The sequence below is a fragment of the Gorilla gorilla genome, chromosome X (genome assembly GCF_029281585.2).
Source record: "Gorilla gorilla gorilla isolate KB3781 chromosome X, NHGRI_mGorGor1-v2.1_pri, whole genome shotgun sequence".
NCBI classification, from domain to species: Eukaryota; Metazoa; Chordata; class Mammalia; order Primates; family Hominidae; genus Gorilla; species Gorilla gorilla.
The window spans coordinates 23,819,837-23,891,925 of NC_073247.2; the positions used below are offsets into that span (position 1 = coordinate 23,819,837).

A 72,089-nucleotide genomic window follows, 5' to 3' on the forward strand; every position below is an offset into this window, starting at 1 on the left:
TTAAACAAAGTCCAGCATTTTACAGGACTTCTCAGAGACTTGAACATATTATTATCACTGCAAAGTTTCAAGAATTTGGGATATAGCACTTTCCCAAATCAAGACTACATAACCCATTTTTAGGGATGTTTGACGTAACTAGTATTCTTGAGGACATGCTTTGAGAAACTTTCCTAGGTCAACTGTGGGTTACATCCAGTCGTGAGTGATACCACAGCCCCTTGACCTGGTCATTCTTGAGGCTGAGTGGTATTGCATCTAGGGACACAGAATTAGAACAGAAGCTCATTTGAAATATGGAAAATATTTCGTGTTCATAAATAGTCACTAGTGTTCTCTTTCTTGGTTTTGTTGTTGTTGTTGTTGGTTTTTGTTGTTTTTTGAGACAGTGTCTTGCTCTGTCTCCCAGGCTGGAGTGCAGTGCCACGATCATAGCTCACTGCAGCCTTGAACTCCTGGGCTCAAACAATCTTCCCTAGTAGCTGGGACTACAGGTGTGTGCCACCATGCCTAGCTAATATTTTTTCTTTTTTTGTAGAGATGGAGGTCTCACTGTGTTGCCCAGGCTGGTCTCGAGTTCCTAGGCTCAAGCAATCCTTCCTCCTTGGCCTTCTAAGGTGCTGGGATTACAGGTGTAAGCCCCTGTGTCCAGCTTGTCACTAATACTCTCTAGGGGAGGGTCATTCTTCCCCACTCTGTTGATGTTTGACTTGGCCACATGACTTGCTTTGGTCAAAATATGAGAGTGGACTTGTCACTAATACTCTCTAGGGGAGGGTCATTCTTCCCCACTCTATTGATGTTTGACTTGGCTATATGACTTGCTTTGGTCAAAATATGAGAGTGGACTTGTCACTAATACTCTCTAGGGGAGGGTCTTTCTTCCCCACTCTATTGATGTTTGACTTGGCTACATGACTTGCTTTGGTCAAAATATGAGAGTGGACACGACGTGTGGGACTTCTGGGCAGAAGATTTTGAGCCAGCACGTGGTTTGCCATGTGCATTTCCCTCTGCCATCATGACCAACCATGGTTCAAATAGAAATAGCTTCATCAGCCTGGGGCCTGGAGTGAGGAAAATATGGAGGAGAGCTGTTGCCAACCCATGATTGGAAATAGCCCCTGCTGTTGTAAAAGCACTAAGATTTGGGGGCATTTTTTACCAGAGGATAACCTGTGCCAGCCTGACCTTTACAATTTCCAGAACATTTATCATCTCATAATTAAGTATTGATAAGGTATTTCTACAGAAAACATCTATTCATAATACAGAGTATTTGAAAAGTAATCAGAACTGAGCAGAAAATTCCGTGGTCCTAAATTTAGGAGACCTGTTTCTAACCTGCTTGCCTTTGATAATGTCTCTGAACTCCCAGTTTTTTAAAAAACGCCAAAACAGCTCACCTCACGTGATTGATGAGACAATTAAATGGGAAATATATATACACACACACACACACACACCCTTACATATGTATGTATATTTTAAACTGGAAGGTGTTAAACAAACGTAAGATATATATTCAGTGTGCTGTCCTGGCTGGGCTGGATTTCAGAGCTCCTGCCTTGTCAACATGAATAGCGTTACCTCCAAGTGAGGAAACAGGAAGTCAGATGCTCTTGATTCATGTCTGTGGTTCCTTTTCATCATATTCCATAAACTTTATAGAAGGAGACTTCCAAATTAACAAATATTGAAGTTTCTCCATCTATCAAGATACTTTGGTCTCTAAGTAGAAGAAATCCTGGCTCAGCTGGGCACAGTGGCTCATACCCGTAATCCCAACACTGGGAGGCTGAGGAGGGTGGATCACCTGAGGTCAGGAGTTCAAGACCAGCCTGGCCAACATGGCAAAACCCCATCTTTGCTAAAAATGCAAAAATTAGACAGGCATGATCACAGGCATCTGTAATCCCAGCTACTTAGGAGGCTGACAGGAGAATCGCTTGAACCCAGGAGGCAGAGGTTGCAGTGAGCCAAGATCACAGCACTGCACTCCAGCCTGGGCGACAGAGCAAGACTCCATCACAAAAAAAAAAAAAAGAAAAGAAACCCTTGCTCACACAGACTTGAGCAATAAGGATGTATTTCATCTACTAAAACACCATGTCCAGTAGTCAGGTAGTCTGTAGACCATCAACAGCTCGTTAATGGCAAAAACTCTGACTTTCTCAGACCCTTCTTTCTACCTTCCTCAGCATCAGCTTGCCCCTAAAACAGTTTTCCTCACGGTCACTAAATGGCTGCTGGAAGAAATCACATCTAGAAGCTACACACGAGAGAGAGGAGATACAAACATTCCACCCACACACAAGTTGTAAGTCCTTCCTCAGTTTGCAAAAAACATGGGCCAAGGGCTTGATGGACTAATGGTGGAGAAGTCACCTCAGGAGCTCCGATGAGGATATCAGAGCAAAATCAAAATTTGTTAGTAATGAGGAAAAGAGAAACAGGCAAGAAAGTAATACTCTGAAAAGCAGCTCAACAGAAGAAAATCTAGCACTGCATGCATTTCCACAGACCCATGAACTGTTTCAGGTTCAGATTTGCAAACCTGATAACTGGGCATAAGTAATATCTCCTAACACTTAGCTTTACCATCTGTTGCTGACATAACAATTTTACACAATACCAAAAATGCCAGATGGAAGCTACACATTAGCCATGTCCAAGATGTTTCGTGCTCACAACATATATGGAATAGCTTTGTTCCATACACAGTTGAGTTTGTAGTTCTCCACTTATAATTCTGGCCATTGATGGAGAAGGACAACTCCAAATCTTCCCAATTACATGCCTCCTTGATGTTTGGAAAGCTGTGCACACTGCTGGCCTCAGAATTTCTATCCAGGATAGACTTAGAAGCTACAATGTATTTGGAGCTAGGGGGTGGGGAAGGGATGGCACACATATTTGAAACTGTTTGCACAGCGAATACACAGTTTTTAGTTTAGAATTTATATTATGGTAAATAAGAATAGCAAAGTTTTCTAAAGATTTTTTAAAATTTTTACTGTAAGTAAGATTGAGAAAATGCCAGTCGCCCTTATCGTAGACTAAGAAGTCAGGGAATAGCTATTGCTATGGAGCAAAGGTAGTGGAAGAGGTACTAAGGGAAATAAGATTCCTACATAAACCTCCCACCAGCTTAAAGAAGAATATAGAGACTGGGCATGGTGGCTTATGCCTGTAATCCCGGCACTTTGGGAGGCCAAGGTGGGTGGATCGCTTGAGCTCAAGAGTTCAAGACCAGCCTGGGTAACATGATGAAACTTCATCTCTATAAAAAATAGAAAAAATTACCCAGGTGTGGTGACACGCTACTGTGGTCCCAGCTACTCGGGAGGCAGTGGCGGGAGGATCACCTGGGCCCAGGGAGGTCTAAGCTGCAGTGAGCCGTGCTCATGCCACTGCACTCCAACCCAGGTGACAGAGCAAAACTCCTGTCCCTAAAAAAAATAAAATGTATAAAGTATAATCAACAATTTCCCCATTTTTATTGTAAGATGTTTTAAACATATATTAATATACAGAGTGATATAACAGATACCCATGTGCTCAACACTCAGATGTATCAGATATTAACATTTTGACATTCCCCAGGCCCTCTTCCTGGTTCCTACCCTTCCTCTTGCTGTGGAGGCGACCCGCATCTGGATCAATCTTCTCCATATTTTACACTATTACCATAAATGCATGTATCCACAGTAAGACTCTAGTTTTGAAAATGGCATCCTATTAGGCATTATGAGGAGCTTGCCTTTTCATTGGTTGTTTTGATGAATCTTACCTATGTTGTTCTAGTTCCCTCGTTTGATTTGCTCTGTAATATTCCATCGCTGAATATAGTACAATCTACATATCTGTTGTTCGGTTGGTGAACATTTAAGTTACTTCCATTTTTCACCATTACAAACATGCTGCAAAAACCAATCTGGTGTGTGATTCACTGTGCACATGTCAGATAACCTCTCTAGGTTAAAGATTCACAAAGGTAGAGTGAGAACTTTCATTCCAGCATGATTTATCAACTTATACCACCAATGTATGAAAGTTTCTTTTCCTTCATTTTGCAAATCTGTTGGCTGTGAAATGGCATATTCTTGTTTAGTTTGCATTTCCTAAAAAACTAGAGAAATAGAGCAACATTCCATTCATTTGGTATTCAAGTTTCCTCTTCTGTGAATTTGCTTTTTCATATATTTTGCCCATTTGGAGTATTTGTCTTTTTCTTGCTGAATTGTAAACATTTTTTTACATATTTTAAATACCAACATTTGTTGATTATATGCATTGCAAATATCTTCTTCCTGTCTATAATTTCTTTTAATTTTAAGGTGCTTTTTTCTTGTATTTTAGTTTGTAATTTTAGTGTAGTTATATTTGTCTATTTTTTCCTTAATTAAGGGTTTTGTTTTCTTGTGCTTGTCTGTGGAAGATTTAAGATTATAAAGATTTTCTCCTTTATTTTCTTCCAGAAGTTTACATGGTTTCTTTTGACATTTAAATCTTTGTCTGGAATTTATCTTTGTGTGGTATAAGCTAGTGACTTAATTTTCTTTTCAGAAGGATAACTAATTTCCCAGACTCGTTTGTTGAATAGTTTATACTTTCCCCACTGATTTGTAAGATCTTCTCTGTCACGCATCAAATCTCTGTATATGCCTGGATCTGTTTTGTCCAACTCTGCACAAGTAGCATGCTATCTAAATTACTATATTTTAAAAAATAAGTCTTGATATTTGGTAGGGCAAGTTTCATGTGTCTTAACTATTATGGTCTCTTTCTCATCTATATGAATGTTAAGGTCAGCTCATCAGTTTCCACAGAAAATCCTTTCTAGATTTTGATTTGAATTACATTGCATTTATAGATTAGTTTGAGAAGCATCATCTTCCCGATCTTGTCTTTCCTTTCATGAACCTGCTATATTTCTGCATATATTTAGGCCATCTTACACATCTTTCAGTACTGTTTTGTATTTTTCTCCATAAAAGGTTTTGCATACCTTGTGTAAATTTATTCTTAGGCATCTTTTAGGTCATATAACTGTGGTAAATGAGAACTTTATTCTAAAACATTTTCTATGCCTATCAACATTTTCTCCACTATTTTTTGCTTTTATGTTTTATAGCTAATTTTTTTCTTTTTTTTTTTGAGACGTAGCTTCACTCTTGTTGCCCAGGCTGGAGTGCAATGGCGTGATCTTGGCTCACCATACCCTCCACCTCCCGGGTTCAAGCGATTCTCCTGTCTCAGTCTCCAGAATAGCTGGGATTACAGGCATGCGCCACCACACCGGGCTAATTTTGTATTTTTAGTAGAGACGGGGTTTCTCCATGTTGGTCAGGCTGGTCTCGAACTCCCGACCTCAGGTGATCCGCCTGCCTCAGCCTCCCGAAGTGCTGGGATTACAGGCGTGAGCCACTGCACCCAGCCTGCTTTTATGTTTTATACCTAATTCTTAAAAGTATTTGCATTTTATTCTTTGCATGATGTGAGATGTGAATATAACACTTTCCCCCTGAGTCAATTATTTTCAACTCTGACGAATAATCTCTTAACCCATTGGTTTGTGAGTCTTCCTTTGTTATCTGTTATCTTCTCATATATCAGGACTCTTTTTCTACAATCACTTTGTTTTCATTGATGATATATATCCATTTCCATGCCAGTATATGATCTCATTTCTGTAGTTTTTAATGTGTCTGTGTGTGTTTGTGTGTGTATACATACACACAAAAAAGTAGAACAATGAAATAATGTGTCTCTTTCTAGAAGAAGTATTAAGAGGCAGGAAGATTGCTTGAGCCCAGGAGTTTGAGACTGCAGTGTGCTACTATGATTGGACCTGTGAATAGCCACTATACTCCAAACTGAGCAACACAGTCAGGTCCCATCTCTTTTTTTCTTTTTTCTTTTTCTTTTTTTTTGAGCCTGAGTCTCGTTCTGTTGCCCAGGCTGGAGTGCAGTGGCGTGATCTCTGCTCACTGCAACTTCCACCTCCCAGGTTCAAGCGATTCTCCTGTCTCAGCCTCCTGAGTAGCTGGGATTACAGGTGTGCCACCATGCCTGGCTAATTTTTATATTTTTAGTAGAGACGGGATTTCACCATGTTGGCCAGGCTGGTCTCGGACTCCTGACCTCAAATGATCCGCTTGCCTCGGCCTCCCAAAGTGCTGGGATTACAGGCATGAGCCACCCACCGCACCCGTCCTGAGGTCCCATCTCTAAAAAAATAAAAAGTATTGAACCAAGGTCCTCTCACATAATTTTTCACAATTTATATTATGCTTTAATATCTAGCAGAGCAGCTCAATTAATTACTCTTGGAGTGTGTTAAACCAATATGCTAATTTGGGAAAAATTTACCTCCATAATATTCAGTCTTCTTATTCTGTATTCATTCAATCATCTTATTCTATATTCATATATTCATGTTTTCTTGTAACTTTCTCAGTTGCAGTTTGTAATTTTCCTCACATAGATTCAGTTTTAAAATTAACATTATGTCTAGACATTTTAGGGTGGAGTGTTGTTTCCCCAACACCTCATATATCTTGGTTAGTTACTTCAGGGAGAGCAGGAGAGCTGGTTACTTTTGTTCACTTATCTTTAACCAGTCATTTTACTAAACTCCCATAAAGATAGCCACTTTTTAATTATCTTGGGGTTTCTCAGTAGGCAATTATATCATCTCTAATAATACTTTTTGTTTTCTCATTTCCAATAGCAACGTCCCTATATCTGTTTTAGAATTATATTAACTAATACAATGGCAGTAAGGATCTTTGTTTTCTTTCTGATTTTATGGGATCCTGTTTCTATTTTGGTTCTTTGTCCTGTAGTGTGGGTGCTCATTAAAGGACTTCCTTTGTGTTTTGTCTGGATTATTCTCCAGGCAGCTGGTAAGCTCCTTGTGAAGACAGCCCATCCTGTTCTAACATGTCTGATACTCTGTGTCTGGTCTCTGCAGCTCCTGGCACACAGCAGGGAATTTGATTAGGGCCTGAAAGAATGTGTCTTATGCTGGATTCTTGGGAGGCCCTAAAAGATCTGCACTGCTTCTTTCTGGATGTGGCCATGTGTTTAGAAACATCTGCTCTCCTAGAAGTCTGGGGTTCCTGTTCCAGCTTCGAGCAGACACTTGGGTTTCCCTTACAGGCTACTGTCTGTTGTTGACCACATACTCAGGAATAAATGGAAATTGCAGAAATTTTGTCAGTAGGGTTTTGACAAACTGAGAGATTCTAAACAGAAAATAAAGAGATTCTAAACAGAAATACTTACTTGTTATAAAATAGCACATGCAAATTTCCCACCAATCCCATCACCAAAGGTAAACACCACTAACAATTTAGGGTTTGTGTTTATGCACACTTGTACACATAAATACATGCATTTCTAGATGTGTGTTCTATGCTTTTCAAACATATGCATGTTTGAATAATGTGAGCCCATTTTTGTAACTTCTTTCCAATTTTATGTAAATATTGTTTATTCGTTTTAGCAGCTATATATGCCACCATATGGCTAGACTATAATCATCTTTTCTCCTATTAATATATATTTCTAGTTTGTTTCCTTGTGTCTTAAACCAACATATATTTAGGATAGATTTCTAGAAGTAGGTTGTCGAAGTATAAGGTAAACTTTTTTTTTAATTTAGCTTAATTTCAACATACTTTCAATTCATTCTTTGACCATAAAAGTTTAGTCTGGTCCATGAACCATGACTTATTGGTCTATGATAAGTACAGACATTAAGAGTAAGTGTTTAGAAGTATTTATCATAATTTGATATTTCTATGATATCCAAACATGAATTTTATATTTTACAAAAGCATCGGACTGAAAAAGAAAACCTGATTATTTTAAAATAACAATAGTAATGCTGAAACAAATTGTGGAAAGGGCCCATTTGGACAATATGGGTTAAGTGAGGCCAAAAGCTCTTCACTGTGAAAAATGTTGAAAAAAATATATGCTGTATTTGGAACTGGATATGGGGTATGACCAGTTATATAATAATTTCTTATCAGAAAAAAAGAATAAAAGGACCTGATTCTGCACCATGAATAACTGGGAAGCACTGCTTCCATGAGCAGTCAAAGGGAGTTTCCATTTTCTTTTCTGAATCCTCACCTCTAGCTCACATTGTCAAAAATCAAAATGTTTGTTTTATAATCTGTTGGTTATAAACACTCTCACTGTTGTTTTGATGTGAATTTCTGTGATTACTAATGATGTCCATATCTTTACTCGTTATTTGGGTTTCTTCTTGTTATTTATACCCTTTGTGCTATTTTTTATTGGCTTGGAGATTTTTCTTTTTTTTTCTGGTATCTGTGGATTTCACATACTTATATTTGAGCTCCTCTATTATTTCAGAAGCAATTTTGTTATACTTTACCCAGTAAATTCTATGTGTTGAGAGCGTGAAGAATTGGCCTCTCCTCTAGGCTCCATTATATTTTCTTATTGGGCACTGCTGGTTTAATGATATAGCTATAGATTTTTGTATAGTTTTCTTTCTTTTGCACTCTCTTACTGCTAATAGTAGTTTTTTAGGGAATACAATTTTCTCTTTCTCCATACCTCTTTCTTTTCTATTCTTTCCTTACAGCAGTACCATATTTACTGGACATGCCTTTACAAACAATTTCAATTCTGTCAGTAATGCACATCATGGTCCATAGTCGGTTGACCTGTCATCAGAGTCTGTATGACGGTCAAAAAAACAAAATGAAACAAAGCAAAACACAGTTTAAAACTGAAAAATTCCTGTTCATTAAGTCGAGGTTATTTAGAAAAAGAAATTGTTAGGGATTCCCGTAGGGTCAGTCTCTGATATCAGGACTGTCGATTCTCTCAAACAATAATGCTGTCCAGTCTCTTCAGAGGCTTTCTGATTTGGCCCTGTTCCTATCCTTTGTCCAGGACTTTTCTCCACACCCTTTCTCTTAAGCCAAATGGCAGGTCAAATGAAGCCCTGAAATACAGCCATCTGTGGGTGTTGAAGTGGGGATGATTGTGGTCAGCCCTGGGAAGCTGGGCATGCATGTCACAGATCTAAAAAGTACTGCTGGCTGGCAAGCTGATGGAGGGCAAAATGTGCACATGGAAGCAAATGTACAGCTTCAAGTGATCAAGTGTCAGTGCAGACAGCAGGTGATGAGGGTGGCTCACACCACCTGCTGGAGCACAGCTGTCAGAAAGGGGTACGTGTGGGGCCACAGGCAGTGCCAACCCAACAGGTGAAAGCCCGGGACAGAGAAGAGCCCAGAAGCTCTGAGGCAGACATTTGGGTCACAGCCTGGGATGCACAGTCATGCCTTGTGCCCAAAATGAAATGCCAGCAAGTGTTTCTCTCTCTCTGTTCTCAAAAGATCTGTTCCTCATGTATCTTAATTAGTTAAGATTTGGGGTCTTGGGGCAGCCTCTTGAATGCCATCAGACATAATAAGTTCTACAGCCAGGGTCATTGGCCTGACTTCCAGGATTATGAAGGGTCAAAAAGTCCCACATGTCCTAACTACAAGGCAGGAGCCAGTGAAGACAAGCTGTTAGGTAAGACGTAATATTTTTGGAGAGACATAAAGGACCGAGGTCAGTTGTGAGGGCAGGCATGGACCCAGCATCGAACCAGTAAGGCACAGGTTAAGTGAGACACTGAGCAGGGCCCAGTTCTGTTCAGCAGCAGAACAGAAATCACCTGACAAATCCAGAAGTCACATCAGAAGGGGTTAACTGGGAAAGACAGCTCAGGAACTAGGGTGTTACACAGTCTGTCCATAGGCTACTTTTTACAGGCCCAAAGTCCCATCACCATGGACAAATTTTGATGGTTGCTTTAAATATGCTCATTTGTGAATCCAGTGTCTGATGAATAAGGTGTGGTCTCTTGATATGTGGGGCCTGTAATTAAGTGGAATATAAAATAGTAAATCATTTTGACCATTAGCAAAGTTTCTCTTTGTTCATTTAATGAAAATGCTCAGTATTGGCAAAAGAGCAGAGAAACAGGTGTCCTCATATACAACCTATGAGAGGTAAACTGAGGCCTTTCCAAGGAATAATGTGGTGACTAGAATCAAAACCCTTTCAATGCACATAGCTTTTAATCTAGCAACTCCACTTCTATGAACATATCATAACATAGATATAATAGTTTAAGTGCAGGCTGGATGCAGTGGCTCACGGCTGTAATCCCAACACTTTCGGAGGCTGAGGAGGAGGATTGCTTAAGCTCAGGAGATCGAGACCAGCCTGGGAAACAAAGTGAGACTGCCTCTCTACAAAACAAATGGAAAAAAAGAAATTAGCCAGGCATGGTAGCGTACACCTATAGTCCCAGCTACTCAGCAGGCTGAGGCAGAAGGAGTGCTTGAGCCTGGAAGGTCAAGGCTGCAGTGAGCTGTGATTGCACTACTACATTTCAGCCTGGGAGACACAGAGTGAGACCTTGTCTAAAATAAAAAAAAATTAAAAAAATAAATAAAAAGTCTAAGTGCAAAGATGTTTGATGCTCTGTTGTATATAACAGCAAAATATGACACCACTGAAGCAAGATAGATTCTTCACACCACTACCCTCAGCCCCTTGCTTTTAGTACACCTGTGGTGGACAGTTTCATGCATGGTCCCAGCCTTTCACTGTGGGCTTACCTTGCTGGCTCAAGGCTTTTCTGCTTCAGAGTTTTCTTGGATCCCACAGAAGGCCATTCTGCCTGTGTTGGATGTGGCAGAGAAAAGCGGGGTAGTTAATATTCCCAGGGGACCACAGTGCACCAGTGAGAGAAAGAAATGGAGGATGAATGCTCCAACCTCTCCATCCAGAGACCATTTTGAGGACTATTCTACGTGATTCCTCCAAGGGACCCCATGGGATTGAGCTTCAGTTGCCCACAGCGATCAGCAACTCACTAACACACCTTTGTGGCTTTGCTCTTTCCTTGACTTACTCTCCCCACCCCTCTCTCCTGCTTCTCTCACATAAATTCTTGCAAATCCTTGTCTCGGATCTCAGACTTTACTTTCAAGGGAACTCAAATCATGAGTCAATCTAAACATCAGAAATAGGGGTTAGATTAACAAGGGTACGTTCGTACAATGGAATATAATGCAGCCACTAAAATTACCTAAGATCCAAGGAAAAAGAAAGCATATGGCCTCACAAATGTGTACATAAATGTTAAAAGAAGATGTATTTCAAATAGCCCAAAACTGGAAACAATACAAATGTCCACATTTGCATGTGAGTGGATAAATAAATTGTGGTATATCCATACAACAGAATATTCTTCAGTGATAAAAGGGATTGAACTATTGATATAGGTAACAATATGAACCTCAAAATAAGTATGCTGAGTCAAATAATGCAGACACAAAGAGTGCATAGTATAATATTCCATTTATATAAAATTCTTTTTTTTTTTTGAGATGGAGTCTTGCTGTGTCGCCCAGACTGGAGTACAGTGGCATAATCTCGGCTCACTGCAACGCCCACTTCCTGGGTTCAAGCAATTCTCCTGCCTCAGCTTCCCAAGTAGCTGGGATTACAGGCACCTGCCACCACACTCAGCTAATTTTTGTATTTATAGTAGAGACAGGGTTTCGCCATGTTGGCCAGGCTGGCTCAAACTGCTGACTGCAGGTGATCCACCTGCCTCGGCCTCCCATAGTGCTGGGATTACAGATGTGAGCCATCGTGCCTGGCCCATTTATATAAAATTCTAATGCAAACTAATCTATACTGACAGAAAGCATTTCGGTGGTTACCTGGGGTAGGGGTTGGGGTGGGTGCGGACAGAAAGAAGAAAGTGGGATTACAAAGAGGCACAAGAAAACTTTTAGGGGAGATGGACATGTTCCTTATCTTGATTGCAGTGTTGGTTTCATGGGTATAAGCATAGGTTAAAACTTATCAGAATATACCCTTTAACTATGTGTGGCTTACTTTTTGCCAGTTATACCTCAGTAAGTTTGTTAAAGATGAAAAATGACCTTGGATAAAAATAATTAATGACACAAATTATTCATGTTAAAGTATTAGTTTGAAATAAAAGGCTAGCTTCAAATCAATATTTATGAGCATAGATACCCATACAAATTCGTAGATTAATGATCAAAATGGAAAAGTCCAAAACGTTACTAGTGTTCATCTCAGAGTCTGGGATGACATGCATTTTCATTTTTTTTCTTTTCGTATACCTGTATCTTCCTAATATTGATAAATATATATTACTTCTGTAAAATAGAAAATCAGTAGATAAAGCACAACACAAGGTATCTTATGCTACATGCTAGGAAAATGGTAGAGGCCAAAGATTTTTCAAATTTGTTGTTTTAGAGCCCTGGGAGTTTCAAGAAAGTGCCTCAGGGATTATCCCAGGAGGAAAATTAGAATACATAGGCCAGTGTCTTCATGATACCTCTAAATAGAGCAGCTGTTTTCATTTAAGGAACAAATGTGAAGGTCTGAAGAAGGCTAATTACTGGGGCCTGGGGCAGTTGTGGAATGCTTTGAGGTTAAGACAGAATTGAGTAGGAAAGATGGCCCTTGACTAAGCAAAGAACAGAAAGTGAGTCTTCTAGAAAAGTCTGAGCAAAATTACTAATGGCACCTGTTACCCTCTGTAGCATATTTTTTTCTGCTTCCATTACTATTCAACTCTTCACTCAAATGAGAACTTACCACTGCAAAACATCTGGGCAAATTCTAGGCCTACTCAAAATCACCTGGGTTAGGAATCCAAGGGACTCAATAGCACTGCCACGGGTGCTGGTGGGAACACTAAAAAGGAGTGGACTTTATCTCCCTTCCCAATCTCCATCAGATCCCCTTCCCCATCAGTGGTTTTTGATGTGTACCATCAGTGGTTTTTGATGTGTACCACTAATATTTTCTCAAGGTAATATGAATTTCTTTGCTAACGTAACTAAAAGGCCCTGCCAGCCTTTCAAATAGGTCTCTGTTCTCCTAGAGCTGCCATGGAAAGAACTGAAAATCTGGAAAGGACCACATTGAGTCATTGTCCTCATGTGAAGTTCTCCAAAGAGCCTTTTAAGATGCCAGAAAGACCTTCTACTGGTGTTCTTTTCTCCCTTTAGCAGCCCTTGAGCCTGCTGCAATAAACTCATAACTTTTTTGGACTCAACCAAATGGGGCATAGGGAGGGCATGTGGCATGAACTACTGCCAAGGCATGCATGAGGCAATGAGCTGGCTATGCAAAGACTCATCCCAAAGTCCATGAGGCAGCATGTGCTCCTTGCACCAAGAGGAGGGAGAAAGGGGTGTGCACTGGGGCTTACTGTCTCCTCCATCCTCATAATCCTAGCTCAATACTAGACAAAGTGTCTTCGCTAGCACTGAAATCTGAGTGTCTTGTTAGGTCGATGTTTCGAAGACAATCAAAAGTATGTGACAGGCCAAGGCTTGCCAAGGAATAGAAAAGCAGTGGATTTGTTTCCTGGCTGATGGCCAGCTGCAAGGCTTTCTTAAATGACAGCCAAGAAGCAGTAAATCAGGTACAATGGAGTCCTATCCATGGAGAGATTGTCTCTACAAAGTGTTATACTTCAAGTTAAATGGTCACAGACAATTCAGCTTCAGAATAACTTAAAACAGCATTTCCATCTGCTTGAACCCGGGTTCCAATTAAAACAGAGAAGTATTAGTCTAACCCAGTCCTCCACTGTTACCAACTAAGACATGCTCTGGAAGATTTAAAAAGCAGCACAGCCATGAACTGAGGAACAGGTTTCAGATTTACTTACAGAAAATACAGTTTATTTTCATCTCCCTAGAGAGAGACAATCCTGTTAAAATCACAGTTTTATATGTAGCCTGTAGGACCAAGAAAAAGTAGCAGTTGAATATATTAATATTTCTCAGTTTAGATGAGAGCGAATAGTTAAATTTAGCTTTATCGAAGAAACAACTATTCCATGTATCACTATCCAAGGAATTTCAATAACTTTTTTTATTTATTGATTGATTTATTTATTGAGACAGGGTCTTTCTCTGTCACCCAGGCTGGAGTGCAGTGGCACAATCATGGCTCACTGTGCAGACTCGAACTCTTGAGCTCAGGCGATCCTCTCCCCTCAGGCTCTCAAGTAGCTGGGACTACAGGCACGTGCCACCACGCCTGCCTAACTGGTGGCATTTGCCTGTAGTATGCTGAAGTGCCAGTAACTTTAGCATAATGTTTGCATTTGTGGCTACGTATTTCCTAAGTGGATGCTTCTCAGCCTTTCATGTACATGTGGAAGATGACCACATTTTTAGGACACACTAGGGTAAAGGAATAGTAGGGCTGCTTACAGGAGGCCCCACCTGGCCACTCCAGGGATTGAGAAATCAGTATCTCTCCAGGCTGGGATCCCCATCAGTTTCCAGGTGGCTGGTTCCTGAGTTTTAGAACAGGCATTGTCAACCTTGGCCGCACATTGGACTCACCTGAGGAACTTCAAAATATGCATGACCTGGTCCCACCCCAGAGTTCCTAATTTAATTGGTCTGGGGTATGGCCTAGGCCTCAGGATTTGAAAAAGCTCTCCAGGTAATACTGATGGCCAGCCAAGAATGAGAAGCACTGTTTTAGAGCAGGGGTCACCAGCCTGTTTTTGCAAATAAAGTTGTATTGAAACACAGCCACCATTTGGTTACATACTGCCTATGGTGGCTCTCATGCTACCACGGAAGAGTTCAGTAGTTACAATGGAGATCTTATAACCTGAAAAACAAAAAATATTTGCTATCTGCTTCTTTACAGAAAATGTTTGCTGAGCCTGTTTTAAAGGGAAGCTTCAGGAGGACTTTCAGTGTTATATGAAAAATAGTTTACAAGGATTTTTGCTCAAGGTAGTGGCAGAATTCTCATAAGGGACTCTCACAGGGACAAAATATTCAAAGTACACAAACATTCAGGTACCACGAAGGTAAATGAGCATTCATAGCCTTTCTTGTTTTCCCCTCGCCTTACAAGGCACATGCTGTTTTCAAGTTTTTGTTGAACGAGACGAGGGGTAGCAATAGGGAAGTCAGGAGAAAGGAAAGACTAGGCTGGTTTATGTTAGGAAAAGCAGGGAACTGCTCTTAGGAAGAAACAATCCTGAAAAGAAAAAGCTACAAGTCAGAGGAGAGGCAGGGAGGAGTGAGCTTCAGGGAAGAGTTTGGGGAAGTTTCTAGAGATGGGGGACTAGAGAGCTGTCACCCTGTGTTGAGTGGCACTGCAGAGGTTAATGGTTCTAGTGATTTTTAGAAATGTGGCTGTGTGATATGACTCATAATCCCCTTAGTCTAAGAGATTTCTGTAAAGTTATATACATTTTCCATACTTTTTTGGATGTCAGATTAGTCTTTTTGCAGTGAAACTCTGTACTATGATTGGCCACAGTGGAAGCTGGAAATATTGGGCTACAGGATGAATACGCCTTAAAACTACCAATTATTGACAGCATCATAATAGTTGGAATAGCACATCTAAGAGTTAGCAGCAGGAAAATAAAAAAGGAATGAGATGGTAGTCTGAAAGCTTACAAATGGCAGCGTGATATTGCTGGGTCAGTTTCCCCAACTCTAAGCTCTAAGTATTTCTGATAGGAACCTGTGGAGAGGAGCATCTGCTCTCCTCTTGGCCACTGGAGCCCAAGATCACAATGTTCACACTTCCATTTATTGTGAGGAATAGAACACCAGCACTTAAGTGATTGTCCAAACCAACATCACCAAAGCAACAGCTTTGCATAACACCCTTGCCAATACTCAGAATCAAGGGCCTTAAAAAATGAAGGAAAGTAACTGGAATGAATGCAAATACTTGCACCTAGAGAAGCCTTTCCGGAATTATTAGCAAACACTCCACTCATTCCCTGACTTGGCAATTCTCCCAAAAAGAGAGGAGGGATTTAGGTACCTGCATTCCTCAAGACCCTGTATGGCCTGGTGAACTTGGAGGTGATCTAGGACCAAGGTAAATCATGTGGCTGGGCAGCCTGAGAACAAAGATCAAATCAGAAGTCAGAGAGGCAGCAAGCAAATCTGGGCTGTTTTACGGTATCCCAGCATCCTGGACTGACAACATGAGCTGGTATTTATCTCTCCAATTCAGATATCAGTAGCCAGACATTGCCATTGATTCATCATCACATTCTTCTTCCCATAGGTTGGACTCTGAGAACATCTAACTCAAAAGAGCACTGCCGTAAAATACTGTAGGAAATGTACATGCATTGAGTGCATTTCAAAAGAACAATCCTTCAGTTTCGACTATTTTTCTATTTGTTTGTAATTGCTTATCTATGTACATGCTTATCATATTGTGTCATAAATATGGAAAGCCTTCATTGCCCAAGCGTAATTTGTTTCTGAAAGAGTCCATTTAAAATTAAACCACCTGTAACGTTCCCAGCGGGTCGGCAAAGAAAAACAGTACCACATCACATAGGACCCAGCAACTAGGAAGAGAAATATCAGTTAGGACAGAATACTCAAGAGCAAAGGAGGCATATGACAACATGAATGCAACAACCATAAGCACACTTAAGGAGACTCAAGAGTACAAAGAAAAAAGTTTCTGGAGTTAGAAAGAAAAATTAAAGTGAAGAAGAGGCTAACATTTTTGATACTTGAATTAGAGGTATGGGTGAGCAATATAAAAAAAATTAATCCACCCAAAATAGAAACCAAATGTCACAGTAAGTACTGGAAAAAAAGATTAGACTAGGATTTTATTCTAAAAAGAAAACCAATTTATTTTAAAAAGTAGGAAAATACATTTATATTTTCTTATTTGTGAAAAATTCAGGATATAATTGCCATATCCTAACTCTTAAAATGAACAACAATGACATAAGTGTTGATTTTTCTTTTGACACAGTTGTTCTGGCAAAACTGTATGATAGTTTTGTGCACCCTGTCTTCACAGTTGACTTTCACGCACAGTCATAAGTAAGGTCATCATCTTTACAAAAACGTTTGAGGTTTCACCAGTTTCCCCAGAGACCTCTCCAAAGCCTTTGATATTCAAATTGTTTTTTGACTCCCATCTTCTGACATCATCTTTGTTAAGTTTCTTTTTTTCCCAAATTAACCTTACCAGATTCTTATTTTGGCTTTGCCAATGATTTGAGCCATTCTCCAGCATCATCAACTTTGTGAACTCCTTCATGTTAGCAACATTTGTGATTTCAGTTTAACAACTGTTTTCATTGCATCATTAGATTTTACAACAGCCACATTCAATGGCACAGTTACTTACGAAGCTCCTTTGTTAGACTATGAACTATTTAATGGAGAAGCTGTGACTTATTTATCTTCTACCACCAATGATTGCCATAAAGTAGATACCGATTAGTATTAGCTGAATTTAATGGCTTTTCATTTAAGGTCTTCATGTTTAAATATTGACTAGCATAGATGCTCACACAATATTGATTGAGGACAAACTTTATTAAGTGGTTAATTCCTTAGCATATTTTTAAAATGTTATGTTGACTTTTGCTTCCCTGTCTCTTCTGTGAGTATCTAGATAAGTATTTGGACCACTAGCATGCACCAATATTGTTTATTTAACAGCCTCTTTTAATGGAGGAGCTGTGACTTATTCATCTTCTACCTCCAATGACTGCCGTCAAGTAGGTATCAATTAACAATATTGCACTGAATGTCTTTTCGTTTACAATCTTCATCTTTCAATATTTCCAGGCCAACCAGAAACACATCATAAGCAGCACATAGCTCAATTAAATCATTGGCAAGATTAGAAAGACAGTCTAGAAGTAACTTTGGGCACACACAGAGTATTTCATAAATGTTATTTGAATTGAAAAATGGATCTTCAAACAAGACAGAAAAGGTTTTATTTTACCTATAATTTTGCATGGAAGTCTTGGGTGACCAGAGTAATTCTCGGTTTCTTTCCTTCCTTCCCTCTCTCCCTCCCTCCCTCCCTCCCTCCCTTCTTTCCTTCCTTCCTTCCTTCCTTCCTTCTCCCTTTCCCCCCTTCCCCCTTATTTTCTTCTTTATTTCTTTCACTCTTTCAGCATAAAGAGGTTAGGTCAGCATTAGCATCCTGAAGGACCAAGATAATTGATTGCAAGGGCCAATGTCCACGATAATAGAGAGTCAAGATGACCCCCAAAGAAAGGAAATTTGCTAATCTGGGTATTAGTTGCTCTCCATCCAATAGAGAGTCTTTAATATGCTCATTCATCCCTCCAGTCTTCAGGAGCATTTCCAGCCATCTGGCTCGCTTGCTGACCCTTGCCCTTTCAGGTAGCAGCCATAAATGCAAAGCTCTCAAATAGGAAAGTCTGTTGGTCTCATTTAGAAGGCCTACACTAGGCAAGGTTAGGAAGATGGGAGATAATGATCCTTTGCCATCTCCCTAGAATTTAAATACACAAATTAAAAAGCACATTAACTCTATGTTTAAAAAGAAAAACAAAATGTCATCAAAGGCAGGCTTGATTCAAATGCAGTTTAGGCTAATGAAGGAGCTGTGTCCTTTCACTATTTGTTCTGGGATCTTTTCAATCAGTTAGCATTGGCAAAGCTTCTGAACAAAGACAGTAATTACCAGATAAAAATTGCCTTCAGTGCATTGTCTAACTGTGTTCAGTTTGGCATGAATGGATTTATGATCCTTTCATTCCAATAGGAACTACCAGTCCGCCTTTCACTTCAAATAGCCTATTCATCTCAGCATAAAAACAGCTAAAATATACTAGCAGAATATGCTGCCTCTGCAACCCAAGCTGCACACAGCAGGAGTCAGCTTCTTCCAACAGGCACAAATATAGCTGGCTTTGAAAAACTATAAAACAAAGGCTCTAGAAAACTCTTGCATAATTTTTTTAAAAACAGCAATTATTTGGTTCCAATCCCTTTTACTACTCTGTATCTTTTATCCAATATTAAATTAATTCCATTGTGTATAAAATGGTCAAAACCACAAATTACAGCAGGGAATTTATGCTTAAATAATGATCTGTGGTTGCTATTCAGATACATAGATTAATACTTTCTATTCCTTAGGGGGAAATGGCACAGAGAGGTGTTTTTGTTTTGTTTTGCTTTGTTTTTAATAGATAAGGCATAAAGAATCACTTTATCAGAAATAACTTAATTGGTGGCAATTTACTTGACTCCCAACATCCATCTGCAGTGCATTATCTCTTCTACCCTCTATCCCGTGTGTGAGGTAAATGTCTATGTACACACAAACCATGTATTAGAAGCATAGAGTAGTACTCATAAAGGAAGTTTCTATAGAAAATTAAGACCTTCATGCAGAACTTTGTGCTGCAGTAATATAATACAGAGCATGCTAAAATGTTGACCTGAGACTGTCTTCAAGTATAGTGGTTTCGAGATCAGTTCCAATCACAACTTTCTCATTGGTCAGCATCACATGATGTCTTCATGGTGGTATGAGTTTTGCAATTGATCCTGTTGGCTTTGGTTATCAACAATGTTTCATTGGATGTATAAGAACTGCTCATGTTCTTATGCATCCTAGAAGTGATAACTATTTAACTAACACATGTATATAACTGTAACAGAGTGGAGTCCTGAAAAAGTACTCTCCAAAATTTGACAGACTTGTTTCTATGCCTTGACGTGTTACTAAGTCTACATATGAGTAACTCTCTATCTCTGTGAACTTCAGAATGCTATTCTTAAAAACTAGAGGAGGGAGTTGGTCCAGAATATTCCTTTTGTCTCAAAGTATTTCATGATAAGATACAGCACTGCATATGCTTGTTACTATGCCCTGCTGGAAGAATAAAGCCTCTGAGAATCCCTGCAGTAAATAAATTTGCTTAACTTTTTAGCTCAGCATTATAAGAATTTATATGACTAATGAAGTCCTTTTATTCTTTAGTGGAACAGTCCTAACATTCCCACCCTGATTGTTTCTCAAACACACTTGGGGAAGCACTAAACTAGAGTGTCTGCAAGCTCCCTTCCAGACCTAATCTAATTCTAGGCTCAGTCCCCACTTTGTGGACTAATGGCAATGAACCCCATCATGGCCAGTTGCTAGAGAGTCTGAGAATTTTTTAAATGCAGTGCAATTTTTTCCAGCCTCCAACATTCATAGGGACACAAAAGACCTCCCTCTCCCTATTCTTCATCCTCCAAGTACACAGAAAGTATCTATAATCACCAGAGAGAGTCCAGGGCCCTTAGTCATGTAAATCTACATTCTTTAAGTGTGTTCTTGTTTGTGGTCCCTTGGTAGATGTAGATTAAAGCTCAGCCCTGAGTAATTTGAATATATATGGAGTAATGATACTTTGCCTTGTCTATCTCTTGCCTTTTGACATCAATACAAATTATACCTTTAAAAAATCTACCCAAACACCATAATCTCCACCTTTAACTTCCCAACAACTCTCTCACAGATTTTGTCAAGGCTTTACTGGCAAATCTGTTTTAAATCCCAATTGCTCCCATTTTTGCTCACTCCCACTTTTTTTATTCTCTCGTATACCCAGAGAACAACTGTCAGCTACCACCCATATAACAGTGGTTTCCATATTCAAAGTCTAATTCTCCCTTAGCATTCTGTTCTTCATTTCATTTACCATTTCTTCTAGAATTCCACCATCCTAACTTCTAATGGCTTTGATTGCTTTTCTCTGGATTTTCTCCAAGTTCTACATCTCTCCCTTGAACTAAAGTTCCCAATTTGAACACAGCGCTTCCATGGAGATATGACTAATAATGCATTGGCTCTTAAATCTGGCTGAACATCAGAATCATATTTTTTGAAACTATGGATTACTGAGCCCACACAGCCATATACAAAACATTAAATTGTTATTTTTGATTCCTATACTTGTTAAACAACAGGATCCAATTAAGCTAAAGAAGAGCTTCAACCTATTTTCTCACCACTTCTGTGATCATGAACAACCAGCCACACTGGGTCTCCCTCCAGTATTAACTTCCTTGGGTTGATAAAGCTTTCAGGAAAGAGAGTTATCATATCACAAATACCACAATGATTTTTATCTGAATGGCTTCCTTCCAAAATTCCAGATCCATCTAAACTTTTACTTCATTGGAAGGTCCTTCCTGACCCATGCAACTCAACAAAAAACTCTCACAGTTTTTATATGCTTTGTTGGGGATTAACCCATCTTGCATTGCATTGCTAGCTTAGTATGTCTAGCATGGGCATGCCTGCTGAAGTTTGGAACTTCCCATCAAGGAAACAGGAAAATGCCATTGGCAATGAACTGAAGACTGATTTACTCTACCAGGTATGACTTTAATGACTAACTGCTTGTACACCCTTTAGAAGCTTTTAGATTGTAGAGCCCCTTACTCTTGTATTTGTCTTCTGACCCCAGTCCTGGGGATAAATCTGTTTCAGTTAAAATTAACATTTCATACAAGTCCTCACTATATTCCTCTGCATACATTTCCCACCAAATAGCAGCTAGAATGAAGGTCCCCTCAACTTTGAGGACAGAACATTTATAACCTCCCTATCACCACCACAAGATGTAGCATATACTAGCTATTTTTAAAAAAAAAATTTCCCAACAAGATTGCATGCATTCTGAGAGGAAGTGTTATGTCTTAAAATTTTTGCATTTCTTATAGGGGACTGTACCTAGTAAATAGTCTTCAGTAAATACACCATCAGAATGCAAAAATCAAAGTAACTTAGGGAATAAGCATTCTAACCTCTCATTTTATAGATGAAGAAACAGGTTCAGAGAATTGAAAAGATTTGCCCAGATAAAAGTACGTAGTCAAAATTAGATCTCAGACTACTCTGTTCCCCGGGCTGTTTTTGTTTACTCCATGTATCCTCTGTTAATTGACCAGATTGGTTGATTGACTTCCTAGCTCTATCACCAGGAAGTCAAAGTAAAACTCCACCACTGAACTCTTGAAAGGCGTGTCTTCTGAAGGGTGGGATTTCCCATCAAAGAAACAGGAAAATGCCATTGGCAATGAGCTGAAGACTGACTTTGATTTACCCTACCAAGCATGATTTTAATGACTACTTGTACAAACATGTAGGTACATCAATATTGGGTAGATTCATAGTGTTAGGATAAATTAGGTAATTGAGTAGAAAATACAGGCACAAGCTAGACTAGGTCCAAACACCTGGCCTCATATCAGTTGAAACCATCATATCAAGAATAAACAGTAGAAAGACATGATCACTTTCATTGACTTCAGCTGGAAACATTTACAATCCAATTTCAATTTAGCAAGATTTCATCAGAAGGTATCTCCCACAAATTGAGGTCCATCTTACTGTTATTATTTGAAATCTTTGTGTATATGTGTAGTTTGGAACATCTGTTATTGCTGCTACTGTGGTTTCTATCACTGTTTGATGCTGGGACTCTTAAGCTCCAACCACGTTTTCACCCAGCTGAGTCGCCTTCTTATCACCCCTTTCTGGTGAGTAAGATCATCTAGATAGATTCTCCAGAAGAAATACCCAGTGAGGGAGGGGCAACCAGCAGAGCCACAAACCAGTCCTCATGAACCCAGGACCTGAGCATAAAAGGCTATTTGATACACATGTAAAGGAATTTGGAGGTGGGGTAGACAGCAACTGAATCTTTAACTTGTAGAATATATTCTTTAAAAATGGCTCCCTGAACCATGCTAAACCCCGTAAGTTGCCCAGACACTGAAAACCCAAAATAAAAGCTTCCCCTGTTAGTTAAGGTCAGGGAAGCAGAGGCGTTTCTCAGAAAAAATGTAGCTTCTTTGGCATTATGAGCCTGAAAAAAACTCTTCAAGCCCAACTGCGAATGAGTCAGCAGAGTTTTCTAGAACAGCCAAGGAGAGAATGCTTTCCTTAGGAGACTATTTATTTGGTTGCTACATAATACTGTAGATTAATTAGGAGTAAGAATGAGTGAAACTATTTGGAAAAAGTGATAGCAGCTTGAAAGCTTCACCCACCCCTGACCTAATGGAGGAGGAAACATTACAGTTCTGGGTAGTTCATTATTTTGAGGGGGTGGAAGAAAGTGATATCAACCAAAGTATTCTTATAAAATCTTTGAGTATTGACCCAGATATCACCCTTGTAAAGTCAAGATTATAGAACAAATGAATTGGTTCAACATTTAAATAAACCCTTGATATTTAAAGGTATCAAATATGCCCAATGTGACTCCCAATATGTTAAAAAAAAAAAAAAAGATCGAGAGCAAAATCTAGTCAAAATAGAAATTAATATGGCTTAGAAACGTCTTTCCTCATTTTCTAAATGTTTCCGTATCTGGCAAAATGACCAGAGTGGAGGGTGAATGCTTTCAGCATGCTCAAAATTCAAACTCCAAGTTCAAGTGATTACTTAAGAGGCTTTAGTCTCTGAAATCCACCTGTCCTCACATGACATCATTAAATGTTTGCTTCTTAGGCTATTTCTTCTCTCTTCTTGGTCATCAATTGCTCCAGCTAAACTGGATCATTCCCATCAGCATACATACACCAGCATGTATTTATCACCAGGTTAAAACAAATATCAACTCATGGTTAACTTCATTTCATTCATACCCTTCCCTCTGAACTATTTTGGTTTTTTGCTTGTTTGTTTGTTTTTGTTTTGTTTTGTTTTGAGACAGGATCTTGCTTTGTTGCCCAGGCTGGAATGCAGTGGCATGAACCTGGCTAACTGCAGCCTCAGCCTCCCAGGTTCAAGCGATCCTCCTGCCTCAGCCACCCAAGTAGCTGGGACCACAGGCATGCACCACCATACCTGGCTAATTTTTGTATTTTTTGTAGAGACAGGGTTTCACCGTGTTGCCCAGGCTGATCTCCAACTCCTGGGCTCAAGCGATCCCCCTGCCTCAGCCTCCCAAAGTGCTGGGATTACAGGCATGAGCCACTGTGCCCAGCCCCTCTGAGTTATTCTGAATTACTTTCCAGACATTGGATTGTTTTATTCATAAATAGTTTAGCATTTATCTCTAAAAATAAAGAAGATTTTTGAAAACGTAACCATAACACAATTATCCCACTTAAAAATATTAGCAGCTTTAGTTTAACAATGTTCGTAAAGAAATTCTATTACTTACGGAGAACTAGAAAAAGTACTAGAAGCTGACCAGAGACAAAACAAAGAGCACTGGTTCTTTTCTTTGGGCATCTGCTGAAAGAACATCACATGCCCACCTAAATAGGGTCCGCCTCTCTGTATTCTATCATTAGGAGCAGCAGGACATCTGGGGATGAGAAGATGGAGAGATCATCCTTATATAATGTTGCAGTCTGGAAACATCACTCTCAAAAAGGTAAGTTTTTAGGTTATTTTTAGTTTGGTTTACAATTTAAAAAAATCCTTCATTGAACTCTGACTCTGCAGATTCTAGAAAATAGAATATTGCGGGCAAGACTGGCTTCAGAAGTTTTATGGCTTAATAGAAAAAGAAGGTGGGCAGACCTGGTGAAAATCTTTGCAGGGTCATGCATGCCTCCCACGCCAAGTATTTGCCACTCTTATTTTTTTTTTTTTCTTTCCCAGACAGGGTCCCGCTCTGTTGCCCAGGCTGGAGTGCAGTGGTGCGATCTCCGCTCACTGTAACCTCCACCTCCCAGGCCCAAGTGATCCTCCTAACTCAGCTTCCTGAGTAGCTGTGACCACAGGCATGTGCCATCATGCCCGGCTAATTTTTTGTATTTTTGGTAAAGATGGGGTTTTGCCACATTCCCTAGGCTGGTCTCAAACTCCTGAGCTCAGGCAATCCACCCGCCTCAGCCTCCCGAAGTGCTGGGATTACAGGCATGAGCCACCATGCTTGGCCACTCTCATTTTTTTTTAAACCAAAGAAATCAATCTTAAATCAATTTTGCACTTGATTTATGCACATCAATTTTGTTTGCTTCTTAAAGAGTATATGATTAGCTGTACAAGAGACTATAGGTTAAGAAAATCCTTAGTCTTGAGAAAAGCACTGAAGAGGAAGAAGACACCAGGCCCCAAGACATCCACCAAAAATAGATCCAACTTACATTGTCTGGCAGGGCAAGCAATCCCATCACAATCACATGCCAGCCCCTATATTCTGGCTGGTCCCCAGAATTTAGTCAAGATCAAAGTAAATTTTTTTGGTTTCTGGGGTGAGCCTTCATCCAGGTCAAAATATTCTGGAAGAAGGCTTGCCTGGCACCTGGAATTCCACACCCTTGAGCTCTCCTTTTCACGGAACAGCATTCGTCAGATTTACTGACAGCATAGCAGTGGCATAATTAACGAATAATCCAGTTTTCAGCTTCCCTGGCCTCCACCTGCTAGATACCAGGAGCACCTCCACTCCCACAGAAGTTGTGTCAACCAAAATGTCTCCAGATATTGCCAGATGTCCCCTGGAGGGCAAAATCAACCCTGGTTGACCACCACTGCAATAGTATTATTTGTATCAAATATATGAAACATAAAGATTGCTAAGGGATATAAAGTAGACTATTTTAGATATCCAGTCTTAAAGGAAACCACTACTATCATCATTGGCCAAAAAAAGAAAAAAAAAGAACAGTGCTAATAATTAGACATAAAATAATAAATGAAAACTATCATTGCTTTGAAATATTCCCTGGAGGAAATGAAACATCTGTGTAAATTTTATCCTTTCACGTGTGAAGATGACTGGGATAGCAGGTGTGGTAAAAGACATTGTTCCAAAGCCTGTTCTGTGGTTTGCTGATGAGAATATTCCCTGGCTTGGGCTACAGCTGCCATGTGCAGTCTCTCTATTGACAGTCTTTCTCAACCACTCCCGAAAATCCCCACATTGTTTGAACTCAAGTTTTGTAATTACAGAGATGTGGTTCTCAGAGCCAAAATTGAAGCTGCCTGGCTGGAGCAGCAGGATATAGAATAGGCCCTTGGGACTGGGAGATTATAACTTTTGTGGTTTCAAGTACTCATAAATGTGGTGGAGAGGGGTTTTGGAGTTGATCCACAACTCGTCAGAGGCCCTGCTATTTTTTCTACCCTCAGCCATTGTAGAGAATCCAAGCCGAGTTTAAGAGTGCTGTGGAAATACACTGCTGCTACTGCTGTTTCTATTACTGTTTGATGCTGGGACTCTTATGCTCCAACCACATTTTCACCCAGCTGAGTCGCCTTCGTATCACGCCTTTCCAGTGAGTAAGATCATCTAGATAGATTCTCCAAAAGAAATAACCCAGTGAGGGAGGGGCAACCAGCATGACCACAATGCTAGTTGTTGTGTGCAAATGGTAAACAGAATGAAATTATGTATGTGTGTGCAGGTCATTATATGCATGCAGACACATGCATATGCATATGTAGTATAAATTAATCTCCATAAATGCCTAAGGTGATGGCAGTGATGAGGGGCAGTTAAAAATGTTAAGCACAAATTGGAGCTGAGACACTGATCAGAGAAAAATTATCTGTAATACTGAGAAAGAGCCATCTGTCATGGCTGGAGGCTCAAGCAGAGAAGGGATAAGTGGAGAGGCCCCAGGAACAGATGGAGAGGCTTGAACCCCCACACAGAGCAGAGCGTCCAACAGCTGGGACTGATTAATCCAGACGGCCGACTATTACGTCACGTGTTGGATTACAACCAAATGAGTGGCTAAAAGCTCCTAGCAAGTTCAGGCCAACACGAAGTCGCTTCACAGATAGCGTCCACCTTGGAATTCCGTGAGGGACGAAGACACTGCTCAGTCCTGCCTCATTGTCCTCTGTGGAAAGAGCAAGAGGAATGAGGATAAGCCTTTCCCACCCCCTTTATTCTTCTTTATTCTCAGGGTAAATGGAAGTAGAGAAGGAGAGTAAGTGAGATTTTAAAGAAGCTTGTTGACCTGTGTCTTTGTTCTCTCCTTGCTCTCTAAATTACATGATAGAGGGAGTAATAAGGAACTTTAATGTATGAAGTTCAGTCCAGTAAATTGATCCCATAGCCCAGCATGTGATAAGCAGTTTCTGAAGATTAATTTGATCTACTCGTGCTTCTTAGTAATCCCACAAACACTTTAAACAACATTTCAGAAGCACAGGTAATCCCACAAGCATTTCAGCAACATTTCAACTCAACACCTGTCCCCTCTCCAATGTTCCCTTCAAGTCAGAAACCTAACTTTGGGTACCCAACTCTACCGTCAATCAGTCACTGGGGCCTTATGGAATCAATGGAGTCTTGTAGATTCTATCTCCTTAGCATTGCTTGAAACGATCTTGACTTCTCTATTCTCATTGCTGTTGCCTTAATTCTGACCTTCAGTAAGTCCTGCCTGGACCGTTACAATAGTTTCTTCTAAGCTATCTTCTGGTTTCTTTGCGCCAGTGCATTCTTTTCTTTTCTTTTCTTTTCTTTTTTTTTTTTTTCCTGCTGACACCCACTTTATTAGTGGGGAAACTCGCCTTGGTCTGGCAGAGACTGGGATGGACAGGACCGGCGCCCATCTAGAGGGGGTATTTTCTGGAAGATCAGGTGTTCCTCCCTTGTAGGTTTAGCGGAAACACCCTCATAGATGAAAACCCCCCAGAGAACAGCACTGCAACTGCCAAGCAGCCGGGGTAGGAGGGGCGCCCTAGGCACAGCTGGGCCCTTGAGACAGCAGGGCTTCTGTGTCAGGCTCGATGTCAATGGTCTGGAAGCGGCGGCTGTACCTGCGTAGGGGCACACCGTCAGGGCCCACCGGGAACTTCTCAAAGTTCCAGGCAACATCGTTGCGACACACCGGAGACCAGGTGATGAGCTTGGGGTCGGTCATAAGCGCAGTGGCGTCGTCGCTGGGGGCTGGCAGGGCCTTCCGCAGGAAGGCAAAGAGTGTGTGCGCCCCCGCACCGTTCACCTCACCCTTCTCGAAGAGCATGAAGTTGGGCTCGAACCCACCACCAGGTCGGACGTACTTGAGGGAATTCAGAATCTCTTCGTTCTTGGCGTTCTCCTGATGCCCAAACTGGTTGCACGGGAAGCCGAGCACCACCAGGCCCCGGGGTCCGAGGCGCCGCTGCAGCTCGTTCATCTGGGTGTAGTCCCGGACCGTGGTGCCTCAGAGAGACGCCACATTCTCGATAAGTAGTACCTTGCCCCGCAGGGAGCCCAGGCTCACAGGCTCCCCGCCGGCCAGCGGGCGCGCCGAGAAGGCATACACCGACTGGGCCGCCGCCGCCGCTGGCCGAGCAGCACACATGGCGCAATTGTCCAAGAAGCCAGCGGAGCGCCCCGAACAAGCACTGTCTCCAGTGCATTCTTTTCACAGGGTCGGAGCCATGGGAAAACTTCCTCTTTGCTCTCTGAAGGTTCTCTGAAAATCACTGACAAGAGACAGTTTAGATTAATAGGAGAAAACGCATACAAATTTATTTGAGATCATAGTTTTACGTGACAAGGGAACCTTTAGAATGAAGACCCAAAGATACAGAGCAAACTGGCCATTTTTATGCTTAGGTTCAACAAAGTGTGGACAGCTGTGCAGAAATATGATTGGACAAAAATGTTGTGATCTAAAGCTAATGGACTGAGTGTGGAAACCCAACAAGGCCTGTCTGTCTAGATTCTTCTTGGCCTCTCTGAGCAGCGTTCCTTCCTTCTGGGTATGGGGCAGGACCCTCTCCGGAATGGGGGTCTTAGGACCTACAGCCAAACTAGTTAGGTCAGGTAATTTCCGTATGGCCAGTTTTTACACAGAAAGGTGAGAGGGAAAGTTAGAGTAATGTTTTTAGGTTTTATGGCTGGCTTTGGGGAACAAGGTTTCTGGTTTCTAGAACCTGCCTTGGGGAAGGATTCTAGCTTCTATTGCTCCTCTGGGGAGAATGGGACTGAGACAGGAGGGCAGGGGAAGGTCAGAGAACAACATTTGCTTCTAAAGCTGCTTCTGGAGCTTTTTTTGGGGGGTATTGTTATCCGAGTCCCCACAATAGCCTCCAGAATAGCCTTCTTAAAACTGAAATCTGTTCTTGCGCCACTGCTCTCCAGCCTGGGCGACAGAGCGAGACTCCGTCTCAAAAAAAAAAAAAAAAAACTGAAATCTTTTCATATTATTTTCCTGCTTACCACTCTTGTATGGCTGCCCATTCTCAAAGGTTTTTAGACATATTTTTGTCTTGACAGAATATAGATGAAATTCATCAGAGCAACACAATTCTATATACGTAGTCAGATTTTCATGAAACTCTAATTTTTTTTTCAGAGAAATAAAGTTCATCACAGTGAGTCAAGATGCCTCATTCCAAGCTATGGTGTAAATTTCATAGACTAAGAAATGTGCAAGTTTCCTTTTTGCTAAGTATGACACATCACCTCTCTCTCACAAAGGGATATATGTTGTTACTAATGTAAACTCATTAGTTTTGATCAATGTTTTGTGAACTCAAAAGTATCTGAGACAGCTCTCAATCAATTTAGAAAGTTTATTTTGTGAAGGTTAAGGACATGCCCGTGACACAGCCTCAGGAGGTCCAGATTACATGTGCACAAGGTGGTCAGGGTACAGCTTGCCTTTATACATTTTAGGGAGACATAATACATCAGTCAATACACGTAAGGTTTACATTGTTTCGATCTGGAAGGGTGGGGCAACTCGAAGCAGGAGTTGGGCTTCCAGGTCATAGGTAGATTTAAACATTTTCTGATTGGCAACTGGTTGAGAGAGTTATTATCAGTAGAAAGAATTGTTTGGGTTATGATAAGTGGTTGTGGAGGCCAAGGTTTTATCATGCAGATGAAGCCTCCAGGTAGCAGGCTTCAGAGAAAATAGACTGTAAATGTGTTTTTATTGGACTTAAGGTCTGTGTTGATATTAATGCTGGAGGGGTATAATGAGGCTTGTCCAACCCCCTCCTCCATCATGGCCTGAACTAGTTCTTCAGGTTAACTCTGGAATGCCCTTGGCCAAAAGGAGGGGTTCATTTAGATGGTTGAGGGGCTTTAGAATTTTATTTTTGGTTCACAGGATCATGGTTATATAAGATGTTAACATTAGGAGATGCTGGGTAAAAGGTATATGGGAACCTTCTGTACTGCCTTTGCAACTCTTCTATAAATCTAAAATAATTTCAAAATGTTACTATTAACTATACTCTTGAGGTTATTTATGTCTATTTTATCTGAATAATGGGAATATCATCTAATGGTGTGCTAATACCTCTTTCCCCAACTCCACATTCAGTGATGGCTAGTTGGTGGTTTCACATCAGACAATGTGGGAGTATTTACACCCTGGCAAGTGGTACGTGCAATAAACATTTATCAGCATACTGAGGCAGCCAGATGTGACTTTCTCTGCCTGAATATGACAAGGTATCAATACATATGGGTTGCCAAAAGTGCAAGGGAGAAGAGAAGACAGCAACTGTGAAAACAAGCTCCCCTCTTTCTCTGTAAAGGCTGCAAATCTGCTTATGAGTGTTTCAGAGTCACTGGGCAACCCAGGTCACAGGCATATGGCAGAGATCACTATGCTGCTCCGGGCCCCTAGGAAGGCAGGGTGTGGAGCCTATCATTTCAGATTCTGAAAACTTTGAGGGATGCGAGAAGAGACCATGGAAGCCAAACAGGAATCTTCTCATAATTTTAGCCATGATGAGTATATTGAGAAACATTCAAAATATTTAAAATTTGGCATCAGGAGTCAGGGCCTATCAGTTCTACATAGCAGCTACCAGCATAACATTTTCCATCATGGTTTTCTGTCTGTTAAAAGTCATGTTATTATTCTGTGCCAAAATCATTCAATTTAGTATATGAAGAAAAAAGGAATACTTCCGGGGACCACACACCCAACAGAGTGGGATGCTGAAAAGATTCACCATCCAGATCTTTCATGGTAGAGGTGATCAGCATTGAGGGTACAGTTTGATCTTTTTTTTTTTTTTTTTTTTCCAGATAGAGTCTCGCTCTGTTGTCCAGGCTAGAGTGCAGTGGCATAATCTTGGCTCACTGAAACCTCTGCCTCCCAGGTTCAGGCGATTCTCCTGCTTCAGCCTCACGAGTAGCTGGGACTGCAGGCCCACCAAGCCTGGCTAGTTTTTGTATTATTAGTAGAGACGGGGTTTCACCATGTTGGCCAGGCTAGGCTCGAACTCCTGGCCTCAAGTGCTGGGATTACAGGTGTGAGCCACCACACCCAGTCCTACAGTTTGATCATTTTTAAGATGCAAACTCTATTCAACTTCCCATATACATGGGGTTTCACACTGGGAGGGTGAGACAGGGGACCAGAGGTGGGGTTAAGTATTGAAATCAGCATATAAGGCAAGAATAGTTGATAATCAAAACTACTCTCTAAAACTCCTTAAATCAGTGGTGCTACAGAGATAGTACACTGCTAGAGGCAATTTAGAATATTTTATTGTGTGTTTTTGGTTAGCATACCCAAGGGAGGGGGTACCTTAGATATTCATGAGCCACAGCTGGGGATTTTAAGCAACCGTCATTGGTCATAAAGTCCAGAGAAAAGAAGGATCCTCTCCGGTCCTTCAGCACTTCTGAATACCCTGCTAGACCTGCATTGTGTGTGAAAACCTGCTCAAGATTATCTGAGGATAGATGCTCACAGCATTTTACAAATAAACACAAAAGTATTTTTAGCAATTTTAATAAACCCTGAATTTTTCTGGAAATCAACTACTGTATGAATCAAAAGTTTGTATTTTGCTCTGTATGGAACTTTTAGCACAAATCGTTCATTGTTGTGGAAAATCCTGACACCACCAGTTCTCAATATAACAACACACCTGAATCTACTGGCATTTGTAACTATTGCATTCTTAGTTTTCCTACAACTATTTATTATTAAAGGGGAGCACTGTTCTGATAAGGTTGGAAATCACTGCCTTGAATTTCTGTAAATCACTGGAATCTATGCTGCTTGAAACCAATGTGTAGGGACCAAGGGAAAACTTCCCCTTTGCCCTCTGAAGGTTTGCTGAAAAATCAACTGACAAAAGGCAGATTAATAGGACAAAAGGCATACAATTTATTAACGTGCATGAGAGTCCTACAAAATAGGAGATCTCAAAGAAATGGCCAGATAATTAATTGATGCTTTTATACCATCTTGAGGTTACAGAATGAATGGGGACTTGGGAGATTGCAAAGCACGCTATGTTGGCAAAACAGGTTATAGGAGAAGGAGGAGAGGAGGCCTGGCTGGCAAAGGTGGTCTTGTTAACACAGAAAAGACCTCACAGGTAGCAGCTCTCAGAGAGAATAGATGGTAAATGTTTCTTTCAGACCTTTAAAGGTGTCGGACTGTCAGTTCATCTTTCCTAGATCCGGATAAGGCAGAGCTAAGAGAAAGCCTGGCTGCATCAGTGCAGATTTTCTCTACAGATGCAAATCTCTCCCCACAAAAGACAGCTTTGCAGGGCTGCTTCTGTTTGCAGGCGCTCTGAACAGCCATCTCAAAACATGTCAAATAAATATATTTAGGGGTGAAATATTTTGGTTTTCTTTAAAGTCAACAATGAAATTTGTTATTTTTTTCACTTTACATTCAGGTTGTTGTCGCCTTTCCCAGGGACACCAGAGGTCCTGGCTTTGCTTAAAGACAAGGCTTCTCAACCTCAGAACTAATTAACATTTGGGGAAAATGCACAGTGGATATTGCTAAACCCTCTACAGTGCACAGGACAGTACCAGCCCCCACCCCAACATGGGGTATATCCGTGGTCTCTACCCACTAGATTCGAGCAGCAACTTCCCCACAAGTTGTGACAACCAGTGTTAAAAGAAACTTTATACGAATTAAATTTAATAGAGTTTAACTGAGTAAAGAACAATTCTAAAATCAGGCAGCCCACAGAACCACAATAGGTTCAGACCTGAAGGTCTGCCACATGGTTGGATAACATTTACAGATAGAAAAAGGAAAGTGACAGAAAACGTAAGTGAGGTACAGAAACTGCTGGATTGGTTTTATAGCACCGTGTTTGCCTTATTTGAACAGGGTTTGAACAGTTGACTGCCCGTGATTGGCTGAAACTCTGTGATTGGTACAAGGGTAAGTTAGTCTGTTTACATACCAAGTTAGGTTACAGTTCAGTATGTACGGAGAAACCTTTAGGCCAAACTTGAAATATATAAGGAGGCAGATTTAGGCCAAACTTAATTTTAACACCAGAAATGTCTCTAGACATTGCCAAATGTCCCCTGGGGGGCAAAATCACCCCTAATTGAGAACCTCTGGTTTAAGGCAACTCTACTTTGGAATTCTGTTCAGAATGAGGAGAATTTGGGTCATGTTTCTCAAAGCACGATTTGCAAATCAGATCAAAAATACAGGATTCCCCCAAGGTACGGGCCAAAAGTACAAATCAGAATCTGGGGTGTGTCATATGGTGGGTCAGAGCCAGGCACGATGGCTCTTGCCTGTAATGCCAGCACTTTGGGAGGCCAAGGCAGGCAGATCACTTGAGGTCAGGAGTTCAAGACCAGCCTGGCCAACACGGTGAAACCCTGTGTCTACTAAAAATACAAAAATTAGCCAGGCTTGGTGGTGCATGCCTGTAATCCCAGCTACTTGGGAGGCTGAGGTGGGAGAATCATTTGACCCCGGGAGGCGGAGGTTGCAGTGAGCCGACATTGTGCCACTGCACTTCAGCCTGGGTGACAGAGCGAGACTCCATCTCAAAACAACTAAAATAAAATTAGAAAGATCCTGGCTTGATTCCAGCTCTACTTGTTAGTAACAGTGTGGCCTTAGCAATTTAACCTCACTGAACTTCATATTCCTTAGCAGCAAACTGAGAGTGAAAACGATGCTACATCTCAGGGATCTTTCGAGGATTAAATGAGATACTGTATGTGAGGAGCTCACGATAGCGTGGGTCTTATTGATCTTTGTAATGCCTTGTTATCCTAACCCAAGCTGAGCACACACAGCAGGAACAAGGTCAGAGACCCTGGGAGCAGGGACTGAGGAGCCAGCCTTGGCTTCAAATGGGCAAAGGCTATTATCAGTTTTGTTTCAGAGTTAAACCATAAATTAAATTCCTTTCCAAGGTTAGTTGGCCTACGCCCAGGAATGAACGAGGACAGCTTAAAGGTTAGAAGCAAGATGGAGTTGGTTAGGTAGGTCTGATCTCTTTCACTGTCATAATTTCCTCAGTTATAATTTTTGCAAAGACATTTTCAGCATATCAAGGCTTTAGGCTAGTATTATCCAATAGAGTAGCCACTAAACACATGTGGCTATTTGAATTTCAATATATATTAATTAATATTAAATAAAATTAAAAATCAGTTTTTGGATCACACTAGCCACACTTCAAGTACATAACGAAATGTGGCTAAGGACTACTATACTGGAATGCACAGATATAGAACACGTCTGTCATCATAGAAAGTTCATAGCATGCTGAATTTTAAATAACCACAGAAGCCTAGCTCAGTGTTTCTGTCATTTTTACTAGGAACACATAAACTAAAATGAAGACAAACATTAGGACTGTCTGGGGAAAAGCCACCAACGTTTTTTCACCTTAAATGTTTGTTTATTTTTTGTCACTTTGGGGAAGTTAAAAGTAAATATTCCCTGTATCTGTTTTGACTTCTCATTAAATTAATAACTAAGTCACAGAAAAGATACTCCTTTTTCCAACACTCTGTTAGTGCTCAGGCTGCCCAATCTGCTTTCAAAGAGAAATTATTTCCAAAATGCCCTACTCAGAGTTATTCAGTTTCCCTTAAATATGGACTTCACCATATTTTTTAAAGACTATGAAATCTACCACATTAATCAGAAGGGAATTTTTGATAATAACAATTATTACATACGTAGGGTAACTATATATTATATATAGGGTAACTTCCTGACGTTGCCATGGCATTTGTAAACTGTCATGGCACTGGTGGGAGTGTCTTTTAGCATGCTAATACATAATAATTAGCATATAATGAGCAGTGAGGATGACCAGAAGTCACTTTCATTGCCATCTTGGTTTTGGTGGGTTTTGGCCAGCTTCTTCACCACATCCTGTTTTATTAGCAGGGTCTTTATGACCTGTATCTTGTGCTGACTTCCTATCTCATCCTGTGACTTAGAATGCCTAACCTGCTGGGAATGCAGCTCAACAGGTCTTAGCCTTATTTTACCCAGCCCCTATTCAAGATGGAGTCACTCTGGTTCAAACGCCTCTGACAAGGTACAAATAAAACAAGTAGGATTAATTTACTTTACGGAACTGGAGCCTTTCAGAGCTTCCTAGAGGAATCATGTCATCCTAAAATGTCAGAGCTAAAAAAAATCAGAGAAAACACTTTATCTACATTTGTGAATAAAAAGACCAAGATTCATAGTGAAGGGACACAGCCAGTTAGTAGCAGAACCAGGACTAAGGGAGTGACAAGAATCTGTTTGACTTCAAATCGCCGGTACTTTCCTTTTCAAAACCTGGCCAGAATAGGGAATGCCCTTTTGCTGTAGGACTGACAACAGACCACCATGTCTGCAGTGTCTGTTCAGGTTCAACCATGTCATATAACATCCCCAGATAGGGGGGTATCAAATTCCTGACACAACATAGAGCTACAAACATCCCTTTTCATTCACCAGCTCCCAGAGTCTTTGAAAACCTAGAAATTGGCCACTTTTGCCCTTCAAGACCTTCTGCTACTTTGTTCAAAGGAAGCAGAAGATCAAAGGAAAGTAGCCATGTGGAGGCTCATTGTTCAGGCCTAGGCTGGCTGGGTTTCCTAGGCCTCCAGGGAATTAGGGATTGAGGACCATGTCAACTTGATTAGACCTTCAGCTAGCCTTTCAGGAAGTAATTCTCTCATTTGGGAGCAAAGAGAGTACCTTTCTCCCCATACTCAGTACATTATATCTGTTCCCTCCTTAATGCCTTTCTTTTTTCCTCTCTTCCATGACGCAGAAGTAACTGGATATTTATGAAGACAGCCTCCAAGACCTTTCATATTCCCCCACATTTGTGTGTATCCCTGACACATAATACTTCAATTCCCTCAGGCTTAAAATCAGGCAAGTGTGCCTACATCACAGGATTGTTGCAGGATTAAATGCAATGCTTTATTAAGTGAGTTGGAGACTCTGGGTTTATTCATTTCCTAAGGGACTTTCTGACACTAAAACACACACTAGCCAAATAGTGCTTCTCTTCCAAAATGGCAAATTACTTCAAGAAAAAGCCCTTCAGACTCAGCAGGGAAGAAGTAAAGAGTCAAATGTTATATCCACCAATACCAGGAGAATCCAGGGAAGTCTCTTTAGTTTCTTTTTCTTGTATTTCTTATATTGCTGTTAGATTATGGATGAAGGAAAAAAAGTCCCAGATCCTAAAGCATGCTGACTGGACCCAAATAAATGACATTATGAGAGCCTGTATTAGTTATCTATTGCCTTCCAACAAATTACCCAAAAATATTGTGGCTCAAAATAATAAACATTTATTATCTCAGTTTCTGGGGGTCAGGAATTCAGGAGCAGCTTAGCTGGGTGGTTCTGGCACAGAGTCTCTCATGAGGTCGTAGTCAAGATGTTGGCTGGAGCGACAGTCATCTGAAGCCTTGACTGGGGTTGGTGGATCGTCTTCCAAGACAGGTTACTCACATGGTTGTTGGCAAGAGGTCTCAGTTCCTCCCCAAGTGGACCTTTTCATAGGGCTGCTTGAGTGTCTTCATGGCATGGCAGCTATGATATAAGAGAGACAGCAAAGAGGAAGTTGCCATGCTGACACCATCTAGTCTCAGAAGCCACACACTACCACTGCTGCCATATTCTATTAATTAGAAGTGAGTCACTAAGTCTAGCCCATGCTCAAGTGGAAGAGAATGAGTCTCCACCCTTGAAAGAGAAAAGTTTCAAAGAATGTGTTGACCTATTTTAAAGCTACCACAGGGCAGCTGTCTGGGTGGCTCCTTCATCAGTTTTCTTGCAACACTTCATATCAGCTCTCTGTACCTGCCAAACTTCAATGATTATAAATGTATGAGTCTAGTCATGTATAAAAAGCTCTGAAAAATTAGGTAGAAGAAACTTCAAATAGTTTAATAAGCTTTGCATTGCATTTTCATTCCCCTTTGGTTGGATTTTCATTGGAATGTGGATTTCTATAAACTACATATTAAAACTCCCTTTATGGGTCATTGCTAATCTAAAACTTATGGTGATTTAGACAGGGATTGGATTATAAAATAACTTTGTCCATAAGAACAAATAAAAAAGTGTAAATGAGATCTGAGGAACAGTGTTTACATACTTTAATGAGGTCATTGCTTTCAGGCACTTTATGGGCAAACTTTCCATTTAATTAAATCACAGAGGCCAGATTTAAGCTGACACTTTAAAATGTTCATTAAAAAAATTATCCTTTTTGTACCCTGGACCCAAGGGAAAGATCATGAAGTGTGTGCTATATGTACAACTATGTCCTGAGAACAGTGAATCAGCTGTTTTTTAAGGCTATTTTTCTTTGTTTGCATTTTCCCCTAAATTCTATTGTAAAAAATTTTAAGCATGCAGAAAAATTGAAAGAATAACACAATAAACGCTTGGTTATCCTCCACCTAGATTTGATCATTTTGACATTTTGCCAAATTTGCTAATTCTCTCTGCACACACACACACACACACACACACACACACACACACACACAGAGAGAGACATAGATGCACAAAGCATATAAAAACATCGCCTTTTTGGAGGTGCTGACCCATTTGAAAGTAAGTTGCAAATAATACCATCACTCTTCACCCGTAAATATATCTCCCAAGGAAAGGGGACATTCTCCTATATAACCTTAATACCGTTGTCATATTTAAGAAGATTAATAATAATCCCATTACATGGCCTTCACATGCAAATTTTCCAGCTGACAAGTCAAAAAGACACAGAAGCCAGCTTAAGGGTGTTCCTACTGATGAAATTAGGAAAAATTTGAGCATCAGAATGAATGACAATAAAGGAGTATAGCCCATTAAATGAAAGAAGGACCTGTGTGTCCATATTTATGTAAATAAATGGTGGGGAGGCAAGGGGAAAAAGCATTGTCCTTGTAGTAGAAAACCACCTATTAAATAGAAGGAACAATGGGATAAGAAAAATTACGGTCATAATAAAAATCGATTTAGGCAAGAATCATCAATGGATACTAAAATTAGTGGGTGGAAGCTTGAGGAGTATATTGTATTAGTTTCCTACTACTGCTGTGACAACTTACCACAAATTTTGTGGCTAAAACAATGCAGATTTATTATCTCACAATTCTGTAGGTTAGAAGTCCAATGCAAGTCTCCCCAGGCTAACGCCACCATGTTAGCAGGGCTGCATTCCTTTCTGAAGACTCTGGGGAAGAAGCCCTTTCCTTGCCATTTCCAACATCTAGAGGTATATATATAGCGTATTTTTATTTTCTCTAATTTTAATGCTTTGACATCTTGGGGCCTTGGTGACCCTGGAGCTCTTCCAAGGGCTAGCTAATCCCGAGAGATAGTAGAGGATTTGACTGCAAGTGTGCCTTTCTAATGCAAACCAACTAATCCAAAGCCCACACCCACAACCGCCTCCTCTATTGAGCTCTGACACTCTGGGCCACCACTACCCTGCCTTAATCACCCAGGCCAGGTGCCAGACACTAGAGACAGCCCTTACACCTCAGAGTCCACTGAAATTATTCAAACTAGCTGATCTAAACCTGCTTACCCTGCCTCACCCATTTCTTCCAATGGAAACCACAATAAAGGCTCTTGCCCACGTTTTCACCTTGCACTCTCTGCCTCCTGACCAACTGATAATAGTTTGGATGTGTGTCCCTGCCCAAGTCTCATATTGAAATGTAATACTCAGTGTTGGAGTTGGGGCCTGGTGGGAGGTGATTGGATCATGGGGGCAGTTTTCTCATTAATGGCTTGGTGCCATCCCCCTTGGTATTGTCCTCATGACAGTGAGTTCTTGTTAGGTGTGGTTGTTTAAAAGTGTGTAGCACCTCCTCCCTCACTCTCTTGCTCCTGCTCTGGCCATGTGACATGCCTGCTCCCCCTTTCCATCATGATTGTAAGTTTCCTGAGGCCTCCCCAGAAGCTCAGCAGATACAGCATCATGCTTCCTGTAACAGCCTGCAAAACCATGAACTAATTAAACCTCTTTTCTTTACAAATTACCCAGCCTGAGGTATTTCTTTTTTTTTTTTCTTTTTCTTTTTTCTTTTTTTTTGAGATGGAGTTTCGCTCTTTCACCCAGGCTGGAGTGCAGTGGCACGATCTCGGCTGATTGCAACCTCCATCTTCTGGTTTCAAGCGATTCTCCGGCCTCAGCCTCCTGAGTAGCTGGGATTACAAGCCCACGCCACTACCACCTGGCTAATTTTTGTATTTTTAGTAGAGACGGGGTTTCACCATGTTGGCCAGGCTCATCTTGAACTCCTGACCTTGTGATCCAACTGCCTCAGCCTCCCAAAGTGCTGGGATTACAGGGCGTGAGCCACCACGCCCAGCCCCTGAGGTATTTCTTTATAGCAGTGTGAGGACGAACTAAAACACCAAGCCCAGTGCTTCCTCATGTAGCCCCCATAATTTGGCATGTCCCTACTCTTGGGATCTGCGAGTATAACAAAGTATTTTTTCAATGGAAATAAACGCCTGGTCTGTTGGCCTCACTGTATCTGAATAATAATAAGATCCACGTTTTAAAACAAAGGCCACCCATGTTTCTTAGCTCATGATCCCCTTCTTCTGTCTTCACAGCCAGCAAATGATGGGTCAAGTCCTTCTCACTTTGCTTAATTCTAATTTTTGCTTCTGTCATTATAACTCCTTCTCTGATTCTGATTCATTTGCCTGCCTCTTGAACTTTTAAGGACCCTTGTGATTACCTTGGGCCCACCAGCATAATCTTCCTCTCAGCTGATTAGCAACCTTAATTCCGTCTGTAACTTTTATTCAACCTTTTGCCATGTAACATATTCACAGGTTCCAGGATTAGACATGGCCATCTTTGGGAGGCCATTCTGCCTAGCACCAGGAGTAAAAGGATATTTACAGAGTCTCAAAGTTTTTCCTCACAAGATGTTCATTAATTACAAAGGGGAAAATAGTAAGTAGCTTTATAGTAGAGAAATTTGTCATACAAGGCCTTAATCAAGTGATCGAATTCAGCATCACCAGAAATGGGACAAACTGACATAAATGTGATCCACAATATGATGTACTGAGTACACATGATTTCTGTGCTATTCCTGCCAAAAACATGCATAACCTGAGTCTAATCATGGGAAAATAGACAAACTCAAACTAAAGAAGATTATACAGAGTAACTAATCTGTATTACAAATGTCAATGTTGTGAAAGGCTAAGAAGGACTAAGAAAGTATTTAGGATTAAATGAGATTATAGACACAAGACAACTGAATGCTTTATAAGATCTGAAATTTTCTTTTGCTGTAAAGGACATTATTGGGACAATTAGCAAAATTTGAAAAAGGTCTATAGATTAGATAACAGTATAGTGTCCATGCAAATTGCCTGATTTTAATGATTATTAGTGTGGTTATGTAAGAGAATGTCCTTATTTCTTAGAAATTATCACTGAAGGAAAGAAGCATCATGCCTGCAGTGGACTTCAAAATGGTTCAGGAGAAAATTAAATATATAAATGTACATATTTTGTGTGTGTGTGTGTGCATGTACATATGTGTGTGAGAGAGAAGGAAAAAGTAAATGTAGTAAAATGTTAACACTTGGAAATTATGAGTGGAGTTTATATGTTCATTCTTTGTATAATTCTTGCAACTTTTCTGTAAGTAAAATTATATCAAAATAAAAGCTTTTTGGTTTTTTTTTTGTTTTTCGTTTTTGAGACAGGGTCTCACTCTGTTGCCCAGACTGGAGTGAAGTGGTATGAACACAGCTCACAGCAACCTCTGCCTCCCAGGCTCAAGCGATTCTCCTGCCTCAGCCTCCCGAGTAGCTGGGATTACAGGTCCACACCCCTACCACCCAGCTAATTTTTGTATTTTTAGTAGAGACGGGGTTTCACCATGTTGGCTAGGCTGGTCTCGAACTCCTGACCTCAAATGATCCACCTGCCTCAGCCTCCCAAAGTGCCGGGATTACAGGCGTGAGCCACCGCACCCGGCCTTATTTTTTTTAATTACCTAATATTTTGGATTTCATAGCTATTTTTTCAACTAGAATCTAATCATGGTTCATAGAAACATTTGGACATTATGTTCCTTTAGTTTCAATCCATAGCACTCCTCCTCACTTTTCCTTTCGTGACATCAACTATCTAAAGAGTCCATTTCAACTGCCTTGTTCTACATAATGGATTTATCTGCATGTTTCCTTGTGGTGTCATTTAACTTATGCCTGGTAGTGTGAGCTATCAGTTTTCTTACTCCAACGTCACTACTGAAAGGTCTTCTTACCATGGCAGACCAAGGTCTGCCAAACCTATAAATACTTATTAGCAAGAAGGCACACAAAACCATCACATTGTTCCGTAATACAGGGTTTGCCCACTCTCCCCCAGAACACACCGACTAGCACCTTATGTGAGAGGCTTACTCTGAAGTGAATACAAAGATATTTGGGCAGCAGGACTGGATAGACTCAAGTGATAGTCAGGGGCTGTTGAGAAGAGGAGAGCCATGGGACATTGTATCTCAGGACCTCAAGAACTACACATATTGTTTTAAACTGTTTGGCTGAGTGCAGTGGCTCATGCCTGCAATCCCAGCACTTTGGAAGGCTGAGACAGGCAGATCACTTCAGGTCAGGAGTTGGAGACGAGCCTGGCCAACATGGTGAAACCCCATTTCTACTAAAAATACCAAAAAAATAAAAATTAACCAAGTGTGGTGGCGGGCACCTGTAGTCCCAGCTACTCGGGAGGCTGAGGTGGGAGAATCGCTTGAACCAGGAGGCAGAGGTTGCAGTAAGAGGATATCACGCCACTGCACTCCAGCCTGGGCAACAGGGAGAGACTCCATCTCAAAAAATAATAATAATAAAAATTTAAAAAATAAAAGTAAAATGTTGGGTTCGGGTGTGGTGGCTCATGCCTGTAATCCCAGCACTTTGGGAGGTCGAGGCGGGCGGATCACCTGAGATCAGGAGTTTGAGATCAGCCTGGCCAACATGGCAAAACTCCATCTCTACTAAAAATACAAAAATTAGCTGGGCAGTACTGGTGCGTGCCTGTAATCCCAGCTACTCGGGAGGCTGAGGCACGAGAATCACTTGAACCTGGGAGGCGGAGGTTGCAGTGAGCCAAGATCACGCCACTGCACTCCAGCCTGGGCGACAGAGCAAGACTCCGTCTCAAAAAAAAAAAATTAAAATAAACTCTTAGACATAAAGAGTGGCGCATTTTGAACATTATCCCCAACCAACTGCTTTTCATGACCACCACTCATTTTGCCAATAAAATATTCTTCACATCCCTTCGTGGCAACTAGCAAAATACTAGATATAGGCTTAGTAAGGATTCTTCAAGCTCTAAATAATCAACTCCAGTGGTATTGAGTCCTGAATAGGCCCCTTCATTGACTACTGCTGGAGTGGATACATGCACGCTCACTTATGTACACTTATCCACTGTATACACATGTAAACACGTATACACTTCACCTCATTCTGAAAACAATCACCCCCCAGGGACTCATTTTGCCCAACAAACACACACTTGTTTGCTACAGGTCGTTAAAAATAGCAAAGGCTGCTGGAAGTGTTTTTATGCTCACATTCCCTATGACTAAGAAAATGCCCACCTGAATCTAATCCTGAGAAAACTCAGACAAACCTGAATCAAAAGGCATTCAATAAAATAACTGCCCTATAATTTTCAAAAGTGTCCAATCCATGGAATTCAGAGAATGACTGAGGAACTGTTTCAGCTGAGGGAGATGGAAAAGATATGACAACCAAGTTCCGCATGTGACTCTGCACTGATCCTTTTGTGATAAATGGCGTTACTGGGATAGTCGTCAAAACTTAGTTGGCATCTGTAGATTGCAGGGTCTTAATGTATCAATGCTAATTTCCTGACTTGGATGGTTGTATTGTGGTTGTGTAGGAAAATGTTCTTTTTTATAGGATTCAGGAGGGTTGGAGCATCAGATTGGGAACTGGTTCAGGGAAAAACAATTCTGTATTCTTCTTTCAACCCTTCTGTAAGTTTGTGTTTGTTTCAAAATGAAATAATTTATTTTTTTAAAAGATAATGCCAATTGTGCATATTGAAGAGTGTTAGGTAAGTGGGTGGCTTGAGAGGTGCTAGTAGAAATTGAAGGAGTGTCTGAGGATCTTTCTCTCACAAATCCACCCTTGGCCTTGCCCCTGGTTGTTCTCTGGGAATCCCTCAGATACTTCACTTCTTCTCCATGAAATCCTACCCACATCTTCATCTCAAAGCAAAGGGATTCAAGATGATTGTGGGGATGACGTGGTGATTTCCACAGACTCCTCAGTTATCCTGCAGTATGGCCATAAGCCTCCCCACTCAAAGACAAATGTACATGGCTCTTCTTTGTGTTCCTACAGAACTTGATTAGTTCACCCTCAATTAAGTCATGCTTACCTAAACATTCTAGTTGGCATGCTGTTTTCAAATGTAGATTTATTATTATTCAAATATGGTGAGGCCAACAGATCCGATTGCCATTGAAAAGATGGTTGGTTACACTTCCAAAGAAGATGGAGACGCCATGCCAGTCAGGACCACGTGGAGTGTAAGAGTTCAATAAAGGAAGTGGTTGAGGGTATGGGCTTTGGATTGGGTGGTTTGTATCTAGAAAGACACACTTGCAGGTGAGCCCTTCACTATCTCTAGGAATTGACTAGCCCTGTGAGGGGCTGTCCCTCCAGGGTCAGCAAGGCTCAAAAACGTGAAAGCATCAGAAACACAAGACTAATACACAAACCCAGAGTAGATAGCTACCATTGCTCTTCCAAAATGACTTACACATGTCTGGTGGCCTGAGGCCTCAGTTCTTCTCCACATGAACTTCTCCACAGGTCTTAAAATTTTCCCTTTCTGAACAAGAAAGACATAAATGGAAATGGCCAAGCAAGATGGAAGACCCTGAGTGAAGTGCATACTGAGGTTTCAGCAACTCTTGTCACACCCTGCAGGTTTTTATAGACTAGAAAAATGACAAGACTCCAAGTCCTTGAAGAGGAGGAAAAGTGTGAAGAAAACAAAAAAGGGAGATTGATGTCTGCTTCACCATTTTGCCCAAGACTTGACCTGTCGTACACTGAAGGTACTTGAATGTTTATAATCATAAATTGCTTATTTTAAAATTAAAATTCTAATCTTTCTATATCATTAGACAGGCTTTTTCCCCAATCAGTCTGGATTGTCAAGACTTCTCTATATAAGCATCATGCTTTGTGATGAAGGATGCACTCATTCAATCAGTAAGTATTTATTGAGCACTCACCATGTGCCAGGCACTGTAACCAGGGTTGGGGAGAAAATGGTGAAAAAGCAAATATGGTGTCCTCCTCTATAAAGCTTACTTGACACTCTAACAGGGAAGCCAGAAAATCAAGTAACATGAAATAGATGTGAGACTGCAGCAGTGATAAATGCTGCAAGTTACAGTAAGGAAACAAGAGTCGGGGAAGAGGTAGTTTTTCAGAAGGAAGTTAGAAGGAGGGTAAATATCAGACTGTTAATGGTGGAGTATGTCCAGGTTCTTGGCGTTTTGAACAAAGAATTGGACAAAACACACAAAGCAAGGAAAGAATGAAGCAACAAAAGCAGAGATTTCTTGAAAAGCAGAGCACACTCTACAGGGTGGGAGCAGCTTGAGCAAGCAGCTCAAGAGCCCAGTTACAGAATTTTCTGGGGTTTAAATACCCTCTAGAGGTTTCCATTGGTTGTTTAGTGTATGTCCTATGTAAATGAAGAAACTAAAGTGAAGTTACAAAGTTATTTACTTGGTGTACATCATATGTAAATGAAGAGGATAAAGTAAAGTTACAAAGTCATTGTATTAGTTCGTTTTCACACTGCTGATAAAGACATACCCAAAACTGGGAAGAAAAAGAGGTTTAAATGGACTTACAGTTCCACATGGCTGGGAAGGCCTCAGAATCATGACGGGAGGCAAAAGGCACTTCTTACATAGCGGCGGCAAGAGAAAAATGGGGAAGAAGCAAAAGCAGAAACCCCTGATAAACCCATCAATCTCCTGAAACTTATTCACTATCCCAAGAATAGCATGGAAAAGACGAGCCCCCACGATTCAATTACCTTTCCCTGGGTCCCTCTCACAACACATGGGAATTCTGGAAGATACAACTAAAGTTGAGATTTGGGTGGGGACACAGCCAAACCATATCAGTCATTTACTCATTGTATGCCCTATGTAAATGAAGAGGCTATTTCCTATCATAGCTGAAGTGTTTCCATTTGATTTAGTTCTAGGAAGTCCTTAGGTTCTCTGCCTTCAGGCCCTATTCTCCTGCCTCAGTGGTAGTCCCCAAAATAATATAGCTAATTACTATGCTGAAGCTACCCAGGATGACAACATGTTTTGAGGTGGGAAGGAAGACTGTGAGTAAGGTGCAAAAGTCTTCCATCAATGATGGGGAGTTACCAGGAGGTCAGTAGGAGAGACAGAAGGTGGGACAGGGATGAAATGGCATGAGCTGGAAAGAGGTTTTTTGTTTTTAATAAGAGTTCTAATACCATAGAGAATGTTCAGGAAGAGGCAATGAAGAATAAGGGAAAATACTAATCGTGAAAAAATGAATGCAAACTTTATAATTTTCTGAAATGCCCATGGGCCTCCCCACGCCCCCACTGGAAAGTTAAGGCAATGTAAAACTGATCTATGAAAGGATCTGGAGTTGTTCCACAGAGCATTCAGAAGCTTTTTATTAATCATTTATTCTCCATCTCTGCCCTTCCTTCCTATGACCTCATGCTTTGTCTATTCTCTCAATAAGCATGGTTCTGAAATATATGTTTTCCATTCCAGACTGACATTCATAATTCTAGTGCCTTCTAATGCACAATTTGTTTCCCATTTCAGCCCACTTCTTTCAGCAAATAGATTTGCTTTCAGAAGAGCAGCCTTAAGGAACAGCTAGCATAATATATGGTCCATCAACCAGAGAATGTATTTCTCAACAGCCCACTCATATTTCATAAATCACAGAGCAATTATTACAACTGATTTACTCAGAAAATTTCATTTTATTTTCAATTTAATTATTTTGATTGATAAAAGTAAGATGGTTAATGGCTCCTTTTCTTGGAACTTTTAAAACACAAGGTACATAATATCTAGCTTTCTAAACTAGTGAAATTCATGGTACATTGCATTTGTGTTGTGAAAATCATCATTTTTGAAGCTAAATTAGCCTCTCTACCCACTGAGAGAAGGTGCTCAACTTGAAGAGCCTGTGGCAGAAATCTCAGCTAAAATAAATTTAGCCCCTCACTCTCTTTCCCAGTGAATCTGATATCTCTATCCAATACAATGTCTGCAATTTAAAACATGTACACAAAGATAATTGGAATTTTCAAGGAAGCAAGTAACTTATCAATGACTGGAGATGCCTGTTTAAATGTTCTCTCACCTTTATATCTTGCAGGAAGCTCTTGTTTGACCTTCTGAAAAAAATCTTGAAGTATCTATGAGAACAGCTATTATATGAAGCAGAGATTATAATAGATATGGAGTTTAAGTTGCAGAAAAAGAAGACTGAATTATTAAATGGGACATCAGAAAATAAAAGTCTTTCCTTTTATCTAGTTCGGAGGACCTAAAAAAATCAATAGGCAGAAATTTACATAATCCTTATTAGATTCCACGAGCTACAAATGTACTATTAGTACAGATTGATATGAAAGAAAGATTAGTTATGCTTATGGATAGGTAAGAAGAGATACTCTTGCAAAATGGTAGATTGAAACACCCACTGAATCTTCCTGGAAGTGTGTTGAAATCAGTTAAAGGGTTAATGACACAAATATGAGGATGATTTTGTAAGGGTATGATGAGGCGGGCAAACAGCCTAATCAAAAGAAAAAAGAAATAGCACATCATGCAAGGTTATCGACACTGTTCTCAGTAACCTCTTGCATCCCTGCTGGAAAGAAACTAGTAGGGTTAAGTCAAGAATTTCCTATTGTGAAAGGAAGAAGTGACCATTGATCTGTGCCTTGTCACTCAGGTTAACTGCCGAAGAACTTTGCTCATCCAGGGGTGCATAAATGAATGCCATGTGCTACCAAAAAAAAAAGTAATAAAGGATTAAATAAGGCCATGGAAAAATGAAGCAAACTGTCACCTGGCAGTGTCTCAAGCCTGCAAACTTGATATCCCCAACTGCATTCCAAAAGTAGGGTTCAGAGACCACAAGTGCTACAGGCATGGATGAGTTAATATTTATATCTAGGAAGAAAGGATTAGCATATGCCTTCCAAAGAATGTTTCAGCAAATGCATGCAGCTGCCTGGGCATTCGCAGTTGATTGAAATGACTCAGGGGTCAGGTTTTGGTGGCCAGGCCTGCTCCACCTTTACTGGAATGCATGAGTCATGTGTTAGTCGGCTGGGTGAGAAGACTACACTGGCTTTGCGCATTCTTATATTTCTCACAATCCAGACAAAGCAACCACATGACCAGATTCCAACAAGACTAACAGTCAGATAAGGAGGGAAAGTCATTGAAATAAACCAGAGAAGAGAAAACCTAAATGTGTTTTAAACTTCTAAAGCGAGAACTGAACAATAAACAGTTTTCTACCACAGGGCTTCTATAAGACCAGTAACTTCTATGCTCCCCAAAAAGTATTTACGAAACTATTTGAGTGGTTTTACATCTTGATTATTCTTCCACTTAAATATTGTCTTTAAATGACCTGCCTGGGTGCATATCCAGAGTGGAAATAGCAAAAGTTAGATGTCTTACAGTCCAAGCTCTACAAGTCCTAGCTATGTGACCATGTTGGTTATGATTAGACCAACTGCATTTGGTCTAATCATAACCACTGGGTGTTTTAATAAACTCTGATAGCCTCCAGGGATTATTAAAAAGTCCAGAGGTGAGGCCAGGCATGGTGGCTCACACCTGTAATCCCAGGACTTTGGAAGGCTGAGGCAGGCGGATCACTTGAGGTCAAGAGTTCGAGACCAGCCTGGCCAACATGGTGAAACCCCACCTCTACTAAAAATACAAAAAAAAATTATCCTGGCATGGTGGCACACACCTGTAATCCCAGCTACTCGGGAGGCTGAGGCAGGAGAATTGCTTGAACCCTGGAGGCAGAGGTTGCAGTGAGCCAAGATCATGCCACTGCACTCTAGCCTCCTGGGTGACAGAGCGAGACTCAGTCCCAAAGAAAAAAAAAATGGGCCAGAGGTGGTCAGTCCAGGCTGATGTAGTACCTTAACAAAGTCACTGGGCAGTCAGAGTCCTTCTATCTGCTTCACCATTCTCATACATACATGGTTTGCATCCTCAGTGTCACAATATGGCTACTCTGGCTGCAGCCATCACATCTACATTCCAGGGGACAGGAAGGTAAAAGGGGTAAGGCAAGAAGAGGCACGTCCTATTCCTTTCTAAGGAGTCTTTCCGGAAGTGACACCCAATAGCTTTCATATTGGACAGAATTCAGTTATAATGCCATGCTTAGCTGGGAAATATACTCTTTTAGTTAGGCTGCCACCCTAAAAAATATCAGGACTCATCGACTAAAGATGTAAGGAAAAGTGAATATTAGGTAGGCAACAAGCAGTCTCAGCCAGAGTGACATTAAAGTCACCACCATCTTTGAGTCCATTGTCTATTCATTTATAAAATGGATGTAAAATTTATAAAATGGATAGGCAATGCCTACTTGACATGATTGGTGAGGTGAAAAACACTATACAAATATTAGCTGATAACAGCCCCCAAAACCTATCTTAGAATGATAGGTATCCAAGTGTACATTCAGTATTACCCCACTTTCTGGAAAAATCAAGTCCCTAGTCAGATAGAGTTCAGAGACTCAGTTTTGCTTCACTACCTCATCCTAGTCCTACTACCTGGACATCTTCTCTTTTCCTTCCTTACAAATAACTTGAAGAAATAGCTCTCTTTCTTCATTCTGTCTTCCTAGTTCTCTAGTGTCTCCATGACTGGGCCCAGACTTGCTCTTCCCACTCTATATTGCCATCAACCTTTAAAACTTGAGGATCTCCCATTTTTTATACAAATCCTTTCAGTGTTTTTTAAAAACTCACAAGTCTTCATAGGATCATTACTTTCTCATCTCACCTGTATCTTTTGCATTTCCTGGGAAACTGGACACAAGAACTTAGTAGACATGTGCAATGTAATGTGTATTACTATGTAGGGGCAATTGCATTGGTCCCTACTTAGAAATGTGGTAATGACAACTAGTGTGCTTTATTCACCACCATTATTTCCACCTGGTGTTTATTTATTTATTTAGTTTAGAGACGAGGTCTCACTATGTTGGCCAGGTTGGTCTTGAACTCCTGGCCTCAAGCAACCCTCCTGCCTCAGCCTCCCAAAGTGCTGGGATTACAGGTGTGAGCCACCAAGCCTGGCCACCCATCTGGTGTTCTAATAAGTTTCAATCTGCATATTTTAAAAGACATTTTGCATTTAAATTCTTTAATACTCTGTAAGATACACTCTTCAGGTCTCTCATGTAGTGCTAAGAATAAGTTAACATTTTACAGATGTGAAAATTTTAGTTTCAGTGATTAAGTGAATTGTTTCTGAATTTAAGTAGCTCATCCAAGACCTTCCACGCTATAAGCAGTAGTGCTAAGATCTATATCCACCATCCGTTTCCAAGCTCAGGCACTTTTTCACCAGAATAAAAATGCCCAATTTCTACTTAAGTCAATGCAAACCACACTGCTCTATTTTATGGTGCATTGAGAAAATTTAAGGTTTAAAACTTAGAAGTGTAAAATATGCTTCTATCATGATAAACTATACTATTAGCACTCATGATTTCAAACACTAAAATAAAAGGTGGTGGTGAGATAAAAATCCATGCTAGTCATTTATTTATAAGGCTTTATCCTACAGTAGTCTGTTCGACAGACAGGTCAATCAATCTTGACTATAATGAAAAATCTTGCTTGTCTTAAGAATAGGTATGTAGCCCAGACCAGGTTTTCCTAAAAAATTATCTTCCTGTAGGTAGCTTTATAAGAATAGAGACATTTTAAATTTTAGAAGATTTTGGAATGTCTGGTGAAATTTCAAGCCACCAAGGTTAAAGTAATTGTTTTATAAAACAATGCCTTTGCAAGTTGGCATCTAAAATTGGTATATTGATGAGGGAAGGAAGGTTCTAATCTAATGCAGAGGCTGCTGAAGAGCCGGCATACAGAACTGACTTCAAGAATGCCTGAAGCTAAATGTATTGATTGAAAAGGTCAGCATATTAGCAGAAGCATCCATTAACCCAAAATATTGAGCGTAACCAAGGAAACCAAGGGGAAAATGGAAAGCTCTTAAACAATGAAATGGCTTTTGCCTTCCTGAAATGACACCTGACTATCTATGTCTCCATCCCTGGAGCGTTTTCACCAGAGCCCTAGGATTCTGAACTAGGGTGGCTATCACTGCATGAAAAATGAGAAGCCCATTATGGAACACAGCTAAAATGTGGAAGGCTTGTTGAAGACTCACTAGCATGAAAAAATAAATGAATCACTTGGTCATAACAATAATGAACAGCTAAGAACATAAGAAACTACAGATAATGACCACCAAGCAAAGTTAATATTATACATAAAATGCATAGTGTCTTACATTTTAACCAAACATAGCCAGATGTATGACAGGATGCAAGAGCCACCTGTGGGAAACAATTCACAGCCACACAATCCTTGCCAGGATAATTACATTGAACTGTCAAAGGCTATGGCTTTTGGCCTTCCTTGGGTCTTTGTGATTTTATACAGACATAAGAGACTGGCAAGACACTACTGGAACCAAACCATAGTTTTGCTAATTAAAGGCTAAAACAGGCTGCCCTCCATTGCTTCTACCTCACTGAGGCCCCAAAGACCTTGATCTCTAGGATCCAATGTTTACTGGGATTTACCACTGATGTAGCCAAACATATGGAATTTGGAATCATGGCTTGCCTATTGGTCTAGATGGGAAGATAAGCCGGATGCTGTGGCTCATGCCTGTAATCCCAGCACTTTGAGAGGCTGAGAAGGGTGGATCACTTGAGGTCAGGAGTTTGAGACCAGGCTGGCCAACATGACGAAACCCCGTCTCTGCTAAAAATACAAAAATTAGCCAGGTGTGGTGGTGCGTGCCTGTAATCCCAGCTACTTGGGAGGCTGAGGCAGGAGAATCACTTGAACCTGGGAGGCAGAGGTTGCAGTGAGCTGAGATTGCACCACTGCACTCCAGCCTGGGTGACAGAGTGAGACTTCATCTCAAATTAATTAATTAATTAATTAATTAAGAAGAAGATAAGAGGTTTCTAAGAGATAACATGAGAAGTCCCCTATTATGATACCTAACAAAGAGTAGCTGGTGCCCAGTAAATATTAAATATTCCCTTTCTTCTTTTCTCTTCCTCAGCTCAGAGAGGAAGAAAGGACCGTGTGACAGAAGAAGGGAACAGCCTTTCATCCATAGGAGAAGTTCGTCTATGACAAAGCCACTAGCTCCATGTGGCCGCTGAGCACTCAAAATGTGGCCAGTCTGAATTGAGATGTGTTGTTAGTATAAAGTCCACATCGGCTTTTTGAGCACTTTGTATGAGAAAAAAGAATACCAAATATCTCCTTAATAATTGTTACATTGATTATATGTTGAACTGATAACATTATGGATATATTGGATTAAATAAAATATATTATTAAAATCAAATAAAAAAATAAAATCAATTTCACCTGTTTCTTTTTACCTTTTTAATATGGGTCCTAGGAAATTTAAAATGGCACACATGGCTCACATTTGCACATCTACCTTTAGTGGACAAAGTTGAGGCAGGAGTTAGGTTTTTGCAGGAACTCAAAAGGAAGGCAGAACTAAGTGAGTCCACTGTGAGAGGCAGGGAGGCCCTCTGATATATGAGATGCATGCCTTCAGGTTTGACCCAAACACACAGGAATCAACTCCGTAGAATCAAAGAAAAATCTCTCTGCCTCTTGAGGCATGTAGGATGAGGGATGGACTGGCAAGGGGAAATGGCTACAGGCCGACTCAATGGAACTGCCTTTCCACACATCTTGCTTCTCTCCTTTAGATCCTTGTGTCTTTGGGTGTCACCTTCTTTTATTAGAGAGCCACAAAAACCCAGGCTAACGCCACTCACATTAAAGGAATTGAGACAGCCAAGTAAAAGGGGCTCCCTGGAGAACCTCCAGCCAGCCTTTGCACTGGGAGAAGTGCGCACTAGGGTAGAGCCTTGGAAAGTTCAAGCCATTTGCAGCGGGGAGGAGCCTGGTCTCTCTTGTTCCTGGGTGGTAACCTGGGATTCAATCAGTGAAGCAGGAAACCTGCTAGCAGGACTCTCACTTTGCTGAGAGTCCCTGTTTCCCGTTTTTTACCTTTCTGCCCAATAAATTCCATTTTTTCCTCCCTTCTATGTGTCTGTGAGCCTAATCTTTCCTGGTCTGTGACAAGAACCCAGATTTTCCTGCAACAGAATGAGCCAATCAGACATTGATTTATCACCACTCCCAGGGCCTTCTCGTCTTTTGTTTCCCCTTCTCGGATTACTCTGTCCCCTGCTCCCCCTAAATCTGTTTCTCTCAGATGAAATCCAAGGACATATGCTCAGGTGTCCCAAAGTTCCCTATGGGAATGATTAAATTTGGTTCATTCTAAATTCATCATAAAAATATAATAACAGGAGGGAGGAGCCAAGATGGCCAAATAGGAACAGTGCCGGTCTGCAGCTCCCAGCAAGACTAACACAGAAGGCAGGTGATTTCTGAATTTCCAACTGAGATACCCAGTTCATCTCATTGAGACTGGTTAGGCAGTGGATCCAATCCACAGAGGGCGAGCAGAAGCAGGGTGGGGCATCTCTTTACCCAGGAAGTGCAAGGAGCCAGGGACCTCCCTACCCAAGCCAAGGAAAGCCATGAGGGACTGTGCTACCCAGCTGATACCCACGGTTTTTGCAGTCTGCAGATCAGGAGATTCCCTTGCGTCCCTACACTACCAGGGCCCTGGGTTTCAAGCACAAAACTGGGCAGCTGTTTGGGCAGACACTGAGCTAGCTGCAGAAGTATTTTTTCATACCCTAGTGGCGCCCGGAACCCCAGAGAGACAGAACCGTTCACTCTCCTGGAAAGTGGGCTGAAGCCAGGGAGCCAAGTGGTCTAGCTCAGCAGGTCCCACTCCCATGGAAGCCAGCAAGCTAAGAACCACCGGCTTGAAATTCTTGCTGCCAGCACAGCAGTCTGAAGTTGGCCTGGGACGATTGAGCTTGGTAGGGGGAGGGGCGTCCTCCATTACTGAGGCTTTAGTAGGAGGTTTTCCCCTGACACTGCTAAGGAGGCTGTGAGGTCTGGGATGGGCGCAGCAAAGCGGCTGTGGCCAGACTGCTTCTCTAGATTCCTCCTCACTGAGCAGGGCATCACTGAAGGGAAAGTAGCAGCCCCAGTCAGGGGCTTACAGACAAAACCCCCATCTCCCTCGGACAGAGCACCTGGGGGAAGAGGCGGCTGTGGGTGCAGCTTCAGCAGATTTAATCGTTCCTGCCTGCTGGCTCTGAAGAGAGCAGCTGATCCTGACAAGAGGCATTCTGCCAGCACAGTGCACCAGCTCTGCTAAGGGACAGACTTCCTCCTTAAGTGGGCCCCTGGCCTCCGGGCCTCCTGACTGGGAGAAACCTCCCAACAGGAGTCAACAGACATCTACAGGAGAGCTCCGGCTGGCATCAGGCCAGTGCCGCTCTGGGAGGGAGCTTCCAGAGGAAGGAGCAGGCAGCAGTCTTTGCTGTTCTGCAGCCTCCACTGGTGATACCCAGGCGAACAGGGTCTGGAGTGGACCTCCAGCAAACTGCAGCAGACCTGCAGAAGAGGGGCCTGTTAAGAGAAAAACTAACAAACAGAAAGCAACAACATCAATATAAAGGCCCCCCCCCCCACAAAAACCCCATCCAAAGTTCATCAGCCTCAAAGATCAAAGGTAGATAAATCTACAAAGATGAGGAAAAACAAGTGCAAAAATGCTGAAAATTCCAAAAACCAGAAGGCCTCTTCTCCTCCAAATGATCGCAACTCCTCTCTAGCAAGGGCACAAAACTGGACAGAGAATGAGACCGAAGAATTGACAGAAGTAGGCTTCAGAAGCTGGGTAATAACGAACTCCTCTGAGCTAAAGGAGCATGTTCTAACCCAATGCAAGGAAGCTATGAACCTTCAAAAAAGGCTACAGGAACTGCTAACTAGAATAACCAATTTAGAGAGGAACATAAATGACCTGATAGAGCTAAAAAACACAGCACGAGAACTTCATGAAGCATACACAAGTATCAATAGCTGAATCAATCAAGCCAAAGAAAGGATATCAGAGACTGAAGATCAACTTACTGAAATAAGGTGTGAAGATGAGATTAGAGAAAAAATAAAGAAAAGGAATGAACAAAGCCTCCAAGAAACCCTGCAAGCCAGAAGAGAGTGGGGGCCAATATTCAACATTCTTAAAGAAAAGAATTTTCAACCCAGAGTTTCATATTCGCCAAACTAAACTTCATAGGTGAAGGAGAAATAAAATCCTTTCCAGACAAGCAAATGCTGGGGGATTTTGTCACCACCAGGCCTGCCTTACAAGAGCTCCTGAAGAAAGCACTAAATATGGAAAGGAAAAACTGGTACCAGCCACTGCAAAAACACACCAAAATATAAAGACCAATGACACTATGAAGAAACTACATCAACTAATATGTAAAATAACCAGCTGGCTTCATGATGACAGGATCAAATTCACACATAACAATATTAACCTTAAATGCAAATGGGCTAAATGTCCCAATTAAAAGACACAGATGGCAAATTGGATAGAGTCAAGACCCACTGGTGTGCTGTATTCAGGAGACCCATCTAACATGCAAAGACACACATAGGCTCAAAATAAAGGGATGGAGGAATATTTACCAAGCAAATGGAAGGCAAAAAAAGAGCAGGGGTTGCAATCCTAGTCTCTGATAAAACAGACTTTAAACCAAGAAAGGTCAAAAGACACAAAGAAGGGCACTACATAATGGTAAAGGGATCAATGCAACAAGAAGAGCTAAGTATCCTAAATATATATGCACCCAACACATGAGCACCCAGATTCATAAAGCAACTTTGTAGAGACCTACAAAAAGACTTAGACTCCCACACAATAATAGTAGGAGATTTTAACACCCCACTATCAATATTAGACAGATCGACAAGGCAGAAAATTAACAAGGATATACAGGACTTGAACTCAGCTCTGGACCAAGCGGACCTAATAGACATCTACAGAATTCTCCACCCCAAATCAATAGAATATACATTCTTCTCAGTGCCACATAGCACGTATCCTAAAATTGGCCATATAATTGGAAGTAATACACTCCTCAGCAAATGCAAAAGAATGGAAATCATTACAAACAGTCTCTCAGACCACAGTATAATCAAATTAGAACTCAGGATTAAGAAACTCGCTCAAAACCACAGAACTACATGGAAACTGAACAACCTGTTCCTGAATGACTACTGGGTAAATAACGAAATTCAGGCAGAAATAAACAAGTTCTTTGAAACCAATGAGAACAAAGAGACAACGTACCAGAATCTCTGGAACACATCTAAAGCAGTGTTAAGAGGGAAATTTATAGCACTAAATGCCCACAAGAGAAAGCTAGAAAGATCTAAAATAGACACCCTAACATCACAATTAAAAGAACTAGAGAAGCAACTGCAAACAAATTCAAAATGTAGCAGAAGACAAGAAATAACTAAGATCAGAGCAGAACTGAAGGAGATAGAGACATGAAAAACTGTTCAAAAAAATCAATGAATCAAGGAGCTGGTTTTTTGGAAAGATTAACAAAATAGATGGACCACTAGCTAGACCAGTAAAGAAGAAAAGAGAAGAATCAAATAGACACAATAAAAAATGGTAAACGGAATATCACCACTGATACCACAGAAATACAAACCACCATCAGAGAATACTACAAACACCTCTACGCAAATAAACTAGAAAATCTAGAAGAAATGGACAAATTCCTGGACACACACACCCTCCCAAGACTAAACCAGGAAGAAGTCGAATCCCTGAATAGACCAATAACAAGTTCTGAGATTGAGGCAGTAATTAATAGCCTACCAACCAAAAAAAGCCCAGGACCAGATGGATTCATGGCCGAATTCTACCAGAGGTACAAAGAGGAGCTGGTACCATTCCTTCTGAAACTATTCCAAGCAATAGAAAAAGAGGGACTTCTCCCTAACTCATTTTATGAGGTCAGCATCATCCTGATACAAAACCTGGAAGAGACACAACAAAAAAAGAAAATTTCAGGCCAGTATCCCTGATGAACATTGATGTGAAAATCCTCAATAAAATACTGGCAAACCGAATCCAGCAGCACATCAAAGAGCTTATCTACCATGATCAAGTCGGCTTCATCCCAGGGATGCAACGCTGGTTCAACATATGCAAATCAATAAATGCAATCCATCACATAAACAGAACCAATGACAAAAACCACGATTATCTCAATAGATGCAGAAAACTCTCAATAAACTAAATACTAAATATACTAAAAACTCTCAATAAACTAGGTATTGATGGAACATATCTCAAAATAATAAGAGCTATTTATGACAAACCCATAGCCAATATCATACTGAATGGGCAAAAGCTGGAAGCATTTTCTTTGAAAACCGGCACAAGACGAGGATGCCCTCTCTCACCACTCCTATTCAACATAGTATTGGAAGTTCTGGCCAGAGCAATCAGGCAAGAGAAAGAAATAAAAGTGTTCAAATTGGAAGAAAGGAAGTCAAATTATCTCTGTTTGCAGACGACATGATTGTATATTTAGAAAACCCCATCGTCTCAGCCCCAAAACTCCTTCAGCTGATACAAGGAACTTAAACAAATTTATAGGAAAAAAACAAACAACCCCATCAAAAGGTGGGTGAAGGATATGAACAGGCACTTCTCAAAAGAAGACATTTATGTGGCCAGTAAACATATGAAAAAAAGCTCATCATCACTGATTACTAGAGAAATGTAAATCAAAACCACAATTAGATACCATCTTATGCCAGTTAAAATGACGATTATTAAAAAGTCAGGAAACAACAGATGCTGGAGAAGATGTGGAGAAATAGAAATGCTTTTACACTGTCGGTGGGAGTGTAAATTAGTTCAACCATTGTGGAAGACAGTGTGGCGATTCCTTAAGGATCTAGAACCAGAAATACCATTTGACCCAGCAATCCCGTTACTGGGTATATACCCAAAGGATTATAAATCATTCTACTATAAAGACACATGCACATGTAAGTTTATTGCAGCACTATTTAGAATAGCAAAGACTTGGAACCAACCCAAATGCCCATCAATGATAGACTGGACAAAGAAAATGTGGCACGTATACACCATGGAATACTATGCAGCCATAAAAAAAGATGAGTTCATGTCCTATGCAGGGACCTGGATGAAGCTGAAAGCCATCATTCTCAGCAAACTAACACAAGAACAGAAAACCAAACACTGCATGTTCTCACTCATAAGTAGGAGTTGAACAATGAGAACACATGGACACAGGGAGGGGAATGTCGGACACAGGGAGGGGAACATCACACACTGGGACCTTTCGGGGGGTGGGGAGGAAGGGGGGGAAGAGCATTAGCACAAATACCTAATGCATTTGGGGCTTAAAACATAGATGACAGGTTGATAGGTGCAGCAAACCACCATGGCACATGTATACCTATGTAACAAACCTGCACGTTCCACACATGTATCCCAGAACTTAAAGTGAAAAAAAAAAAAAAAAAAGAATTGCAAAAAAAAAATGCATCTAGGATAGTACACTATTTTTTTCCTATTTTCTATTTATTTGTAATGCTTAACTAAAAATTCTTTCTAAAATGTTAAAAAAATATATAACAACACAGCATATTCTAGATTACCCGGTCAACGATCATACAACCACATACTGCTATTCAAATTCAAGGTGCACATTTGCATTTCTCTTAATCATTGCATGGTGCCAAGTGATCTGCCTGTGTGACATGTTTGACTTTTAATACAGGATTTCTCAAACTTGGGTTAGCACAAACATCTGCAGACATAACGTTGGAATCTACAAGTCTCAAAATTCCACTTTTCCTCATTCGTCCTCTCAGCCCTTGAGTGTTTTGTACTAGTTTATGGGATCTCTGCAGAAAAGTTTGAATGTCTAATTAATGCCTATCAACCTAATCTCTCATATAAAGATGTTCATTTTCTTGACTGACAGACACAGTGTCTTCAGTGGGTTTTTCCTTTCATTCACTGTACTACATTTAGTATGTAATAAATTTTGAAAGATCATCATGGCCAGGTTTAAAGAATTGGTCATAGGGGTTGGGAATGCCACAGAAGAAGGACTAGTGAAACAGTGAAGTGTATATTGTTCTCATCTGCTCAGGAGGAAAAGGACAGAGTGAGAGGGATTGATGACGTCCTGTCTATTGATAACTGACATAGAAAGTGCTGTGATGGGAGAAAGAATATAGATTTTGGAGTCACATGGACAGCCATGTGACTTGGCAAAATACTTGGCTTTTTCAAGTCTCAATTTCTTCATCTAAATAGTGCAAATAAAAATACTAATACATCTTCAGCAAATGGCACTATACAAAGTGGATGTACATATTTTTAAAAATAAGAACTTTGACTCTTACCTCACGTCACATGCAAAAAGTTAATTCAAGATGAATCATAGACCTAAATATAAATGCTAAAATTATAAAGCTTCTAAAATAAAGGCAGGAGAATATCTTTGTAACCATGCAGGAAGTAAAGATCTCTTAGAGAGGGCACAGAAAGCTTTAGCCATGAGAGGAAAAATTGATAAATTAGACTTTATCAAAGTTAAAAACTGCTTTTCAACAGACCCCATTAAGAGAATAAAAAGACAAGCCACATAGTGGGTGAAATATTTGCAACATATAAAACTGGAAAAGACTTACATTTTAAAAATATAAAGAATTCAGCCGGGCGAGGTGGCTCACGCCTGTAATCCCAGCACTTTGGGATGCCGAGGCAGGTGGGCAGATCACAAGGTCAGGAGTTCGAGACCAGCCTGGCCAACATGGTGAAACCCCGTCTCTACTAAAACTACAAAAATTAGCTGAGCTTGGTGGCGGGTGCCTGTAATCCCAGCTACTCGGGAGGCTGAGACAGGAGAATCGCTTAAACCTGGGAGGCAGAGGTTGCAGTGAGCCGAGATCATGCCATTGCACTCCAGCCTGGGCAACAAGAGCAAAATTCCGCCTCAAAAAAATATGTACATATAAAGAATTCATATAATTTAATAAAGGTAGCTTAATAAAAAATGGGGGAGACTTGGACAGACATTCATGAAAGAACTATGACTAATAAATGTATCTTTTAAAAAGATGCTCAAAAGCTTTAAGCATCAGGGAAAATGCAAATTAAAACCACAATGAGATGGCACTACACACCCACTAAGATGACTAAAATTAAAGAGTCAGACATTATCAACTGTTAGCAAGGATGTGGAACAAATGGAACTCTCATATTGCTGGAAGGAGTTTAAAATGATACAACCATTTTGTGGAACCCTTTGGCAGTTTCTTAAATCGCTAAACATGTACCTACCCTATGACCCGGTAATTCCATCTATAGGTATTTATGCAAGATAAATGAGAGCATATGTGCACATAAGTCTTGTAGAAAAATATCCGTAGCAGCTTTATTTATAATAGCTAAAAATGAGAAATAGCTCAAATGTCCATCAAGAGAATGGATAAACAAACTGTGGTATATTCTTACAATGGCTTACTATTAAGCAATAAAAAAAGAACAAATTATTGATACATGTAACAACATGGACAAATTTAAAAACATGCTCAGCAAAAAAAAAAAAGACAAGCACAAAAGAATTTATATTCTATGATTCTGAAACCACCTTTGCAAAAACTGTAACAATGAGAAAATTATGACTGAAAAAGATCTGACCTAACCAACTCCATCTTGCTTCTAACCTCCAAGCTGTTCTTGTTCGTTCCTGGACATAGGCTGAACTAACTTGGGATGAACTTAGTTTATAGTTTAACTTTGAAATAAAGATGTTAACAACCCTATTGCCTTTGCAGGACTAACAAATTAGCCACAAGATTAGAAACTATGGTTTAGGAGTCATGCAGCCAGAGGCCACAAGATTCTAAACCTCCCCAATTGCTCCTAGGGATAACATCACTACTCTAAAACCTAAGATTAATACTTGAGATATTTTTCAGGCCCTGCACTCGATGGATCAGCTGGCACCACCCAGATCAATAAACTGGCTCATCTGGTCTTGTGGCCTCCATCCAAGTACCAACTCAGTGCAAGAAGACAGCTTCGACCCCGTATGATTTAATCTCCAACCTGACCAATCAGCACTCCCTACTCCCTGGCCCCCTACCCACCAAATTATCCTCAAAAAAACCCAGTCTCCAAATTTTCAGGAAGACTGATTTGAGTAATAATAAAACTCTGGTCTCCCGTTCAGCCGGCTCTGCGTGAATTAAACTTTATTGTAATTCCCTTGTCTTGATAAATCGGCTCTATCTGGGCAGTGGGCAAAATGAACCCGTTGGGTGGTTACAATTGGATTTTTATGAAGCTCTAAAGCAGATAAAGCTAATCTGTGGTAATAGAATCAGATAAGTGGTTGCTTGGGGTTGGGGGTAGGGAGGTGTGGCTGTTACTAACCCGAAGTGGCAGGGGAGATGCTTTCTGGAGTGATTAGAAATGTTCTATATCTTGATGAGGCAGGTTACATGCATGTGTGCATTTGTGAAACTTATGAAAGTAAACATTAAAATCAGTATATTTCATTGTAAGTAAATTACGTCTCAGTAAAATGATCTCTTTAGCAACTCAGGTACTCTATTCAAGTAAAACTGAGTTATCTCGGTAAGGATGAATGACAGTTATCTCCCAGAGATGAATGATGCTAATGGCCTGGAGGTTTTCCTTTTGAGGTGTTGATGAAGTGGAGGACGATTCAACTGGGGCAGCAGCGGGTCAGGGGAGTTGGGCGGGGGAAGGGGGTTTCCCTCGTGTGGTAATGAAAAGCAAGCATTATTTTCCTTCAATTTTACAACATCATTTTCATGTCACATTTTCTAAACCAGCTATGTGTGCCGTTGGTTTGGCAAATGGGGTGAATAAAGTATTTCTAAGAACAAAATGAAAGGCCTGTGGTCTGTTTAGAAGTAGCCAATTGAATACTTCAAGAGGCAGAGTGAGGGTTAAGCTAAATTGCTAAACTGTGCATACTTAATTTCCCTCTTAAAAATAACACTCTCGGCCAGGCACGGTGGCTCACGCCTGTAATCCCAGCCGTTTGGGAGGCCCAGGTGGGTGGATCATGAGGTCAGGAGTTCAAGACCAGCCTGGCCAAGATGGTGAAACCGCATCTCTACTAAAAATACAAAAAAATTAGCCAGGCGTGGTGGTGGGCACCTGTAATCCCAGCTACTTGGGAGGCTGAGGCAGAGAATTGCTTGAACCCAGGAGGCGGAGGTTGCAGTGAGCCGAGATCACGCCACTGCTCTCCAGCCTGGGCGACAGAGCTAGACTCCGTCTCAAAATTATCATAATAATAATAATAATAATAATAATAATAATAATAAACCACTCTCAAAGAAGTCTCAACAGTTGCTATGGACAGATTTGCATATTAAAAATCCCATAATGATTCCTGAAATATTGATGATTTTGTATTGATATATTCTTTTTTAAAAGACTCCAAATAATTAAAATGTTTTTAGAGCAGCTGGGAACACACAGTGAAAATAACAATTGTTTAGCTTATGGTCTTGTGATCTTGCAAAAGATCATTGAATCCTACTGAAATCATTTCATGGGTTTGATTGCGTGTTTGACAAAGTGGCAAGGTCAATGCCAATTCCAATGAACCACCTTTCTTTTATTATTGCTTTCCATATGTCCATCTAGTAAAAGTTATCCAAGGGTACAATTTAAGGTTGAATTATAGCAGGAGTTGGTAAACTTTTTCTGTAAGGGTCAGACAGTTAATATTTTAGGATTTGTGGGCCATATGGTCCCTGTCACAACTATTCAACTCTGCCATTGTGGCATGAAAAAGCACCATAGAAAATATGTAAACAAATGGGCATGTGTGTTCCAGTAAAACTTTGTTTATGGACACTGAAATTAAATTTCATATAATCTAATGCCATCGAATTTTAAAAAATCATTTAATAATGTTGAAATGATTCTTAGCTTGAGGGCAATACATAACGAAGTGACAGGCTGGATTTGGCCAAAGAGTTGAGTAGTTTGCTAATCCCTGGATTAGAGCACTGATATTTTCTAGCAGAGTTATTTTTACTAAGTCATTTAACTTTCCTGAGATTTCAGTTTCTTTATCTATGCAACTGGAATTGCCAGATATACCTTAGAAGGTTGCTGAACATTAAATGAATATAATATGGAGGAGTTCTGTGTATTCTAGAAAGCACTTTAAAAATGAAATATTCGTGTTTTAAAGTATTATTATTAAATAACATTTATTGTCATAGTTAATACATCAGATATTCTTATACAGGTGACATTACTGTTACCGGAAAGGGGGTCTGAATCCAGACCCCAAGAGAGGGTTCTTGGATCTCGCACAAGAAAGAATTCAGGGCGAGTCCACGGTGCAAAGTAAAAGCAAGTTTATTAAGAAAGTAAAGGAATAAAAAGAATGGCTACTCCATAGGCAGAGCAGCCTTTGCCCATTGTTACGGTTATTTTTTGATTACATGCTAAACAAAGGGTGGATTATTCATGCCTCCCCTTTTTAGATCATATAGGGTAATGTCCTGATGTTGCCATGGCATTTGTAAACTGTCATGGCGCTGGTGGGAGTGTAGGACAACCAGGGATCACTCTCATCACCATCTTGGTTTTGGTGGGTTTTGGCCAGCTTCTTCCCTGCAACCTGTTTTATCAGCAAGGTCCTATGACCTGTATGTTGTGCTGACCTCCAGTCTCATCCTGTAACTTAAAATGCCTTAACTTATTAGCTTTATTTTACCCAGCCCCTATCCAAGATGGAGTTGCTCTGGTTTAAACACCTCTGACATTACCATGATCATATCATCTAGGAAATGTAATTACAAACACTGGCAATAGATAGCCTGAGGCAAAACTACCCTAAATCAAATGAAATTTCATTTTTAACACAAGAAAGTGTGCACTATAACTCTCCATGTTCCTGTTTTCTCTCTCTCAGCTGGGTGGACAAGATCATTTAGGGAATTGAGGTCATTTAGAGAAATCAGACAAAAGTGAAGGATGGGTAAAAATTGAGTTGAATTGCTGTTTAAAATCTCTTGCTCATCAAGTTAAGCTGCAGTTTCCCTCCCCCGCTTAACCCCCTAGATCCTTTAGGAGAGAAAGGCCATCTGTTCTGAATGCTTCAGACATTTACCTGCCTCAAGGCAGGACAAGATGATCTCTTAATGCTTTTCTTCTGTCAGTGGTAGACACGACCATTATTAACAAAAATTAAATTGCTGACCACTGATGCGATCACTGCGAATACTGCTGCTTCTTATATAATTTCTGTTTGGGGAATATCCAAACAGAAGAGTAAACTCGTTCAAAACCTTTCATGTCTTAATTTTGAAAGAGCTAGTTTTGCAAGTCATTAGAATGTATATAGATGGAAACTTCCCAGCCTCCTTCGTTATCTTCTGTTCTTCTTAGTCCCCTGGCTAGAAAAAGCCAATACAAACCAAGTAGAGGATGAAAAATGAATTCAATCTAGAGGCTCTTCAATTTACCCAGGAGCATGTAGAGCCTTGAGCACTGTAATTTAATACTATTATGTTTGGAGGATTGCTTTTAATGAAGTAATTATTTCACACTGAATGAATAAGTAACTTTAAAATCATGAGACTCCACATTTGATATCACTACTAACCTTTTTCCTTGTCTTCCCTTTGTTTCCTTCTGTGTTCAGCTGTAGAGCCATTTAAGCCAGAATCAATAGAATGGTTTTGTGATTGAAGACGGGTCTACAGGCCTCAGTCTCCCACAATCTAGGCTGAAAAGTTTATGAAAGCCTCCAGAGAGGGCCTCTACTATTATTTGCTGTACTATGTTGGGAAAAAAACACAGAAATGAGATCTTGATTACAAATGGTTTGATTACAAATTGTTTTTGTGGCTTTTAACAAGCCTTGCTGATATTATTTCACAATTAGACAGTGGAATAAAGCTTTTTAAATGACGTCAATTCACGCTAGCCTTAGAGCTAGCATTTTTACATATTGGCTGTAAAGTAAGAGTTTTGATTATGCACATTTCTACTTCAGCTAACGCCTTTTATGACAAGATAATTAATCCTACAAGTCATAACTAGTTAGTACAGGACTGATAAGAACTGTGGGAAACACATTAAGGACATATATTTGAGATAACAGTAGATAAGGGGGTGAAACGTTTCAGACATGTGGCCGACACAGGTTTGACCGTTAATATAAACAATATCTTGTTTATTTCAGTCCCTCCCAACCTACCCTCAGACTTCCCAGGGGATCCGCTGAGCTGAAAAAAGGTACAGAAAAACTCTCAAAAAGTGATAAAGTCTACTTCCATTTACCTGAATTAAAAATATATGAAAAGAAGCCAGACACAAAAGGTAGCATATTGATTGTGAAGGGATGGGGGGAAGATTTTGGGGGGAAATGGGAAGTGACTGCTAGTAGATACTGGGTTTCTTCTGGAGTTGATGAAAGTGTCCTAAAATTGATTGGGATGACAGTTGACCACACTAAAAGTATATTGAATTGTACCTTGTAAGTGGGTGAATTGTAGGCTACGTGAATTATATGCCAATGAGACTGTTATTAACAAACAAACAGACTGGGAGCATGAGTTGGAGTTACACTGCAGAAGACCTTGACTGCCATCGGAAGGCATTTGGATGCTACCGTTGTCACTGGTAGCCATTATATTTTCAAGGAGTAGGGTCACACAATCAGGTTCCTGTTTTAGAAAAACCACTGTCTTAGCGATATGGAGGGTGGGTGGAAGCAAGGAAAACTTGAAGCGGAGAAAGCAAGGGAACCTGTCAGATTTGTAGCAGAGATTTTTTCTGAAGGTATTAGTTCATGTTTTGTTCTCATGGTATGTTTTCTTCCATTTTGGGAAGGTTAACCCTCATCATGTCATTAGTCCAGAGAGGTATGTGTTGTGAGGCCAAGGGCAAAATTTGTTTGGAGACAGCTTTCCAAACAGCTAGCCCTCCCCATCAACACTTGCTATTGTTGTCTATTTTAATACAGCCATCCAAGCGGATGTGATGTGTTATCTCACTGTGGTTTTTATTTGCATTTCCCTAATGATTAATGATGCTAAGTATCTTTTCGTGTACTTACTGGCCATTTTATATCTTCACCCTCCATCTTGCGGAAGTGGAAGTTTTGCAGTTAGAAATTGATTCCTTTGGTCTCTCAAAGTGAAAATACCTAAGCCCAGTGGTTCTCAAGCTAGGCAATTTTTATGTCCCAAGAAGGTTTCCGGATAAAATACAGACACTCAGTTCAATTTAGATTTCAAATAAATAGTAACTAATTATTTAGTGTATCTATGTTCCAAATATTGCATGAGACATACATAGATTTATAAATTATTAGTTGTTACTGGCATCTAGTGAGCAGAGACCAGGTATGCTGCTAAACATCCTACAGTGCACAGGGAAGTTCCTCACAACAAAGAATGATTCTGCCCAAAATGTCAGTAGTCATCAACCATTTAATGAGAATAAACTCTGATATTGTTTGGATATTGTTCTCTCCAAATCTCATGTTGAAATGTGATCCTCAATGTTGGAGGTGGGGTCTAGTGGGAGGTGGGGCTCGTGGGGGTGGATCTCTAATGAATGGCTTGGTGGCCTCCCCCCGCCCGCCGTAATGAGTTCAGCAGGATCTGGTTGTTAAAAAGAGACTACAACCTTCCTCTCTCCCTTGCTCCCTCTCGCCATGTGATAGCTTGTTCCTTCTTCATGTTCCGCCATGATTGTAAGCTCCCTGAGGCCCTCACCAGAAGCAGATGCTGGTATCATGCTTCATGTACACCCTGCAGAACCATAAGCCAATTAAACTTCTTTTTTTTATATACATTACCCAGTCTCAGGTATTCCTTTATAGCAATGCAAAACAGACTAATACAGACTCTATGAGGTTAATAGACTCTGCTAGGAGAAAGAGCTAATGGCCTCAGGGAAGGGAAAGCCTCTGGGTGAGTGTCAATTTAGTTGACGTCTTTTCTTTTCTTTTTTCTTTTTTTTCTTTTCTTTCTTTTTGTCTCTTTCCTCCTTCCTTTCTTTTCTTTTCTTTTTCTTTTTCTTTTTTTTTTTTTTTTTTGGAGAACGGGTTTCACTCCATCACCAGGCTGGAGTGAAGTGGCACCATCATAGCTCACTGCAGCCTCAACCTCCTGGGCTCAAGTGATCCTCCCAACCTAGCCTCCTGAGTAGCTGGGACTACAGGGGCAGGCCACCATGCCTGGCTAATTTTTTTTTGTTCTTCTTCTTCTTTTTGTAGAGATGGGGTCTCGCTACGTTGCCCAGACTGGTCTCAAACTCCTGGCCTCAAGAGATCTTCCCACTTTGGCTTCCCAAAATGCTGGGAATGCAGGTATGAGCCATCTCTAGCCTCAACTTCTTTTTTTAACGATGCCTGAGGCCTATCCTGGCTGCTCTCTTGGAGAGTCATATATATGATAATAGCTCTCTGCAGGCAGAGAGGAGCCCACTTGTCCATCTGAGAAGTTACCACCAAACAGGCAGAGCCCCAAACAGTACCAGGTTCTCCATCCGTCTGCTGTTGCTGCAAACCAAAGCAGATCCTCTCCTGCTGGAGCAGAAAAAGACCCGAGGCCCCAGACCCCAACTCCTGACACACAGGGATAAGGAGGCCCCCATGCAACTCTGTTGGTGTGAAGTGGATCTGTTTGGTTTGAGCAGCAAATGAGCTGAATGACTATTGCTTCCTCTTCCTAGTCAGAACTGCTGACTCTGTACATTTTGCCATTGTCTCTCCATTTTCTCCTCTCTTACCCAAAACACATATTATAGTGGGTATCAAGCTAGCATTTATCAAATTCCTTTGTGTGTAGATCATTTCCAGTAATCTCATGAATGCCAGCTTCTAGTCCCTCATGGAGCAGAGATGAGAAGTTGGTAAACTTGATTAACTCCAAACCCCAGCACCCAGGTTCTTAGAATATTCCTTCTTAAAAACTGCCTCTGCTTTTTTTTTTTTTCCTGCTTTGTACTTTATCTGTCCCCATGGTAAATTGGTTCATGTGAGAAATTCTGTGTGCAGGAAAATGGGCAATTCAATAATTCGTAGGGCTTCCCCCTAACCATATGAAGTTGCCTTAAGCAGTTCTGTCAGAAATAATTTAATTGCTCAGAGCCATGTTCCAACTCCAAAGATGTCAGACAATCGTTTCCTTCCAGTGACGAAAACAAGCCCAAGGCTCATTCATCTAGAAAGTACTCCCTACGACTCATGCTATATACATTCTTTTGAGTGATTTGGAGACTTCTTGCACCAGTGTTTGTGGCCATGTTTCATTAGAATGTTCGGCTTTTGTTTGGCTTTTGTTTCAGGAACCTATCCCAGAAAGCTGAGAGGATACCCAGAATGAGAGCTGTGTTTTAAAAATGAGTATCAGGTCAAATTGCTATGGAGGAATTGAAGAATGATTGGTGCTATGCATGTAATTTTTTCAAGAAGATAATTCATGATTTCTGTTTTTTAAACTTCCTTCAATTAGACATTTTGTGCCTGGCTGCCTTAGAGGTCTCGTGTTTCTGTGGTATATTTGGACTACATATTGAGGGCCCAGAGGCAAAAGTTAGAAATAAATAACGTTGGTACTATGCAGAAAAGAAGCAGAGCTCTGCTCCAAAGAACAGCTCATAAGCAGGTAATTATTTTTTCTAGAGAATGGAACATTCTATGAGGCATGAAAGTTGTTACATAAATCAGCTATCTCTGCTCCCACTGGCTTTCTCTTCGTGACAGCCACACCCACTCGGTGCAAAACTGGTGCTGAATCAACTTCTATGGAGACCGAATTACAGAGTCAATGTATGCACTGTGGGATCGTGGGCCTGTGCGATCACTTACCTTGGCAATAACTTTCTACTCCACGTGAACTCTTCAGCCCCCATATCACTGTTTTAGGGCTTGCCAAAACTAAGAATAACTCCTCATTTGTCTTGACGGCACCTTCCTTTTATTCTAAAATGATGAAAATTACCGGACGCCAGGAGACAAGAGTGTTGTCCCTTTATCCTCCATCACATGAAGCGTCACTAACATGAAGTGCTCTTGCCTCTGCCAAAAGGTGGTATTCTTCCCTGTGTAAAGAGTCCTGGGCTGTGGAGGAGATGACTCCCTCCACACAGGGCCTGATGATAGGGTTTGCCCACTCCCAAGAGTAAGGCTATGGCCCCAACCTGACACACAGTGCCAAAGGCCAGGGGTGGTGCATCTCCTTTCACTACTCCTGCATCCATAGGTAGAGAGATTATTTTGGTCTCGATGTTTACTTTTCCACAGACCACAGGGCGATAACTACACAAATCAATTTTAGTCCACATCAGAATCTACCCTGCCAGGAAAGAAGTTCTTGACATTATCTGTTACAGTAATCGAAGCATGTCCATGTTTCCTCATTTTAATTTGAATATCGCCTCCAAGTAGCAATGTTTCCAACTCGGTCCCTGAGCATGAAACCACCTGCTTGGGTTTTAATTTATGTTATATCCTTTTAGTTCTCTCCCTTCCACCTGCAGCGAGCAGAAATAAAAATCTGGCCACCTGCAAAGGATTCTTCCTTAACTGTACATAAACCTGCCACCTTTATATAATAAAAGAAAAAACGATTGTGTACTTTAAAAGCCTGGTAAAGACAAGAGGAGCTCAGAGAAGGGGCTCACCCCCAGCCCGCAGTCCCTACTCACTTGCAGTCCCCATCCATCTCCCAAAGAGATGCTATCTGCCAGTGAGCAGGGTGAATTGAAAATGGGATAATGACAAGACTGTGGGAGGAGGCGATTTCCAAGATCAGTTCCACTGAGACAGACTGAAAAGTGAAACCCCTGGGGCTATGCTATTATGACCTCTAACTAAAAATGGTGGCAATGGATCTCTCTGGGCCTGTATGTTCTTGTGCATAAGGCACCTTACTCAACACAATAGACAATGATCAGACAAGGACAGTGTGTGCATTTCAAGAAGCCTACTTCCAACACAGCCTCAACAATCTGTTATTTTTAGAACATGACTGGGAATCGTCTTCAACTGCCCAATTTCTGTTTCCTTCTAATCAGCCTCTTGAAAGACAGTACTGTATTCCTAAAGCAGAATGTTAGAAGCACACAGAATACTAGGAGGGACAACACAGTCATTGTTAGGAGGGCTTAAAAGAAAGAAAGGGCTGGGGATAGTCTTTGGGCCTGTTTTGGCAGTACCACGGTTCAGGAGTCAGGTAGGTAAAAGTTTACCAGTTGGAGAACTTTCTGTTGTGCTGAGGGCCATCACGCAAGGTCTGAAAACGGAGCAAGCCTGGGAGTATATGTGCTGTGTATACAGCAATGTGGAAATCACAGCCACAGGCGAAGCATTTGCCTGTAATGACCATACTTGCTCAGTTTGCCATAACATACATAACATATGTAAATTAGCATTTAATACACACCCATTAAGGACAAAGATCTGAAGTTGTGTGGACTCTAAATGGAAAAGGTACTATGATTGAAAAATAATAGTCTAGGGCTTGGCACGGTGCCTCACGCCTGTAATCCCAGCACTTTGGGAGGCCCAGGCGGTTGGATCACCTGAGGTCAGGAGTTTGAGACCAGCCTGGCCAACATAGCGAAACCCCGCCTCTACTAAAAAATATAAAAAATTAGCTGGGCATGGTGGTGGGTGCCTGTAATCCCAGCTACTCGGGAGGCTGAGGCATGAGAATTGCTTGAACCCAGGAGGCGGAGGTTGCAGTGAGCCAAGATTGTGCCACTGCACTGCAGCCTGGGTGGCCTAGGTGACAGAGACTCCATCTCAAAAAAAAAAAAAAAAGAAAAGAAAAGAAAAGAAAAATAATAGTCTAGCCGAGAGGGCAAGATTAAAAGAAATAAGCACACACAATCATAATACACATCAACAAGTATATGATCATTTACTGTTGGCAAGGTCCTTGGGACTCAACCTACAAAGACCCACTTATTGAAGAAGAAACTGGGACATTTTCGGTTCTCCATTACTTTACCTTGCAAGGTTTAATGGGATAGCCTAAGAAGAAAACCCAATAATCCTAGAAATCACAAGGACTGTTGAGAGAAAAGGGCATTTCAAAATGGCCACATTCTCTCTGGTATGTTTCCTAATTTGTTTCCGGATTTATTTTTATTTCTAAAGGTTAATTAGAAATTACATGTGCATTTCAAATTTGCTTAGAATGTAAGCTGCCAAAGGGCAAGGATGCTTTCATTTTCTCTTTCTGTAACTCTTCCTTGTATGAGGACTTAGCTCCGTATCTAGCAAATAATAAGGGTTATCAAGCAAAAGACAGTACACAGCAAGGAAATGCATTCTAGAGACTCATACTTCTGCACTTTATTTTTTAAAATTCTGTACTCTCAGGCCCTAAAATCCCATCCACTGAAATGGGATCTAGAAGCATTGAGGCAGTGTCCCGTACTGGGTGCAAAGACTTGGTGGGAGGCCCTGAGAAGCTAGGGAAACTCAAGGACTATGAGTGTCTGCCAGTGCGCAGAGAATGCTGCAAGATCAGAGCATCAAAACCAACTGAGCATGTTTCTTGTAGAATCTAAAATAGTCAAACTCTTAGAAGTAGAATGTAGAATGATGGTTGCTAAGGTGGGGGGAAAGTGGGGAGATGTTGGTCAAAGGCGATAAAAATTCAGTTATACAAGTTGAATAAGTGCTCAGAGTCTAATATACAGTAGAGTGACTACTGTGCTGTCACAATACTGTGTTATATACTTGAAATTTGCTAAGAGGGTAGATATCAAGTGTACTCAGCGAAAGAAAGAAAGAAAGAGAAAGAAAGAAAAGAGAGAGAGGGAGGGAGGGAGGAAGGAAGGAAGGAAATGAAAAGAAAGAGAAAGAGGAAGGAAGGAAGGAAGGGAGGGAGGGAGGGAGGGAGGAAGGGAGAGAGAGAGAAAGAGAGAAAGAAAAAGAAAGAAGAAAGAAAGAGAGAGAGAGGGAGGGAGGGAGGGAGGCAGGGAAAGAGAGGGAAAAAAGGAAAAAAAGAAAATATGTGAGCTGATAGATAAGTGAATTCGGTTGATTGCAAGGATCATTTCACAATGTCTACATGTATCAAAACATCAAGTTGTGTATCTTAAATATATATAATCCCTATTTATGAACAATACCTCAATAAAGCTCCCCAAAACATCAAGTAAGCATATTTCTTTACAATTTTCTCCAAAACCAGCCCTGCCTTAAGTCAGAAGCTCTGGTATGACACTTTGCCAAACCAACACCAGGGATTCACCAGCCTCCATTCCCTCTTCTACACACTGGTAGGGCACACTGAACACCGATAGCTAATAGGCCACTCTCTCTGTCACCCTTGAGCATTTCTCTCTCCCCAGTTGGGCTGTATGCTTACTTCAAATCAGTTGTAGAATTTGTTCTCACAGCTGTGTAGGCCAGTTGTACTTGTCACTTGAATTCTGTAATTTTATTAAAACTGGTAGTTTGTGATGGTGTGGTGGTTTTCAGGCAGGCAGGCCAAGCAGCAGGAAGCACACATCATGCACCACACAGAGGAGGACTTGGAAACAGAGGCAAAATGTATGACAGCCCAGCCAAACAGCTCAGAAGAGACGCGGTCTA

The 72,089-nt window shown here is 40.8% G+C and overlaps 1 pseudogene; it reads right to left on the reverse strand.

Moving 5' to 3' along the window:
- Positions 1–27,389: 27,389 nt before the first annotated feature.
- Positions 27,390–28,220, reverse strand: LOC101124746 (glutathione peroxidase 1-like; annotated as a pseudogene).
- Positions 28,221–72,089: the final 43,869 nt, after the last annotated feature.